This window comes from Lithobates pipiens, unplaced genomic scaffold (assembly GCF_037356315.1).
Source record: "Lithobates pipiens isolate NorthernLeopardFrog02 unplaced genomic scaffold, aLitPip1_a1.2 Scaffold_1, whole genome shotgun sequence".
Lineage (NCBI taxonomy): Eukaryota > Metazoa > Chordata > Amphibia > Anura > Ranidae > Lithobates > Lithobates pipiens.
This window is the reverse complement of record NW_027507685.1, coordinates 252,211,720-252,279,543: the sequence shown is the minus strand read 5'-3', so window position 1 is coordinate 252,279,543 and position 67,824 is coordinate 252,211,720. Positions and strand designations below refer to the sequence as shown.

At 45.9% G+C, this 67,824-nt stretch overlaps 1 protein-coding gene across 1 annotated transcript; it reads right to left on the bottom strand.

Annotated features, from left to right (window-relative positions):
• Positions 1-31,939: 31,939 nt before the first annotated feature.
• On the bottom strand, positions 31,940-65,741 carry ZNF711 (zinc finger protein 711; the record flags this gene model as incomplete). Its single annotated transcript, XM_077485031.1, is given in 8 exon segments — positions 31,940-33,131; positions 37,844-37,984; positions 39,924-39,971; positions 44,543-44,680; positions 45,901-46,047; positions 50,525-50,683; positions 53,486-54,013; positions 65,638-65,741. Coding segments are annotated over 8 exon segments (2,418 nt in total). The 3' UTR covers positions 31,940-31,953.
• Positions 65,742-67,824: the final 2,083 nt, after the last annotated feature.

The window sequence follows — 67,824 nt, the reverse complement described above, 5'->3', positions numbered from 1 at the left end:
CGTCCCCGATCTCCCACAGAGGGGTCATCCACCTGGAGACCCCCGACGGGACCTGCTGGGCTGGGGGCCTGGACTGGCTTAGGGTCTCTTTATTGTGTATATTAGACTGGGGATGGATTTATTTTATGTTATGCCTGTTGTATGAGGTTTTTTTTTATGTATCGCTAAGCTGAGAGTTCAACATGGAGCATGAAATACATTCACAAATATGTTGGCCAAATGGGCCGGGGGGGGGGGGGGGGGGCACCTCTAAGAAGGCGCACGGCGGTACAGATGATGTCAGAAGAAGAGAACTTTTCATGACATGTCCCAATATACAGCAACGGTATCTTTTTTTAGTCCTCCTTAACCACTTCAGCTCTGGAAGATTTTACCCCCCTTTGCGATTCGGCACTGCGTCGCTTCAACTGACAATTGCGATCACACCGCACGACCACGCAATTGTCAGTTAAAGCGACGCAGTTGCCGAATCGCAAAACGGGGCCTGGTCCTTTGGCTGCAAATTGGTCCGGGGCTTAAGTGGTTAAACTCCATTCATTGACTTTGCCTACGCTGAGATGATGTAATCAGTCTTATCAGTTTGCTGCAGGCAGGAGGAGGCATTTCCTGAATCTCATCGACCCCCTCCCCCCCCCCCCCCACCAGTGATCAGACTGTACATTGCAACGTTGTAGCCTGTCAACATGGGCTGATCTGTGTCAGACAATTGTGAACGTAGCCGAGAACTACGCAGGATTGTGTCATCTCTGAGCCGGCATCCCACTCCAGTTGGTAAATGGTGGTGGATGATGCCTGAGCAGAGATGGCGCCATCCTTCTGGAGAGGAAAGCAGATGAAGGCATTGTCATAGTGTGATCTCTCTGCGAGAGGCAATAAATACCTGGGAGGGTTACACTGACACATTACTTTGGTATTATTATGCACTTACATTTTTGAAAAGACAGTATATGTCATGCTAGGTCCTCGATGACTGGCCCATTCTCTTCCTTTTCAGTAGTGGTGTATATTGTCTGTAAACGGCTGTATTTTTTGTAGGTTATTACTAATGTTTAAAAGCTGTGCGGAATAAAGACGAATACAATTCTAAAACCGAGACTTGGGTGTCATTACCGAGTCAAGAGAATAAAACTAAGAAGCATAAAACTCGGCTGTAAAAATCTCGAAATCTTGAATTTAGAATGTCAGCTCCGGGGGGTATAAGGCTCGGTGCGACTTTGCATGCGATTTGGGAACTGAAAAAGTCGCATTGGAAAGTCGTACCCCCCATGATTTCCCAACGAGTACCGTTCATATCTGCGCCACTTCCAAGACGCAGCGACTTCAAAGTAGTCCCTGCACTACTTTGGTCCCACTTTGATGCGACTTGAGCGTCCATAGACCTCAAGAATACACAGGCGTTGCTCCAAGTCGTGGCAAAATCGCGCGACTTTGGGGACGCAATAGTGGAAACCTATCCTAAAGAGCAACTCCAGACACAGAGGAAACAACTAATACTCTGCAGCAAACACTGCAACTGTGCTAGAGTGCTAGAGCTACAAAGGTCCACCCCCCCCCCCCCCCCCCCGATAACCTTCATCTGAGTTCTGCATAAGCTACAGGAGCCAGAATCAAAATGATTGGCCGATCACATGACCACTGTGATTGGTTGTCACATGTTTGGGATATGTTCCCACCAACTACCAATCATCATAAGAGCTGTCATTCACAACTTTGGTCTCTGCACTGGGGAGTGCAGATTCAGCACAGAAACATTGACATGTGTGCGTGTTAACCGCACGAGGAAGAATTACCCCCCCTCTTCATGACCAGGCCATTTTTTGCGATACGACACTGCATTACTTTAACTGGCAATTGCGCGGTCGTGCGACGCTGTACCCAAATAAAATGTATGGGGTTTTTTTTTCCCCCGCAAGGTGGTATTACATAACCTCTTCGGTTTTTAAAGCGGGAGTCCGTCGTTTTTTTTTTTTTTTTTTTTTAAAAGCCAGCAGCTACAAATACTGCAGCTGCTGACTTTTAAAATAATGACACTTACCCGCCCAGCGCGCCCGCGATGTCGGCACCCGAAGCCGATCTCTCGATCGTCTCTCGGGTTCTGCCGCCGCCATCTTGGGTATGGGAATCAGGAAGTGGAGCCTTGCGGCTTCATTTCCCGGTTCCCTACTGCGCATGCGCGAGTCGCGCTGCGCAATAAGGATGGTCCCCGCTGTCTCTGGGATCCGTGTGTTTCCCAGCAGACAGCGGGGGGACCTTGGGAAAGGGGCGTAGATTCTGCGGAAAGGGGCGTAGATTCTGCGGAAAGGGGCGTAGCTTCTGCAGATATCTATGCCGGAAGTGGGTGCAGATACCTGTACTGTACAAGTACCTGCACCCCCCTCCCCCTCTGAAAGGTACCAATTGTGGCACCGGAGGGGGGGAGGGTTCCAGTGAGCGGAAGCTCCACTTTAGGGTGGAGCTCCGCTTTAATTTTTGCACTAAAAACAAAAAAGAGCGACAATTAAAAAAAAAAAAAAAACTTATTTTTTAGTGCTACAAAACATGTCCAATAAAAAGAAATGGGGGAAAAAAAATCGAATTTCTTCTACTTAGGCCAAAACACTGGAGGGAAAACTAATTATTTGGTCCCCTGCAGATTTTGTAGGTTTGCCCACTTACAAAGAAATGAAGGGTCTATCATTTTTATCATAGGTGTATTTTATATGATAGAGACAGAATATCAACCAAAAATCCAGAAAAAAAAACACACACAATACAAATATTATAAAGTGAGTTGCAGTTCAGTGACTAAAATAAGTATTTGATCCCCCAAGCAAAACATGAATTAGTAGTTGGTGGAGAAACCCTTGTTGGGAAGCACAGAGGTCAGACGTTTCTTGTAGTTGGTCTCCAGGTTTGCACACATCTCAGGAGGGATTTTGGTCCACTCTTCTCTACAGGTCTTCTCTAAATCCTTAAGGTTTCTTGGCTGTCTCTTGGCAACTCGAAGTTTCAGCTTCCTCCATAAATTTCTGTAGGATTAAGGTCTGGAGACTGGCTAGGCCACTCCATGACCTTAACGTGCTTCTTCTTGAGTTACTCCTTTGTGGTATGTTTTGGGTCATTGTCATGCTGGAAGACCCATCTACGACCCATCCTCAGTGTTCTGGCTGATGGAAGAAGGTTCTCATCCAAGATTTTACAATGCATGCCCCCACCCCCCCATCCATTGGCACCTCAATGGGGCAAAGTCGGCCTGTACTTTTAGCAGAGAAACAGCCCTAAAGCATCATGTATTCACCTCCATGTTTGACTGTAGGTAGGGATGGTGTTCTTAGGGTCATAGTCTGCATTTTGTTTCCTCCAAACATGGCGAGTTGGGTTAATGCCAAAGAGCTAAATTTTGGTCTCATCTGACCACAGCACTTTCTCCCAATCCTTCTCAATCTCAATCATTTTAGATGTTCATTGGCATGACAGTACATGTGCCACCTTGAGGAGGGGGACTCACTGTGTTTGGAGGGAGAAAATTTGCTGACTATGACCCTAAGAACACTATCCCTACAGTCAGGCACGGAGGTGGAAACATGATGCTTTGGGGCCGTTTCTCTGCTAAATGTACAGACCGACTTTGCCACATTGAGGGGCCAATGGATAGGGCCATGTATAGCAAAAGCTGCAGGGAATCAAATAATTTTCCCCACTGTATGTATTCTGCTACATATTTTATCCCAAGGACTCTACAGGTCTGCTGTGTTTACCAAACTAGGTGCAAGAGCTACTATAAGGGGGAACAGAGGGTTATTTTACCATCAGCATGCAGGAGAGGGCTATACCCCATAGGTTAGCTTTGTCCACTAGTGAACTAGGACATCTCACCGCCTAGGACTTCCAAGGTGAGGAGCAATGCTCCTCTGTTTTGGGTTATAGTCCACCCTCCTAGGAGCAGGGGCTATACCTCAGTAGTCAGCTTTGTCCACTAGTAAACTATGACATCCTACCCACTGGGAATCCCAAGGTGAGGAGCAATGCTCCTCTGTTTTGGGTTATAGTCCACCCTCCTAGGAGCAGGGGCTATACCTCAGTAGTCAGCTTTGTCCACTAGTAAACTATGACATCCTACCCACTGGGAATCCCAAGGGGAGGAGCAATGCTCTTCTGTTTTGGGTTATAGTCCACCCTCCTAGGAGCAGGGGCTATACCTCGGCATACAGCTTTGTCCACTAGTAGACTATGACATCCTACCCCCTGGGAATCCCAAGGTGAGGAGCAATGCTCCTCTGTTTTGGGTTATAGTCCACCCTCCTAGGAGCAGGGGCTATACCTCAGTAGTCAGCTTTGTCCACTAGTAAACTATGACATCCTACCCCCTGGGAATCCCAAGGGGAGGAGCAATACTCTTCCGTTTTGGGTTATAGTCCACCCTCCTAGGAGCAGGGGCTATATCTCGGTGGTCAGCATTGTCCACTAGTAGACTATGACATCCTACCCCCTGGGAATCCCAAGGGGAGGAGCAATGCTCTTCTGTTTTAGTTTAAAGTCCATCCTCCTAGGTGACAGTGCTGTCCCACAGAGGTCTGCTTTTTCCATTGGTGAACTAAGACATCCTACTGCCTAGGACTCACAAGGGGCGATGCAATGCTTCTCTATTTTAGATTAGAGACCATGCTAAGTGAGAGGGCTTATCCCCTGGAGGTCTGCTTTGTCTATTAGTGAACTATGACATCTTACCCCCTAGGACTCCCAAGGGGAGGAGCAATGCTTCTCTGTTTTAGAATAGAATCCACCCTTCTAGGGGTAAGTCCTATACCCCTGAGGTCTGCCCTGTCCTCCAATGAACACCTGGAAAACAAGGAGCACAGCAGCCAAAGGAGCTCTCTGGACGTGCAGCACCCCTTCCTATTATCCTGACATAGCTGAGACTATCAAATTGTTAAATCCAAAGTAGACTTGTGGGAATACATATATAGTGGGTGTGTGGCAGCTCTGGACGGATGTAAGCCAAAGGTTTGTAAATCCAAGGGATCACTACCTCTATGAGGAGGTTGGTCTACAGCCGAGATACAGATGACCTGTTCGAGGTCTTTGGCTTACGCCGCCTCCCCAACTGTAGTGACCAATCCGCTCAACGAATAACCCTCTTTGGGTACAAGGTTAGGCGTGCCCGATTCAAATGGTCAGATAGCCGATATTGGTTTGGAATTGTTTATTGAATAAAATACAGCCAACACGTTTCAGTGGAAGGGACAGTCCACACTCCAGGCCTTGAAGGTATGATTTTTAATGAAATCCAGGTGGGGTTGGTTTAAAATACCTAAGGTTGAAAACGACCAAGGTATAAGCGTATCCAAGTGGGAATACATGAAATTTGCCTTTCCTCTCTGTACAGATCCGATAAGGATTGTGTAATATAATAAATATAGGATACTCATATTTACAAGGACTTTTTTGGGATAAAACCTGGAAAGAGCTTAGGGTCTCCACTCAAGCTTCCACAGCCGTATTCGGTGGATCCCACTGTGGGTATAGATGAGTCAATACAAACTGCTAGGCATGAAAAGTATCCCATTCCCCCATATATTGTGAGAGTAATAGCACCCTTCGCTGACTCCATCCAAGTCGGGGGGGGGGTCTCCAAACTTTTTAAATAAAGGGCCAGTTTATTGTCCTTCAAACTGTAGGAGGTCCGGACTATGACCAGTGGGAGTGGAAATTTTCTGGCATCTGTGGGCGTAATCATCACCACATTTGGTATTGGGTGGAGGAATATTGCCCCATCGTTGGTATCATTGGGAGGAATAGTGCCCCATTGTTGTCAGGTTGCAGAATAGTGTCTTGTATCAGTGGGAGGAATAGTGCCCCAAGGGCCGGATAAAGGCACGCAAAAGGCCCCATCCAGCCCCCGGCAGCAGTTTGGAGACCATTGATCTAAGCCACACCGCAACGCGTTTCACCTGCCCCTTCCATGGCTAGGTTCCGGGGACGAATCGCATCAACGACGTGGCTGAAATGGTTTCAGCTGAAGCTGCTATTATGCTCACATAGGACAACTTTGCACGGTGTGTGGTGACCAGGATACTTTTCACGATTTTTGGGTCGCTTAAAAAAAAAAAAACTCAAAACGGCTTTTGTCGCAACAACATAAAGCATATCAGTTATTGCTTGTTCACCCGGGCAGCGACCCTTACCAACCCTCTGAAAAGAGAATATTACAGGAGAAGCTGCCAGACATTCCGGGGGTGACACTGCAACCTTGTGAATGCCCGTTTTTTGTGGCAGATGAATGGCGATTCAGAGCAGAAAAACCAAGCTGCAACTGTGAGCTTGAAAGGGTTTCCGTTCGCCGTGGTACTGCCCAACTTACGCGACATGAAATATCATCTTTCTTCAGCTGCGAAGCAACGCATCATGCCCGTGACAAAATGTACAAACTCATCTGGTTGCAGCTAAACTGGGGCAGTTGGTAAAACCGCAACCCAAACGCCTATTTTTAACGTTCATTGCCAGTTAGGTCCAAATCTTTTTCTATATATTTTTTTTACAGCTCATATGCCACCCGTGTGAACGAGCCCTTAGTGTCATGAAACTGGAATGTACCTTCATTTTATAACCTCCGGCAGGTCATCGTGTGACGCAGGCTCACGTTTTTCATGCGCGGTGTCCCGCGGGCTAGTTTCCCACGCACTTTCACGGTCTTCAAATGAGTCCAACACAAATGAAATGTTAGGCGCTCTTTATTTTCTCGACAGGATGAATTAAACACATTCGGAAACAGTCCCCACATTTACAGCGACAATCATACAACGCATTGGCCTTTTACATCCGCATAAACCACAATATCTTTGTAAAAGCTTTAATAACATTAATAAAAAAAAATCTTAAATCATAAAAAAAAGTTAACCCTTACCCAAAACACATAAGACACTTTATACGTTGGCATTTTTATTGGTTTAGTGCAAAATAAAAAAAAAGTAATAAACATAAAAAAAAAAGATAAAATACTAAAAACAGCATAAAAGTGAAATAATACTTGGCCATATCACACAAAGCTTTCAGTCCCTCGCATGCCAACCTTTAATGTTTAAACAAGAGATGCGTATTTGAAAACAAACAGCCTGCAGCATCTGAGAACTGGCTAAACATTTCCTATAAGGTTTTTTTAGTGGCCGGGGATTGAACCAATCCATAACAAGATTTTTATTAGTGTCGGGATTTAACGACGCTCGTGGCACATAACTGAACCTTCCAGTCTCAGGAAACTTCACCATAACTTCTGAAATGGCCAAGGTTGGTTTAATGATAGACTGACTGCGAACAATCTCTTATTATAAACCCGAGAATCTCTTATTTTGCTATATGGACAGTATGGTGGACAAAAGAAATCTAAAGTGGCTTAATATTAGTGGTATTGCCTAAAGCAGTGGTCTCCAAGCTGCGATCTGTGGGCCAGGTGCAACCCCATGCTTGTCTTTAGCCAGCCCTTGAAGCACCGTTCTTACCATTGATACAAGGCTCTATTATTCCCACTGATATGAGGCACCATTTCTTCCATGACACCAATGGGGCATCATTTCTTTCACTGACAGTCTGACACCAATGGGTAACTAATCCTCCCACTGACACCAACAATGGGTCACTATTCCTCCCGCTGACACCAACAGTGGGTCACTATTCCTCCCATTGACACCAACAATGAGGCATCATTTGTGACACCAATGGGTAACTATTCCTCCCACTGACACCAACAATGAGGTATCATTTCTTCCACTGACACCAATGGGTAACTATTCCTCCCACTGACACCAACAATGGGACACTATTCCTACCACTGACAGTAACAATGAGGCATAATTCTTCCACTGACACCAATGGGTCACTATTACTCCCACTGACACCACCAAAGAGGCATAGTTTCTTCCACTGGCATTATTCTTTCCACTGACACCAACGGCGGGGCACTATTCCTCCAATACCAATGATGAGGCAGTGCACTATTTTTCCTCCTACTGACCACTAAGCTGGGGCATTATCTACTATCACTGGCCAAAGTCTGAGGGACAGTAAACAGGCCCTTTTACCCCATGGCTTAAAGTGAACCTGTCAGCCTCTTTAAACTTTGGACTTTTACTGTTAAAGTCTAACAGTGGACACTACAAGGCTCCTGCTATTACCCATTTTTGAAGTCTCTTAACCAATCTCCAGGCTAATCCACATCAGAAAAATAACCAAGGCAATCTATCATTCTTTCTATATTTAATATTTCTATATAAGAGTCATCCAGAAAAAAGAGAAAGTGACAGGGGTTTGGAAAAACTATAACACTGCCAGGAGTGCTTGCCCTAACTCTAATGCCGCATACACACAATCGGACTATACGATGGAATTAGTCCGGCGGACAAACCTCCGGACTTTGAAGCGGAGGTCCACCTGACTTCAAAATGAGTGGACCTTTTCCGGCGGACTAGGTGCGGTGGACAAACCGCCGGACTATGGCCACACTTTTGACATGAATGAACTTGCCCACACATGGAGGAAAGTCCGTTCATTTTGAACGTGGCTCTAGGTAGACGGGACTAGCGAAGGAAGTCAGTCAATGTCGCGGCCTTTGACGCCTCACCGGCCCCGTCACCTGGTATGGACTTAAAGGTGAAGCCCTTGGCCGGAAAAACGGCGTGGGAGTCCCCCCCCCCCCAGGTCCATATCAGACCCTTATCCGAGCATGCAGCCCGGCCGGTCAGGAAAGGGGGTGGGGACGAGCGAGCGCCCCCTCCTGAGCCGTACCAGGCTGCGTGCCCTCAACATGGGGGGGTGCTTTGGGGAAGGGGGGGGGCCCTGCGACATTGACTTCAAAATGAACGGACTTTCCTCCGAGTGTGGGCAAGTCCGTTCATTTCAAAATTCCGGCGGACTAGCGCACAGATGGCCGGATTGTCCGCCGACTGCCGAGTCCGATGGACAATTTTGAGTCAAAACATCTTTCTAAGTCCACCAGACTTTTGGGGGAAAAAAGTCAGCCGGAGCCCACACACGGGCGGATTGTCCGGCGAACTCTGGTCCGCCAGATAGTCTGATCGTGTGTACGTGGCATAACTGTTCAGCACCCCTGCCAGTGTTGCACCAACTCCGGTCATCGTTATTTTGACCTGCAAGAAAGTATGGCGAAAAAAAATAAAGGGGTGTGGGAAAGCAGGCAATTATAATACTGAATAGTATCAATGCATCTAATTAACCACAATACAAAAGGATTTCATGACAATGGTTGGGGTGGAGGGGTTACAGTTTGGAGGGTTTTCAAGACAGTGATTGGATGTGGAGGGCTTACAGTTTGAAGGGTTTTCGTAATAGTGGTTGGAGGTGGAGAGGTTACAGGTTAAAAAAGTCACAGCAATAACCTGCTACCAGTTGCAAACAAAATCAATGTTATATTATTGATCATTGTGAGGTGGACTTGCTTATGGGTTTGGAGGATTGGGTAGTCTAGGATTTACAGTGCAAGAGAGTCTCAGACCCTGGACATGGAGAGAAATGAAAGGCATTCTTAAACCTCTGAGTTAGAGGGTTTTCCAGACTCAAGCTTAGCCTTCTTTTGCTGGGACAAATGGGTGTGCTTTTCTTTGGCCAGACCCTGGGAAATTTTATCAAGGATGTCACCAAAGTGGCATTCCCCACCAAAGGGCATATGCAACAGGCATTTCTTACGCTGATGTTCGGCAGACTAACATTTGAGCCAAAAGATCTTCCGCCTAAGTACCAAAAAAAAAGAGACACATTCTGGGCATTAGGTAAATAATATTGATCCATAAACACAGTGGAGTGGGACCCCAGGCAAAAGCTCTTGTTATTATGTGAACAGAGGGATCCATGAGGATAGATTCAGGATCCTGAAACATATCCTGGGACAAAACACTTAAAGCGGAGGTCCACCCTAAAATGGACCTTCCGCTCATCGGAACCCTCCCTCCCTCCGGTGCCACAATCGGCACCTTTCAGGGGGGAGGGGGGTGCAGTTACCTGGATAATCCAGGTAACTGCACCCACTTCCGGGCAAGCTCTCTGCGGAAAGGGGCGTAACTTACGCCCCTTTCCCGCAAGTGCCCGCCCCTTCCCGCAAGTGCCCCTCTGCCTGCTGGGAAACACACAGATCCCAGAGGCAGCGGGGAGCGTCCTTATTGCGCAGCGCGATTCGCGCATGCGCAGTAGGGAACCGGGAAATGAAGCCGAAAGGCTCCACTTCCTGATTCCCATACCCAAGATGGCGGCGGCAGGACCCGACAGACGACCTAGAGATCGGCTTCGGGTGCCGACATCGCGGGCGCGCTGGACAGGTAAGTGTCACTATTTTAAAAGTCAGCAGCTGCAGTATTTGTAGCTGCTGGCTTTTAAAAAAAAAAAAAAACGCGGAGTCCCGGTGGACTCCCACTTTAAGGTCTGGGAGAGAAAAATTATAGCAAAGGCAGGTTGAAGGACAGTGCCTGCAAGAAAGAACATGTCTTTGGAAAGAGCTTCTAGCCTTTCATTCACAGTCTTTTAACACTGGGGTGTACTCTACAGGGACCAATGTTTTAGACATGAATTGGCTAGCCCACTTTTTAAGGACCCCCTCCTCAATAGGATATTACTGGGAAAAGTGATTGGAAAGAGTAAGATTTTATTCCTCTAGAATAGGCCAGTCACTATATAAAACAGGGGTTGCAACAGAAAGTGTGCAGGTAAGGTATTAACAGACCAGCCACCCTGGACCTGTAAAGTGTGGCTGACCCATGTTACACCAAACGTGTCTAGAAGAGAACCTCAGCAAAGTCCAGGGCCTTCAGGACACATTACAGGCCAACTCCTCTTCTTACTCATAGCAGGGTCTATGGAAGCCCTTCAAAGTTATACAGAGGATCAGCCATTCCAGAGAGCTGCAAAATCACTGGCTCTGCAACAACTGAAGAAGGTTCCTAGAAGAAAGAATCTTGATAAAAAAGCAAAAGTAAGAACTGATTTGCTTCTCTCCTGAAGAGAGATGTCCGTTCTCCTAGGACAGTAGCAAAAGACTAGACCAGTGATGGCGAACCTCGGCACTCCAGATGTTTTGGAACTACATTTCCCATGATGCTCAACTACACTGCAGAGTACATGAGCATCATGGGTAATGTAGTTCTAAAACATCTGGGGTGCCAAGGTTCGCCATCACTGGACTAGACTATGATGGGAGTGAAAGGGGTTAATACTAGGCTGACCCAAGATCCTGAAGGCAGCAGCATAACCCTATGTACAGTGCTGTGAAATGTATTTGCCCCCTTCCTGATTTTTTTTTTTTTTTTTTGCATATTTGTCACACCAAAATGATCCAGATCATCAAACAAATTTTAAATATTACACAACCCGAGTAAATAAAAAAAATGCAGTTTTTAACCACTTCCATACCGGGCCTAATCTGGCACTCCTCTCCTACATGTCAAAATTCTCATTTTGTTTGCTAAAAAAATTACGCAGAACCCCCAAACATTATATATGGTTTTTTTTAGCAGCCATCCTAGGGAATAAAATGGTGGCTGTTGCAACTTTTATCTTGCATGGTATTTGCGCAACAATTTTTCAAACGCGTTTAAAAAAAAAAAAAAAAAGTTTAATGAATTGAAAAAAAAAAAAAAAAAACAGTAAAGTTAACCCCATTTTTTTAGATGATGTTACACCAAGTAAATAGATACCCAACATGTCATGCTTTAAAATTGCGCACACTTATGGAATGCCGCTAAACGTTGGTACTTAAAAATCTCCATAGGTGACACTTTACATTTTTTTTTTCTTTCTACAGGTTACCAGTTTAGAGTTACAGAGGAGTTCTAGTGATAGAATTGTTACTCGCGTTCTAACGCGTGCAGCGATACCTCACGTGTGGTTTGAACGACATTTACATATGTGGGCGGGAGTTAAGTGTGCGTTTGCTTCTGAGCACAAGCTACCAGGGACAGAGGCGTTTTAAATTATATATATATATATTTTTTAGCACTTTTATTCATATTACAAGGAATATAAACATCCCTTGTAATAGGAATGATTTGTGACAGGTCCTCTTTACGGAGAGATGCGTCAATAAGACCCCACATCTCTCCTGCAGGCTGGAAAGTCATCCAGCGGTTGCCGATTCTTTCTCCGGGTCCCCGATGGCATGGGAGAGCCTGGAGAAGCACTGGAGGGTGGTGGTGGGGGGGGGGGGGGGTTATGTCTCCTCCCGTTGCCCTGTAAAAAGGATCAAGCAGTGGAACTGCCGCTATGATCGTTCTTATGGTGCACAGAATCGCTGGCTGAAAACAAGGATATCTGAATGATGCCCACTGAAAATCAATATTTTCGTCATATAACGTCTTTGATCTGGAAGTGGTTAAGGGATTTAATTTATTCAGGGAAAAAAGCTGTCCAAATCTGCCTGGCCATATGTGAAAAAGTAATTGCCCCCCGTACCTAAATTATGAATGAACTGTGATTAACCACATTTTTTGGAAAGCCGAGTTAAATTTCACTTGCCACACCCAAGCCTGATTACTGCCAGACCTGTTGAATCAAGAAATCACTTAAATAGAATTGGTTTGATAGAGTGAAGCATGCAAAAATATCTCAAAAAGCAACACATCATGCTGCGATCTAAAGAAATCCAAGAACAGATGAGAATCAAAGTAATTGAAATGTATCGGTCTAGGAAGGGTGATGCCCCGTACACACGAGCGGACTTTTCAACATCCAAAGTCCGACGGACTGATTCCGTCAGACTATTCGATCGTGTGTGGGCTGCAACGGACTTTTGATTCACCAAAGTCTGACGGACTTTAGAATATGGAACATGCTTCAAATTTTTCCGACGGAACTCCGCCGGACCCGGTCCCTTCGAAAAAGTTGCTCGTGTGTATGCTATTCCGACGGACTAAAACCGACGCTAGGGCAGCTATTGGCTACTGGCTATGAACTTCCTTATTCGAGTCCAGTCGTACGTCATCACGTTCGAATCCGTCGGAGTTTAGTGTGATTGTGTGTGGCCAAGTCCGCTCAGTCGAAAAGTCCGTCAGAACTCTGTCGGAACTCCGGCAGAACTCCTTCGGAAGTCTGTCGGACATAAGTCCTCTCGTGTGTACGGGGCTTTACAAAGCCATTTCAAAGGCTTTGGAACTCCAGCGAACCACGGTGAGAGCCATTATCCACAAATGGAGACAACTTGGAACAGTGGTGAACCTTCCCAGGAGTGGTTGGCCTACAAAAATGACTCCAAGAGCATGTCAACGACTTTCAGGAGGTCATCAAAGAACCCAGAACAACAGCTAAAGACCTGCAGACCTCATTTTCCTCAGGTAAGGTCAGTGTTCATGATTCAACAATAAGAAAGAGACTGGGCAAAAATGGCATCCATGAGAGAGTTCCAAGGCCAAAGCCATTGCTGACCAAAAAAACACAAGGTTCGTCTCACATTTGCCAAAAAGCATCTGGATTAACCCCAAGACTTTTGAGCAAATATTCTGTGGTCTGTTGAAACAAAAGTTGAACTTTTTGGAAGATGTGCGTCCCGTTACAGCTGGCGTAAAACGAACACAGCATTTCATAAAAAGAACATCATACCAACAGTCAGACATGATGGTGGAAGGGTGATGGTCTGGGGCTGGACAACTTGCCATCATTTCTGGAACCATGAGTTCTGCGCTCTATCAGAAGGAGAATGTCCGGCCATCAGTTTCTAACCTCAAGCGCACTTGGGCTATGCAGCAGGACAATGATCCCAAACACACCAACAAAGTCCCCCTCTGAGTGGCACACAAAAAGCAAAATGAAGGTTTTGGAGTGGCCTAGTTAAAAGTCCAGACTTAAATCCCATAGGGATGCTGTGACATGACCTTAAACAGGCTGTTCGTGCTGGAAAACCCTCCAATGTGGCTGAATTAAAACAATTCTGCAAAAAACAGTGGGCCAAAATTCCTCCACAGCGATGTAATACATATTGCCAGTTATAGCAAATGTTTGATTGCAGTTGTTGCCAGCAAGGGTCGCACAACCTGTTATTGGGTTTAGGGGGCAATTACTTTTTCACATAGGGCCAGACAGGTTTGGACAGCTTTATTCCCTTAATAAATGAAATCATCATTTAAAAACTTCATTTTGTATTTACTTGGGTTATCTTTGTGTAAGATTGGGCAAATATTTTTTCACAACACTGTGCCTAGATTACTCATCCTGTGTCCTTTAACCCCCTTGGGGCCGCATTGCCCAAACAACTGTGCCAAGAGCGTGGCGCTCCCAACACAATTACCGGTGCCTAAACGAAAGCTCCTTGATTGGGAATTTTTGGATCACGTTAAAGCCCTGACAGCCAATCACATGCTCTTAAGCTCGCCCCACCCATCTCCCGGCATCATAAAAGTCTTAAAGGGCCAGGAGGTGCCGGCGTAAAAAGGTTAATGCAAGATTAGGAACGGGAGATTCTATGAGGTGTCCAATGAGGAGAACAGAACATGGAGCCATTTTACATGATCGGGACTTACTCATAAGGTAAAGGACCTTATAAGGTGAGACTTTATAAGCACTGTGTGAAACAAGCTTTCTGTATATCGTGCTCTTTCAATAAACACCCATCGACATTGCAGGACTTTAGCTAGGAATCCTCGAGTTTTTCTGCATTTATTGCGGTGGGACCAGGCAAGGTCTAAAGCCCCGTACACACGAGAGGTCTTATGTCCGACAGACTTCCGAAGGAGTTCTGCCGGAGTTCCGACAGAGTTCTGACGGACTTTTCGACTGAGCGGACTTGGCCACACACAATCACACTAAACTCCGACGGATTCGAACGTGATGACGTACGACTGGACTCGAATAAGGAAGTTCATAGCCAGTAGCCAATAGCTGCCCTAGCGTCGGTTTTAGTCCGTCGGAATAGCATACACACGAGCAAATTTTTCGGAGGGACCGGGTACGGCGAAGTTCCGTCAGAAAAATTTGAAGCATGTTCCATATTCTAAAGTCCGTCAGACTTTGGTGAATCAAAAGTCCGTTGCAGCCCACACACGATCGAATAGTCTGACGGAATCAGTCCGTCGGACTTTGGATGTTGAAAAGTCCGCTCGTGTGTACACGGCATAAGGTACCGCTGAGATAAAACATGTATGGAGCAGGACTGGTAGCCAGTCCTCTCTAGCGTCAGTAGAAATTTTTTTTGCAAAAGGATACAAGTTGCATGTCCACAACACTTCCAGTCACAATGGGGTATGGAATACTCAAATAGTGCAGAGAACTGGAATTTAGATTAAAACAAATAATTCTGAAAAACTTTAAATGCTTGGAAACTACACCCCCCCCCCCCCCCCCCCCCCGACATGAGCCACATCACAACTGCATTCACAAATACCATTAAAATAGTTTCCTATACAAATCTGTTTATTGCACAGTTGCCAAGATGTTTAAAGGCATGCTAAGTGCTTAGTGCAATCACCCCAGATGGCTCATTCTAAAGTCTGTGAGAGCTAACTGCTCCACCAATGGCATGTTCAAACTTTTTACTGTGCCCGCACCCCTCACCTGTGAACCAAGACCTCGGTTATGTATCAATATGGACAATGGTACAGTTCAGATCCCGGCATTACATTCAGGGTGCCATGACAGACCCACATCATGGAGCAGAAATTGGGGTGATGAGTGGTGTGAATGTGCAGCAACTGGGATTACCTGAGGTGTGATGGTGCAGGAATTGGAGGTGATCTGGAATGTGAAAGTGCAGGAATTGGGGTGATCTGGGGTTTGAAGGTGCAGGAATGGAGGTTGATCTGAGGTCTGGAGTTGCAGGAATTGGGGTGATATGAGATGCGAAGATTAAGAAATTGGGGTGAGCTGAGGAGTGATGGTGTTTGAATCGGGGGTAATCTGAGTTGTGATGGTGCAGGAATGGAGGTTGATTTGAGGTCTGGAGTTGTAGGAATTGGGGTGATATGAGATTCGAAGATGTAGAAATTGGGGTGATCAGAGGTGTGATGATACAGGAATTGAGGTTGATCTGAGGCCTGGAACTGGTGCAGGAACTGGGATGATCTGAGGTATGAAGGTGCAGGAACTGGGATGATCTGAGGTGTGAAGGTGCAGAATTTGGGGTGATCTGAGGGTGTGATGGTGCTGGAATTGGGAGTGATCAGAGGGATGAAGGTACAGGAATTGGGGTGATCTGAGGTATGAAGGTACAAGAACTGGGGTGTTCTGAGGTGTGAAGGTGCTGGAATTGTGAGTGATAAGAGGGATGAAGGTGCAGGAATTGGGGTAATCTGAGGTGTGATGGTGCTGGAATTGAGAGTGGTCAGGGGTATGAAGGTGCAGCAATTGGGGTGATCTGAGGGTGTGATGGTGCTGGAATTATGATTGATCACAGGGATGAAGGTGCAGGAATTGAGGCGATCTGGGGTCTATGGTATGCTACTATACAGCGAGGCCCCATTCACACCTAAGCATTTTGTAGCTCGAAGTAAAAAGTTCCTAAACTCTCAACACACAAAATCTGATGTAGGAGATACATGAGCTACTTTTGAGGCAGATTTGGGCATTTTAGGTCCCATAGGCTTCAGCTGGGATGCTTGTAAACTCTCAAATGAAGTGCTTTCTTCAGACCTATTCTGCAAAAAATAAACATGCCTAGAAATTGCTCTGCTCCTGTGGGAATAAAAGGTTGCTGACCCTTCTCTTAAGAAGGGGGTCTCCAAGCTATCTAAACAAAGGGCCAGTTTACTGTCCTTCAGACATTAGGGTGGCCAGTGGCTGTATAAAATGCGCCCCAGCATCAGTCAGAGATAAAAAATGCTTCGAGCTTAATGGTCTCTGGGACTAAAATTATATAGCACCCGTGGTCAGTAGGAGGAGGAATAGTGCCCCATTACAGGTATCAGTGGGAGGAATGGTACCCCATTGTTGATATCAGCTAAAAGAATAGTGCATCATTGTTGGGGTCTATGGGAGGAATGGTGAACTATTGTTGGTGTCAGTGGGAGGAATAGTGAACCGTTGTTGGCGTCCGTGGGAGGAATAATGAACCATTGTTGGTGTCAGTGGGAGGAATAGTGAACCATTGTTGGTGTCAGTGGGAGGAATAGTGAACCATTGTTGGTGTCAGTGGGAGGAATAGTGAACCATTGTTGGTGTCAGTGGGAGGAATAGTGAACCATTGTTGGTGTCAGTGGGAGGAATAGTGAACCATTGTTGGTGTCAGTGGGAGGAATAGTGAACCATTGTTGGTGTCAGAGGAAGGAATAGTTTCTTATCATTGATGTCAGTGGGAGGAATTATGCTTCACTAATGGTGTCAGTGAAAGGAACGGTGCCCCATCATTGGTATCAGTGGGTAAAATTATGCCCCATTACTGGTATCAGTGGGAGGAATAGTGCCCCATCATTGGTATCAGAGGAAGGAATAGTGCCCCATCATTGGTATCTGTGGGAGGAATAGTTCCCTATCATTGTTATCAGTGGGAGGAATAGTGGCCCACTGTTGGTGTTAGTGGACGTAATGGTACCCCATCCTTGGTATCAGTGGGAAAAATGATGCCCCACTGTTGGGGTCAGTAAAAGGAATTGTGCCCCAAGGCCAGATAAAAGCAAGCAAAGGACCATACCCAGCCCATGGGCTGCAGATTGGAGACCAACGTTTTAGAGAATAGCTTTCCTGAACAATCCATACATCTGACTCTGAAAACTGCCACATGTTCCCCCTTAAGAGCCCTTTCTGTTATTATCCTCCATCTTGCTACCTCCTGGCCCCCTCAGCAGGACCAATGGAATGCAGTATGGCAGATAAATTTACACCATAGAAATGAGGGAATTTGCAGCTGTTTCCAGAGACAACATCTCTAAAGCTTTGAAATATCTGCAGGTGAAGTTGCTATTGTGTTCCATGGCAGTGGACTGAATTCAAACCATCCCCATAAATGCACATATATACCAAGATAAAAGTGCTAAACATTGAAAGGTTATTTTTTTTTTTTCCATCCATAGATATAATATATGTACACATATAGTTAAAATGAAAACAAAATAATAACAGACCGGTACGTACAATAAAACAGGTGCCTACAAACAACATTAAACTGGAACAGTAACAAAAAAAGGGATTTTCCTTGCACAGTTCCCTTGTATCTCTAGCACCGTGGCCTCCATATTAGAAGAGCACTACTGCGTGAACACGGAATCCTCCTCCTATACACGCCTGTGTGTTAGCAGCTATGTAAACACTTTGCAGAAATTCTTCTTACTCCACCGCCAGTCCTGGAACGGGAACGGGAAATGTCTCGCAGCGGCGGGGCAGTCGCTGAAATAAAACTTTCAGGCACAAATAGTTTTAAAAAAACCGAGTTGATCCCGGACAGCACAGGCTGCTTATATATATCTTTGTAATTAACACAACTTGGATGTCAGCAGGAATGACTCCATGGAACTGGAATGCAAGAAATTCCATCCAAAAACGGACCTCTGGGAGGTTGTCTGGTTATGAGGAAGCGTTTCCAACTTTTTGAGTTTCTTCCTTACCAGTTCCTGACGTTTTCCCGTCCTTAGCGGAGGATCCTGAATAATTAAAAAGAGACGCCGGAGGAACAAGTAGCATAACCGCACCTTCCCCAACCAAGCCAAAGTGCGGCAAATCTTTTCTCCTAAAACAGAGCGACAACCAGCAGCCTTCAAACCCTCTAGAACCTGAAGGCCAAGTAAGTCCCCTTTAAAGTGGTTGTAAAGCTCAGACATTAAATATGAACAAAGCATATCCCTCTATAGCAGTGATTCTCAACCAGGGTTCCGTGGAACACTAGGGTTCCTCCAGAGGTTGCTAGGGGTTCCTCCAGAGGTTGTAGGGGTTCCTTCAGCATTGGGGAATTTCTGCCTCTCAGATAAGTTCCCACCGACACCATTGATCCTTTTAGCTATCTGTAAGGAGGTAATTCTTCCCAATGACCACAAGTGTAAGGACCATTCTTCCCACTGATCATCACACTAATGTATCACGAGTTGTAGATTTCTAATTTTTAGCAGAGGTTCCCCCGAGACCGGAGAACTATTTCAAGGGTTCCTCTGTGTTGAAAAGGTTGAGAAAGGCTGCTCTGTAGAGTGTACTTGTCTCGCTCCAGAGCACTAAGTGCCATTTCTGTCTGCTGCCTCCGTCACGTTTTCCTGACACCAAGAGAAAAGTGGTGACAGGGGTGGGATCTCAGGCTGATTTAGGCTGGGTTCACACTTATGCAAATTGTATGAGTTTGTGACCGGCTCTCTATGTACTATCAGGTTGAAGTCAGGACTCTGAAGACCAGTCAAGTTCCTCCACCCCAAACTCACTCATCCATGTCTTTATGGACCTTGCTTTGTGCACTGGTGAGAATTAATGTTGGAACAGGAAGGTGCCGTCCCCAAACTGGGAGAATGAAATTGTCCAAAATGTCTTGGTATGCTGACACCTTAAGACAGGGGTGCCCAACCTTTTTAAGAGCGAGGGCCACAATAAGCGGAGTGGGCAGATGACAGGTCACGGCTACTCTATAGGCCCTCCAATCCGATTCACCCAGTTTTTTTTTTTGTTGTTTTTTTTTTTTTTTTAGAGGATCGGAGGCAGGCGGGAGTAAAAGGCCAAAAGTCTGTTTACGTCTGCCGCTCTGTAGAAGTGAATTGAGGGTCCGATTGGGTAGGGCCGGTTGTGTGAAAAGGGCTCAAGCCTTTCATACTGACGTGCTGTGGTTTACCCACACCGTGGTGCACCTGTGTCTATCCTGCGGATTAACTGAACTTTGCCATAGACCCTGCCTGTGGCAAAAGCTGGCGCTGTACTGAAAGCATCAGTTTCTTCCTCTACCACCAGCTCCATTCACAACACTGATGCTGTGGTAGGATGGGTTGGCAACCTGCGATCTGGGCTTGCTAACCCACCATTCCAGAGCAGGAGGTCCCCGGCCACATCAGAGGGCTCCGTGGGCCACATGTGGCCCCCAGACCACTGGTTGGCCACCCCTGCCTTAAGAGTTCCCTTCACTGGTACTAAGGGGCCAAGCACAACCCCTGAAAAACAACCCCCACACCATAATCCCCTCTCCACCAAATGATTTGGAGGGGCAGCCTAATACTTTTGCCATTATAGTGTGGATGAGAGAGTTTGGGGTGGAGGAACTTGACTGTCCTGACCTCAACCTGATAGAACACCTTTCGGATGAATTAGAGTGGAGACTGCGAGCCAGGCCTTCTCATCCAATATCAGTGCCTGACCTCACAAATGCACATCTGGAAGAATGGTCAAACACTCCCATAGACACATCTCCTAAACCTTGTGGACGGTCTTCCCAGGAGAGTTGAAGCTGTTATAGCTGCAAAGGGCGGAGCCAACTCAATATCAAACCCTACAGACTAAGCCTGGTATGCCATTAAAGTTCATGTGTGCGTAAAGGCAGGTGTCCCAATACTTTTGAGAATATAGTGTATATGAGTGTTTACAACCACTTAAAGTCTATACACCCAGGCGCTGTTTAACTTTGGCTTGCAATTGCAGGTCTAAGGAGGATTAACCAAGCTAGGAGCAGCTTTCTTGAAGCTCTTTATAGCACTTCAGCTCCAGTCTGGGATTCCAAACCAGTGAAAATAGAAACCGCCCGAATGGCCCCCAAACCCGTATCAGTTGGATCGGCATGTGAACAGACTTGTGCAAGACAGACAGCTTGTTGGGCTCTAGTAGACCTCTAGTAGACTTCAAGGCCTCTACGATTAAGACCTGAAAAGGGCGAAACGCATCTGAGGAGTTCGCTGCAGATGGAGCGCAGGAGCTGAACCCAAGTTTTACTCGATTTATTCACATCATGCAACAGGGAGTTGGTGTCTGTGTACAGATGGCCACCATTTTGTTGAAGTCCAGTCTGGGAATGCTGAATTCACATCTTAGGAGTGCAGGCTATAACTTTCTGTGGATCAGAGAACGCTCATCCTCCAAACACACCCCTCATCCCATCAACAAGGGACACCGGTGCCTACTCAGCCAGACAATCATCCAAAACGAGAAAAGAAAGAGATGGCACGCGGCCTCTGAACATCTATGCTTCCTATATTAAAGTGTTACTAAACCCCAGGGTTTTTTTTTTTCTTTCAGGAAACACAGCTCCGGCACCTCCAGCACTGAATGTATGTAATGGCAAGGGGTGTAGCGGTGCGCTGCAGGGTCTGTTCATGCTGGCTGCTGGGGGATATATTTTTGCAGGAGGTGGGGTCTGTTGTTGCTGGAGGGGGATCTATTCTTGCTGCGGGTGGGTCTTATATTGCTAGGAAGGGTCTACTGTTGAGGGAAGGGTTTATTGTTGCTAGCTGCTGGAGGGTCTATTGATGCTGGATGTAGGGAGATCGGTTGTTGCTGCAGGGGGTTTATTTTTGCTGAAGAAGATGTTTCGTTGTAGGTAGTCCATTGTTGCTGGGGGGATCTATTGTTGCTGAGGGTGAGTCTTATATTGCTGGGAGTGATTTACTGTTGAGGGAAGGGTTTATCTTTGCTGGCTGCTGGAGGGTCTATTTATGCTGGCCGCATGGAGATCTGTTGTTGCTGGGGGGTATTTATTGTTGCTGGGGGGATTTATTGTTGCTGGCTGCAGGGGATCTATTTTACTGCTGGTTATCATTAACAAGGTCCATAGAAATTACATGCTTCTGTATTCTCTAAAAGGGGTGGTCCTAGAAAGTCTATAGGGGATGGAACCAAGAAACGGTGCTCAGAGGTGGGTAAGGGGGTGGAGACGAGGGGTGACTTGGACAGGGGGAGTTCCTGCACCTATTCTCTGAGAGAAAAAGCCTTGCTAAACCCACAACAGTAAAATCAGTCTGTATATGTAAAGTATGCTTGTTATACTCACTGTGGAACCTAAGGGGTTAATCCTCTGCATTGTAAAAAAAAGGCTGTTTGATCCTGTCTTCTCTTATCCTCCCCTTCTTCCACAGTCCCCAAACCATCTCCTGATAGTACAGAGGCTAGGGGGCACCCTGAACATGCTCAGTTTGGTGTGTATTGCTAGAGAGTTTTTTTTTTTTTTTTTTTTCCGACTGGCCCTGTGCTAGTAACATTTTCCCAATCAGCACTGTCCAGACAGAGGGTCAGGGTCCTGCAAACTTACAGGACAGTCAGAGGTGAATGCAAGCTCCTGGGTTTAGTAACACTTTAAGACTTCAGGCTTACATCCAAAGCTTGGCAGAGACACTAACGTGTTTCGGCCGATGTCGCCTTAGGAGACCAGATATAGTGAATGCAAGCTCCTGGGTTTAGTAACACTAAGTCTTCAAGCTTACATTCAAAGCTTGGCAGAGGCACTAACGTGTTTAGGCCGACGTCGCTTTAGAAGACTAGATATAGTGAATGCAAGCATCTGGGTTTAGTAACACTAAGTCTTCAAGCTTACATTCAAAGCTTGGCAGAGACACCAACATGTTTCGGCCGACGTCACCTTTTCATAGCCATCTGGTAACTACTCTAAAATCACATGAAAAAAATCTGTGCCTTAAACAATAAAAAAGGACAGGATTACTCACACACAACTTTACCCAATGAAAACCATTGATAGGTTAAACAGGCAATCATCAAATTTAGATTTATAGCCTTTACATTCATGTTAGAAAGAACCAATTCATTTTTGTTAGATAGCTGGCAGTAAGGCCACATCAGGCGAAACGCGTCAAGCTTTGAATGTAAGCCGAAGATTTAGTAAATGAGGCATAGAGAATCTGTGACCGTGTGCTGACTTTCTTTTTTCATTTGGGTAACTTTTTATTGAGTGCAATGTGCCCGAGTCTTACATTGGGTCACCCTTCTGAAAGGCCGGGTGTTGTATGCCAGCAGGGACTCATCCTACACCCCACACAAGTCCAAAGAAGAAAGGAAGACCGCACTCCGTAAGATTGCCTAATGCGGACAGCTTTCCTGATTTGGACAAAGACACAGAGATCCCTGCTTGGGACATAGTACTCTGGATAAGTTTCACCCACAAGGCTGGGATTGAGCAAGAGTGAAAAGATATATACACAGTGTAATGAGTGTCATTGAACACCAACTATACCTTGTGTAGGAGGTGAGGAATAGCAACCTCGTCATTGATCTATGGCTGCATTGCACAATATAAGCATTTTTTTTCTGTATCTGCTGGCTGTCAGCTCCACCGCAGGCTAAAGCCCAATTTATGGGTGTTTCTATGAGCACTTTGTCCCCCCCAGGGCATTCCACAACGATTTTGTACATAAAGAAGATACTTCTTTAGGAAAGCTGCTCTAAGCTTGCAATGCACGATAAATGTTTACCGAGATAAAACAACGCCTTTGTGTTTAGGGTCTGGGGGGGGGGGGGGGGGGGACTTAGGAGCCTACTTATGAAGATCAGAAAAATAGTCACTTTTCGCTTCATCCATGAATGATTCCGGGGACATAAAAGGTCCAAATATAAGTCGCAATATCAGAGAGTTAAAAAAAAAAAAAAAAAAAGGAAAGTTGAGTTTCTGGACCCCTCAAGGAATATAACAAAATACTCAGCTTGGGTGATAAAAAATAAATCGCTACATTTTAAAGTGAAAATAAATTTTGAGAATAATATAAAAGTGCAAACTAGATTTTGCCAAGCTGCCAGGATCAATCATATTCAATTTAAAAACACAGTAAAATAGGAATTTTAGACCGTAATATTTTTTTTTTTACTTTAGATAAAACGTCTTCAGACTGAGAGTGCAAACTCCGGGATGGCCAGAGAACTGCAAAGCATGCTGGGACTTGTAGTTCCACAAAATCTACAGGCTCCTGGTTCAGCATCTCAGTCCTATACTGATCAAGTTGGCAGTAAAGTCAGTTGGCAAAAAATTGTTAAAGATTAATTTTGCCTTTCAGACAAAATCGAACAGTACGGCCGGACAGTGAAACATTCAACTTTGTAAATACTATATATGCCGTTATATAGAAGTTATCTATATTAGTTCAAACTAAAAAAAAACTGCATCTGTCTTGATATCATACAGCAGTATGCACACTGGAAGTGGGTGGGGCCAACACAATCGACCAATTAGAGCTATTGCTGTGCACAGTGCTGAGCTTAGCAGTTTACTGTCCCTCCTGTGCACAGTGCTGAGTTTAGCAGTGTACTGCCGCTTCTGTGCACAGTGCTGAGCTTAGAAGTGTACTGTCCCTCCTGCGCACAGTGCTGAGCTTACCAGTGTACTGCCGCTCCTGTGCACAGTGCTGAGATTACCAGTGTATGGCAGCGCCTGTGCACAGTGCTGAGCTTATCAGTGTACTGTCTCCCCTGTGCATAGTGATGAGCTTACCAGTGTACTGCAGCCCCTGTGCACAGTGCTGAGCTTTCCAGTGTACTGTCCCTCCTGTGCACAGTCCTGAGCTTACCAGTGTACTGCAGCTCCTGTGCACAGTGCTGAGCTAAACAGTGTACTGCAGCCCCTATGCACAGTGCTGAGCTTAGCAGTGTACTGCCACACCTGTGCACAGTGCTGAGCTTACCAATGTACTGCCACTCCCGTGCACAGTGCTGAGCTTACCAATGTACTGTCGCTCCTGTGCACAGTGCTGAGCTTAGCAGTGTACTGCCACTCCTGTGCACAGTGCTGAGCTTACCAATGTACTGCCACTCCTGTGCACAGTGCTGAGCTTACCAATGTACTGTTGCTCCTGTGCACAGTGCTGAGCTTAGCAGTGTACTGTCCCTCCTGTGCACAGTCCTGAGCTTACCAGTGTACTGCAGCTCCTGTGCACAGTGCTGAGCTAAACAGTGTACTGCAGCCCCTATGCACAGTGCTGAGCTTAGCAGTGTACTGCCACACCTGTGCACAGTGCTGAGCTTACCAATGTACTGCCACTCCCGTGCACAGTGCTGAGCTTACCAATGTACTGTCGCTCCTGTGCACAGTGCTGAGCTTAGCAGTGTACTGCCACTCCTGTGCACAGTGCTGAGCTTACCAATGTACTGCCACTCCTGTGCACAGTGCTGAGCTTACCAATGTACTGTCGCTCCTGTGCACAGTGCTGAGCTTAGCAGTGTACTGTCACTCCTGTGCACAGTGCTGAGCTTACCAATGTACTGTCGCTCCTGTGCACAGTGCTGAGCTTAGCAGTGTACTTCCACTCACATTCACAGTGCTGAGCTTTGCAGTGTACTACTGCTGCTCCTGTGCACAGTGCTTAGCTTACCAATGTACTGCCATTCCTGTGCACAGTGCTGAGTTTACCAGTATACTGACACTCCTTCACTGTCTAAACCACAGACCAAAGACAGGCTCTCTGATTACTGTACTGAAGGACAAGGACCTGGCTGAACTGCCTGGCAGGATCAACAAACTGGCTGAAAAGAATTTCAAATCTTGCAATTTATTTTACATCTATGTATTTCAGCTGCTTATTCAGCCATTCCCCTAGAATTCAGCCCTAGGTATATTCGTGTATAACACTATTACCACCATTAGGACTGGGGAGACGTGAGCCTGGTGAGCCGACCCGCCCACCTTCTCTTACCCCCTTCCCCCTTTTACCGACCAATGCACCCCCACCCTCCCTACTACTACACAGCACTCCCCTTCGCCATATTCCCTTTTCTCCACGATTCCTCACCCGCTTCCAATATAATTGAGGTGGGCACTTCGACTCGGCATGGAAAGAGCCCACATTGCTCAGTGCTATGCTTACTGCCTCCCTTCCTGCCTCCTTCTGCTGGCAATGCTCAGTAATGACAAGTCCTGCTTATAAAATCTCAGTATAGCTATGCAGGGCCACCATTACAAATAATGGGGCTCTATACAGTCTACTTGACAGACCGGGCCCTACTGCTGACCCAATTGGGCCCCAGCACATAAATACTGCCCAGGGCTGCTGTTAGAAATGATGGGGCCCCCCCTGTACAGCCTTCCCAAAAGGGTCCCCCCAACCCCACCTGTACCCCCTGAGTTGTGGTGGAACATCCTATGCCCCCCCTCAAAAAAAAAGTCCCTCCTTGGCTCTTACCTCCTGGGCTCCTCTGTTGATGTGATGGGCCCCAGGGAATTGTAATTTAAGCCCTGGTAAGCGAGTAGGGGTGTGGTCTAGTAAAAATCTATTTATGCATTTAGGCAGAAACAAAAATGCTGCTCTGGGCCCACCCCTGTTTAGCTGATGAGGCCTGGGCCCACTACAACAGGGCCGGTTGTACTGCCTGTACCCCCCTATCGGTATTAATAATGGGGAAGCTTATATACGCAACCAATACAGCAATATAGAGCATTTACAAAGTTGATTGCTTCGCTGTTTTACATCAAAAAAGTAAAAACGGTCATGATATGACATTGGTCCTTAACCCTTCGCTACCCAAGTGCCAAAACAACAAAGTGCAAACAAAAGTGAAAATATCAATCGATCGATCAAAAGATAATATTGATACGGTTGCCGGTCGCCTTCTGTGAGGCAGCGGGCAGCACAAGACGGCACAGAGGAACGGAGAGCTCTATAAAGATGGCCGCACATGTCGCTGTTCCTGATCGTTCTAGCTACATGCGATCACAGTCAACCATCGAACGCTGCAACACAGTATCATTCCAGGCTTGTAGTTGAATTAAAATATTGATAAAAAAAATACGATCAATCAGTCATAAATGTAACCAATTGTAGAATCAACCTGTATTATGATCCATTCTTCCTTTACACAGATGCAGGTATTTATTAGGACCGGTGTCAACGGGCTTTGTGCTGATAGCCTCACTTCCAATGACAGGTGCACTTGACTTGCACTTGACCCCCCCCCCCCCCCCTTCTGATCTGCTTCCCATAGACTTTTACAGAAATACAAAACCCCCTGATGAAGAAGGTTCCAGCTTTGAAACGCGTTGGAACTGAGGGAGACTGGCATTTGGTGTTATCAAGGGGTAGAGACAAGTAATCCTTTACTAACTACAGGTGGGAGATGAAAGTACCAGCAGTGGGGATTGTCTTACTGTTGTGCCTGTTATACCCGGTTTTAATGTGAGTGCAGTTCGCTTTTCATTAATAAAGTGTTTTCGTTCGCTCATTAGCTGAACTGACAGTGAGGCTTGGTTAAAGTGGTTGTAAACCTCTAAAAAGAAAAATGAATAAAGCATATTGATTTTAGACATTTTGGTTTCTAAATGTTTCCATTAGTGCTCGACTGCTCGTTCACATGTACAGTTGGGGGGGGGGGGGGGGGGTGGTAAAACAGTAGGATATAATAATAGAAGTCTATGGCTAAGAGCAGCAAACCCGGAAGGAAAGCTGCAGGTACCCTGCACTGCACCCACGGCATGGGTAAATGGCGGCACATCAGTGTGAAAGCAGCCTTATACTAATATGCCCAGTGTATTGCTTCACACTGACCTGAAGATCTCTTTCCTGCTGCTGGCACCACTCTGAAGACCACTAGCTGGGATAAGAGGTGGGGTGCAGTCGGTATCACTCCGCTTGGGACAGGAGCCGACACTACAGAGGAAGCATCGGCTTATGCGGCTCTTGCTCCCTACTACACTTCCCACGTTACAAGTAGTCCCTCTGTATTGCACCCTGATCCTCTGGAATGGCTGGTCAGCAAGCCCAGACCGAAATCTACAAGTCATCCGTCCACAATCCACTGGTTGCTGACCCCCCCCCCCCCCCTCTGTCTATGACCACACCAGGCAATCCCGGAGATGGCCTCATCCTCCTTCAGCGCACAGCAGCTGATTGACAGCCTCAGCTATGCATGTTTCCCTATGAGACTGTATAGAGGGGAGTGTGCATCCATTCCCGACACTCATGTTTCAGATTACACTCAGCTCTTTGCTGTGCAGTGTGTCATCAGGTCCCCACACCCTGCCATATGGGGCTGAGAAATGCTGTGTAAATTCTGGACTTCAAAAAGGGATGTATAGGAGAGAGGACTGGTACAACTTATGTAGAAAGATTTGTTTTTAACTTGTTGCCGGCCGCCCCCATGTACAATTTACTGCGGAGCGGCAGCTCCTGTGCGCAGGATGACAGCAGGAGCCAATCAGCGGGTCTGCTCGGACACGATGCCTGCCAGGACCCGCCGATCGTTCCCAACAGAGGCAGAACGGCAGCCTGCCTATGTAAACAAGGCAGATCGCCGTTCTGTTAGCAGGGAAGACAGAGATCCTGTGTTTCTGCTAAGCAGGAAAACAAAACTATCTTCCCACAGTCAAAGCACCTCCCCCACAGTTAGCAAACACTCCCTAGGGACACATTTAACCCCTCTGATCGCCCCTGAGGTCAACCCCTTCCCTGTCAGTGTCATTAGTACAGTGACAGTGCATATTTATTTAGCACTGATCACTGTGTTGGTGTCACTGGTCCCCAAAAAAGTATAAAAAAAAGTGTCACTTGGTGTCCGATTTATCCTCCACAATATCGTAGTCCCCCTATAAGTCGCGGATCGCCACCATTACTAGTAAATAAATAAATAAAAATGTCATAAAAATATCCCATAGTTTGTACACACTATAACTTTTGCGCAAACCAATCAATATACGCTTTATTGGGATTTTGTTTTACCAAAAATATGTAGCAGAATACATATTGGCCTAAATTGATGAAGAAATTGCATTTTTTACTTAGTAAAAATATTGTTTTTATTTTAAAATTGTTGGTCTTTTTTTGTTTATAGCATAAAAAAAAAAAAAAACACAGAGGGGATCAAATACCAAAAGAAAGCTCCATCTGTGGGGGGGATAAAAAAGGACATTGCTTTTATTTGGGTACAGCGTCGCATGACCGCGCAATTGTCAGTTAAAATAACGCAGTGTTGTATCGAGAAAAAAAAACATGGCCTGGTCAGGAAGGGGGGGTAAACCTTCCCGAGCTGAAGAGGTTCATCTCAGTGTATCACCTGAGGCCAGTCACTTCGTTGGGTATATGTAAGGGTTTACAGACACTTTAAACTGGTTGAAAACTCTTCCATATACCCAGTGAAGTGACTGGCCTCAGGTGCTACCCAGAGATGAAACAAATCATACAACATGAGTTGTACCTTTTTATCTGCTGCTACATTATGTCTCCTAAATCCATTAGAAATGCAGAATTTACACAGGATTTCTCTGAAAAACCGGGGACAGGGAGCTGACGTTACATTCATTGAGAAGTGCATTGAGAGCTGATTGGAGGCAAGGGACACCCCCCCTCCCCCTTGACGCAGGAACAAAGCTGATGCTGTCAATCACAGGCTGTGAGCTGGAGCTCCCTCCTCTATTACTTTTTTTGTCTTGGTGTCAGGAAGGCTCATCAGAAGTGACTTATGTAGATAGCAGAGGAACAAGGCAGCAGACAGGAATTACATTTAGTGCTCTGGACTGAGACTGAGTACACACTATAGAGCAGTGGTTCTCAACCTGGGGGTCGAATGATGATTTGCCAGGGGTCACCAAATCTTGGGCTGTTCCTGAAGCCTGCACTGCTTTCCCAGCCTTTTTGCAGCCGCCCAGCAGGGCTGTCCCTGGGAGACTGTGGTCGCCCAGCTGGGCTGTTCCTGGAGCCCACGGCCACCCACTCAGCCTCTTCGCAGATGCCCATTCAGTTCATGGCATGGCTGGGGGGGGGGGCATGCAGAGACTAGAGGTCAGCTGACTGGTGAGGAATGTGAAGTGGGAGGGGCTGGGGGAGACCCTATCTCCTGATTTCTGCATAGGTGTCACTGCTACGAGACACCACAAAGTCGGAGACACAGCGAGTAACACTACCTGTGATTATATTGCAATTAAAAGGACTCAGGGAGCGCTAAATGTCTGCAGGTTAGGGGTGTAAATTACTTGTCTTGCCTTGGGTGCCGACAACCCACGCTACAAAAATAATTTTACTGTTAGAGGTCCCCAAAACTTGGGAAATTTTATCAAGGGGTCACGGCACTAGGAAGGTTGAGAACTACTGCTATAGAGGGATATGCTTTGTTCATATTTCATGCCTGAGGTTTACAACCACTTTAAACCAGTTCCCGACCGGCGCACGCCAATGTACGTCGGCAGAATGGCACGGGCAGGCATATTGGCGTACAGGTACGTCCAATCTTTAATGCCGCCCTGCCATCGCGAGCGCACCGCCGGTGGCACTCTCGAGTGCCGGTCGGGACCCCAGTGAGTCCGGTCACGGGTCCCGCGGACTCGATCGCCGTGGGCATACCCGCGATCGTCTCACGGGGCGGCTGAATGGAGAGATGCCGTTGTAAACAGCATCTCCCCGTTCTGCCTAGCAACAAGTGACGCTGATCTCTGCTCCATGTGATTGGAGCAGAGATCAGTGTTCACTAAAAGAAAGCCCAGCCCCCCACAGTTAGTAACACACCCCTAGGAACACTTAACCCCTACACTGCCACCCACCGGTTAACCCCTTCACTGCCAGTGTCATTTACACAGGAATCACTGCATTTGTATAGCAGTGATTGCTGTATAAATGACAATGGTCCCAAAAATGTGTCAAAAATGTCCGATGTGTCCGCCATAACGTCGCAGTCACAATAAAAAAAAATCGCTGATCGCCGCCATTACTAGTAAAAAGAAAATGATTAATAAAAATGCCATAAAACTATCCCCTATTTTGTAAACGTTATAACTTTTGCGCAAACCAATCAATAATCGCTTATTGCGATTTTTTTTTACCAAAAATATGTAGAAGAATACGTATCGGCCTAAACTGAGGGAAAAAAATGTTTTTTTATATATTTTTGGGGGATATTTATTATAACAAAAAGTAAAAAATAATGCGTTTTGCTTCAAAATTGTCGCTCTATTTTTGTTTATAGCGCAAAAAATAAAAACCGCAAGGGAGATCAAATACCACTTAAAGAAAGCTCTATTTGTGGGAAAAAAAGGACGTAAATTTTGTTTGGGAGCCACGTCGCACGACCGCGCAATTGTCAGTTAAATCGACGCAGTGCCAAATCGCAAAAAGTGCTCTGGTCTTAAGCCAGCAAAATGGTCCGGTCTGTAAGTGGTTAAAGGAAGTGACGCTGGGCTGAGTATGTTGCCCAGAGTGCAAGTGAGGCTTGCATTACTAACCGGCTTGTGGAGCTTCCAACAACAGGGGAAGGTGCTGAGAAGTGGCTGGGGTTCAATCCCTATTGTCGAAAGAATGCTGAGGTACCATGACTTCTAAAAGGAATTATAACCGTTATAGGACTGGAGAGAACTAGACAGTAGTTTTTGAAAGGCATACTGGGGGGTAAAGGAGAGCCTATACTTCTAAAGTATACGCATGCAAAGCCCATAGGAAGGAAACAAAAGCCCTTTGACGCAGGCCCCATAGAGCCATCAGAAGCAATCGACCAATTACTCCGGGGAGAGCTGACAGTTCTCTAAATTGATCGCAGAATGGGTCACTGCTTTGCAGTTTTCATCAATTCGATCAGCTTATTTGCATCGACTGAACGATCACATCGATATGCGTGGCCATCGTCAATACTGTAGGTTCTCTGTACACATCGGTATAAAATTGATCCCAAAGCAGAGGCGCAACTAGAACCCTCAAGGCCCCAGTGCAAGAAACCATGAATGGCTCCCCCAGGTCCATTCCCATCCAAGCCCAAGGCCCTCCCCACTGATCCCGGGGGCCCTTTATTACGGTCGTGCTGCGGGACCCTTTCGCATGTTCCGCAGCTGGCCCCCTTCATGCCATCTTGCCCCCCCCCCCCCCCCACGGTGGCGGAATGCCAGGGCTCAGTTGCAAGTGTGACCTTTGCGACCCTGGTAGTTCTGCCACTCTCCCAAAGACATCAAAGAAAAGCGACTGCGGCTTTCTCTGAGGCCTCTCTGAGTGCTGTATGTTGAGGGGACTGCAGCCCTCTATGTTGCCCTCTTCGGCGTTTGGCAAAGGTGTAACGGCCTCAGGTAAGGGGAGGCGTTACATGTACCCTCCAATCCTTCATACAAAAAGTGCTACATTTTCTATCATGCATGAAGTGCGTCGGAGCAGCGTTCTCCCCCTTACCCCCCCCACCCCCCTGTCTCACCCCCACACACACAAAACACAATTACAAAAGGACCTCTTTGTGATGGCGCATTATATGCTGATTTTTTTCAGACGGCCGTCGAAATCCCTTTTTGCAAAATTCGCAGCGGTGCGGGTAGTCCTTGGTGTGTATGGAGATGACGTGGCGTTTGAAGCCGGACGCGTCCGTCGTGCTGTACTCGCAGTACTGGCACTGGTAGACCTTTTTGCCGCTGTGCGTCTTCATGTGCTTTTTGAGCTCTGGCTGCAGCCGGAAGCCGCGTTTGCATTTTTTGCACTTGAAGGGCAAGTCTTTCGTGTGGACAGACAGGATGTGGCCACTCAGAATGAACGGGTCGGGGGTTTTGAAGTCGCAGTGGCGGCAGTGGTGGACCTTTTTGCCTTGGTGCGTCTCGCTGTGTTTCTTGAGTTCGGAGGGGCGGTGGAAGCCTTTGTCGCACACGTCGCATTTGTGGGGGAAATCCTTGGTGTGGACAGAAATGACGTGGCGTTTCAGGTCGCTGGAGTTGGTGCTCTTGTGGTCGCAGTGGGGGCACTGGTGGGTTTTGTGGCCCTGAAAGAGCTCGGCGTGGCGCAGAAGGTCCTTCTCGTCGCTAAACGCCTGGGGGCATTGCTCGCACTTGAACGGTAAGTCCGTGCCGTGGCGGCTTTTAATGTGCGTCTTTAGGTTCGACTGGTCGGCGCAACGGAACTCGCAGAAATGGCACGCGTAAGGCTTTTCTCCCGTGTGGGTCCTAAGGTGCTTCTTCAGCTCGGAGGGGTGTCTGAAGCCCTTTCCGCACTCGACGCACACGTGTGGGAAGTTCTTGCTGTGTACGGCCAGCAGATGGCGGTTGAGGAGCCCCTGCTCGGCGGTCTCGTAGTCGCAGTATTTGCACTTGTGCAGTCTAGGCTCTGTGTCCCTCAGGATCAGTTTGTTGGAGCTCAGCGGGCTGGCCTCGCGGTAGCGGCGCGTGTACTCCGTGAACTCGTGAGGCTTTTCCGTTTTGCTGGTCAGCTTGTGGCCCTCCAGGTGGTTGTGGAAACTGACTTTCTTGTTGGTGGTGAAATCGCAGTCCGTACACTGGTACTTCTTCTTTATAAGGTGGTCGGGATGATTCTTCATGTGCCTTTTCAGGAACCCCCGGGATTTAAACTTCTTACCACAGATGTGACATGGGTACACAGTCAGTGGCTGACCATCGGGGCCGATGATGACAGCTGTGCAAAATGGAGAGAAGATTAAAATGTCACTAAAGTTAAAAAAAAATGCTTCAGGTTTCAATTCTTTCAATTACATTATATAGACAATTTACCTAGTGCCTTTACCTACTGTGTGTGTGTATATACATATATATATATATATATATATATATATATATATATATATATATATATATATATATCTATATCTATATATATATATATATATATATATATCTATCTCTCTCAAACACAAGGCCCGTGAGCCATTTCCTGTGGCCCTCGCACCTCTCCTGCAGCTGCGGCACCTCATATCTGCCCCCACCTTGTCTCAGCAGCTGAGAGGAGGACAGAACTCCTCTGCCAGATCCTGCGCAACCGTGAAGAGGCTCATCTCCACCTCCCTCGGTCTCAGCAGTCAACAGCAGACAGGAGGACAGAACTCCTCTACCAGATCCTGCGCAACCGTGAAGAGGCTCATCTCTAACTCCCTCGTTCTCAGCAGTCAACAGCAGAGAGGAGGACAGAACTCCTCTGCCAGATCCTGCACAACCGTGAAGAGGCTCATCTCTAACTCCCTTGGTCTCAGCAGTCAACAGCAGCGAGAGGGACAAAACTCCCCCTACAGATCTTGCTGCAGCACCCCCTCCTCGCCGCCTCCCACAGTCTCAGCAGTTAGCAGACTCCGGCAGTTAACTCCAGCCCTCCTCTGGTTCTCCTCCAGACCATACACTTTCTGCTTCCCAGCTCTGCCTCCAGTTTCTTCCCTGCAGCAGCACGGTAAGGGGGGTTGCACTGTAATGTAAGAGAGGATGGGGTACTCTTGACTTCTGATGGTGGTGGGTGGGGGGGGGGGGGACTTGACACCTGATGTAAGGGGAGGGGTGTTCTGGACATCTGCTTATAGTTATTATGGGAAGTATACAATTCTATGCCAGTTGAAAAAAGCACTGAAGGGAAAAAAAGATGACCTGAGCATGCATTAGCCTCGATTTCCTGAGGCTTGGACAGGGAGGGCAGGTCCATATGAAATTCAAATAGAGAGCTTCTAAAGCTCAGTAGATATATCGAAATTTTACCTTCAGGAATAGAAAAATAGAATGTAAGAAGAAAAAATATTCAATAGTACAATCTCTAAACCCTTCGAATTAAAAAGGGGAGAGGTAGGGAGATCAATCATCCCTGTATAAAAAGATGGGTTAGGCTGAAAAAAGAAGGGCAACAACTGAGTCTGTCCACTTAACACCAATGGTTAGACACGTGCTAATAAAAAGCAAACTTTCCTTAGAAAGAACATAAGCCTGTGGGTTATATCTGAAGGGCGGTTAATCCTAGAATCAGGGGAAAAGGGGGAAAACACTGCGCTAAAATCAAAAATTATTTGCTGTAAGGATTAGCTGCTACCACTCAAACAAAATCTAATAAAGATGAATAGAAAATAGTGTAGCGCTAAAGAAATCAGATGATGATCTCAAACTGTGTTTTAGAAAAGGGTTAATGAAACCAATCCTATAAAACACACATATACAATCACGTGCGTATGTGAAATACAGATTGATTATTAATAAAAATAAAATGAAAATGTAAAACAGTAAATAAGTGAAATCAATAATTCACTGCAAATATGGGTGCAATGTGAAAATGCACAGGAGTCCCAAAAAGTATCAACAACTAGAACGCATGTCCCAATATATAGTCCACATACATTGAGAGAGAGAGAGCGTATCAGTATTGATCTTCCCAGCAGCAGAGTGGACACCACACAGATCAACTATGGTAAACGGCTTGTCTGGAGTAATATCAATTATAAAAAATTAAATACTCTTACCAGAGGAATTGGACCCATCTCTCGTATGACATTGAATCACAAGTGCTTGAAATTATAGCTGGTCTCAATCTGGTGTTATACGTTTTCAACAGGTCCTGAAGGTAAGTAGTCACTCTATCATCTCTGAAGTTAGCGGTTCGCCGGAACTCCTGATGTAGATGCCTGTGTCACACGCTTCCAGGCTCCACAGTCGCAAACACTGAGTCTCTTCACAGTAAAGCTGAAAGCAGAATTACCCTCTCTACCCGCCCTCCCCTCCGTACTCTATTCGCTGCGGGATCCGGGATTGTGCTGCGTGCGGCTCGGTACTCTCCATGTTCCGTGTGTACCGGCCATTAGTAGAGGATAATTCTGCTTTCAAGCTTTCTGGATGTCTGCTTTTCCAGTAGGTCCTGTGAGGATATACATGCTGAAGGTTCAGATCAAGAATATCTGATGATTCCTTGTAGTCATTCCATACCCAGCACACATCAGCTTTACTGTGAAGAGACTCTGTGTTTGCGACTCTGTGGAGCCTGGAAGCGTGTGACACAGCCATCTACATCAGGAGTTCCGGCGAACCGCTGACTTCAGAGATGATAAGAGTGACTACTTACCTTCAGGACCTGTTGAAAACGTATAACACCAGATTGAGACCAGCTATAATTTCAAGCACTTGTGATTCACTGTCATACGACAGATGGGTCCAATTCCTCTGGTAAGAGTATTTAATTTTTTATAATTGATATTACTCCAGACAAGCCGTTTACCATAGTTGATCTGTGTGGTGTCCACTCTGCTGCTGGGAAGATCAATACTGATACGCTCTCTCAATGCATGTGGACTATATATTGGGACATATGTTCTAGTCGTTGATACTTTTTGGGACTCCTGTGCATTTTCACATTGCACCCATATTTGCAGTGAATTATTGATTTCACTTATTTACTGTTTTACATTTTCATTTTATTTGTATTAATTATCAATCTGTATTTCACATACGCACGTGATTGTATATGTGTGTTTTATAGGATTGGTTTCATTAACCCTTTTCTAAAACACAGTTTGAGATCATCATCTGATTTCTTTAGCGCTACACTATATTCTGTTAATCCTAGAATCAACAGTAACGAATTGAAAGAATTCAAGGCATGTAAGTAATGTATATTTTTCATTGAAAAAAGAAGAAGAGGAACACCTCTTGAAAGGCCATGCTGATTAGCAAAACCTTCTAGGAGGAGAAGCAAAAACGCATCTCAGTGGAGGTCACATCACAGAAGACCAATGAGAATTCTCCAACGACCATAAAATGTTAAAGTTGGAAAATTATACTTGAGGATATTTCTTAATAGGAGAGTCTATCAAGATGGGGAGAGGAACTTGCGCAAACCTGGCCAAATCCAGTCAAATGTCGCGTACACACAATCAGAAATTCGGCCAGCAAAAGACAGATGAGAGCTTTTGGTCAGAAAATGCGACCGTGTGTATGCACCATTGGACTTTAGCTGGTCGAATTCCAGCTCACCGGTGCGTTCTTTCTTTTTAAAGATGTTCCAAACAGTTGATTTGGCCACATCTAATATTTTTGCTATTTCTCTGATGTTTTTTTTTATTTTTCCCGCCTAATGATGGCTTGCTTCACTGATAGTGACAGCTCTTTGGATCTCATATTGAGAGTTGACAGCAACAGATTCCAAGTGCAAATAGCACACTTGAAATAAACTCTGGACCTTTTATCCGCTTCTTGTAAATGGGATAATGAGGGAATAACACACACCTGGCCATGGAATAGCTGAGCAGCCAATTGTCCCATTACTTTTGGTCCCTTAAAAAGTGGGAGGCACATATACAAACTGTTGTAATTCCTACACCGTTCACCTGATTTGAATGTAAATACCCTCAAATTAAATGCAGTTAAAGCATATCTTTTTCGTTTCATTTTAAATCCATTGTGGTAGCGTATAGAGCCAAAAAGATTAGAATTGTGTCGTTGTCCCAATATTTATGGACCTGACTGTACATTTAGAAAAGTATCCAGGCCTCCCTTAAAGCAATCTACTGAGCTGGCCAGAACCACCTCTGGAGGGAGTCTATTCCACATTTTCACAGCTTTTACTGTGAAGAAACATTTCTGTATTTGGAGATGAAATCTCTTTTCCTCTAGATGTAAAGAGTGCCCCCGTGTCCTCTGTGTTTACCATAAGGTGAATAACTCAACACCAAGTTCACTATATAGACCCCTTATATATTTATACATGTTGATCATATCCCCCCTTAGTCTCCTCTTCTCAAGAGTGAATAAATTCAGTTCCTCTAATCTTTCCTCATAGCTGAGCTCCTCCATACCTCTCATCAGTTTGGTTGCCCTTCTCTCCCCTTTCTCCAGTTCCCAGATATCCTTTTTTGAGAACTGGTCCCCAAAAACTGAACTGCATATTCCAAATGAGGTCTTACTAATGATTTGTACAGGGGGGGAAATGATATCTCTATCTCTGGAGTCCATACCTCTCTTAATACAAGAAAGGACTTTGCTCTCTTTGGAAACCGCAGCTTGGCATTGCATGCTATTATTGAGCTTATGATCTACCAGAACACCCAGATCCTTCTCCACCATTGATTCCCCCAGTTGTACTCCCCGTAGTATGTATGACTTCCTCTGAACCCAGGCTGTCATGGAACCACCCCCAGCCTGTGATTGGACAGAGAAGGAGAAGCAGCACAACAATGATGAGCTTATGACACTTTGACTTTGATCCCCCCCCCAAAGACCACATGAAGATTTACCATTCGCCCAGAAACCACATAAACATTTATTAACCCTCCAAAGACCACATAAAGATTTACCAACCCCTCAGACACCACATAAACATTTGCTAACCTCCCCGAAGACCATATACAATGAGAAGAGATTGGGGTGTGTTACCCGTCTGCCATTGCCTGGCGTCCCCTCGCCTCCTCTTCTTGGCTTTCTGTTTCAGAGCTCTGCTGGTGGCGATACTGTCGCAGATCTGCAGGTACTGAGTCGCTGTTCCGTTCTTTTTTTCCAAACGAGACTCCACGTTTGCTGATAGAAGAAATTATCAGACAATCAACAGGTACAACAAACAGATCAAGGACAAATCTGTCCAAGGTTAGTATTATGGTCTGTGCATAGTCCAACCTGCAACAGCAGCACCTAACAGTGCATCTGTCACCAGAGAGGAAAGTTTACGGACTACATAGAGAAAGAAATCACTGTTAGGCCGCGTACACACGGGCGGATTGTCCGCCCAACTAAGTTCGTCAGACAATCCGACAGACAGTCCGTTCAACTTTTGAATGAACGGACTTGACCACACACGATTAACAGACAGTCCGCTGAAAACGTGCGCGATGACGTGTACAGCACGTACGACGGGACTAGAAAAACGACGTCCAATACACTGCAATGCAACCTTCGGCCGTGTAAACCCTTTCTGAGCATGCGCCATACTTAGTCCGTCCAACTTGCCTACACACGAGCGGACTGTCCGCTGAAACCAAGTTTGGACGGACAAAACCAAGTTTCAGCGGACAAAATTACGGAAATTCCGAAAGACAAAGTCCGTCGGACTGTCCGCTGAAAAAGTCCGCTGAAGCCCACACACGAGCGGATTGTCCGCTGAAACACGGTTCAGCGGACTAAGTTGGGCAGACAATCCGCCCGTGTGTACGCGGCCTTACAGTTTAAAGTGTCACTAAACCCACATCATATAAAACTATCAATAAATGGTTTATTACATGCTGTTCATACTCGGTCACTATGAGATTTGTTTACTGTATTCTGCAAAAAACCTGGTTAATCCTGCTGATCTCCCCCTTCTGTCCATGTCCCCAATGTAACTGGAGATTTTGCAGAGCGGTGTTGGCAGCTCTGCACATGCTCAGTTTTCAGTGACTTTCTATGCTCAGCATTTTCTTCCCTATCACATCTGAGCAGCCCATGTGACTATAGAGCCACACATGTGGGCGTATACAAAGTAGTAAATGACCGCCAACTCCCTTCTACCTCCTCCATGCCCACTAATCAGCTAAACACAATGGATATGGGCAGGATATTACATAGTATATTAATGGAGGCTTCACCTCCTTCTTATGCCAAGACACAGGCTGGAGGGGCGTAACACATCACATCCTGTGACTGGAAGAAATCCACCCACACCACGTTATCGCCAAAAAATAATAAAGATTTGATTTTAAATATATATTTGTAATAAAATGTAAAACAGTTTATGGATATTAATCATTTATTTTTATCCACATACAGAAATAGAAGGTACAATGTAAATTAAACAGTGTGCGTTTAGTATCACTTTAAATATTAAACCTCTATGAAGTTTGTGTGTTTTTAATGACATTTTCTTGAATTCAGAGTTTATGTGAAGTCTGCAAGCAAACAAGCTTTCCTATAATAAAGACTCTACATTATGTTAAATGTCATTGCAGTGCAGCACAAACTCCTGAAATGTAAGATTCATACAGAGAACTAGAGATGATCTCCGGCGTGTTCGCATGGAACACGTGCAGAGCACGCCAGGAAGTCGGCCCAGCGCTGCGCTAATCACAGGCAGTGAGATATTGCCCGATCTCTGCAGCCGCGCATTGGGGCAATGTCTCACTGCCTGTGATTAGCGCAGCGCTGCTCCAAATTCCTGGCGGGCTCTGCACGTGGAGCATGCGAACACAACCAACAACCATCTCTGCAGCACTCCACCAATCAGGCCTGTATGGTAGACTGGCCAGACAGAAGCCACTCCGTCCTCAAGTTCTGTCAGAAAACAGCGGCATTGCTACAGGAATCATATTCAACCTCAGGCAAGCCAAGACATTGAAAATAATGACTTTTGTTATGCCTGGAGCTCAGATTTCACTAAAGGCTTTCATGGTACATAATCAGTTTTGCATGATTGCATGCATATAGTATCACTGATGTTTGTTGTGTTTAGGAAGCTTGTTGGAAAAGCCAATTAAAAAGAGGATCTTACCGCTCTCTTGCCATTCCCCGTACTTCCTGGGCAGCTCCCTTTCTTCTCCTGCAACAAAATGATGGACATAATACCGTCAGAATCTCCAAAGCTGATATCAGGTAGGTGACGGCGGGCACTCGCATAACTCCAAACTCTCCCTGATTTTGAGGGACTGTCCCTGATTTGGAGCAATGTCCCTCTTTCCCCCTCATTTGTCCCTCATTTTGGTCTGATCTATATAGTTGTATATAAAATGCACTTTTTTTCTTTCAAAAAGTGTTTCCTAAACCTTTCATCCAATTTCTAAATTGCTGCATTTCAAAATTCAAAGGCCAATACAAAGGAATAGTAGTGGTTAAAAAAAAAAAAGCACTTGTGGGTTTAAAGGGGTTGTAAAGGTTAGTTTTTTATTTTCTACATAGGTTCCTCTAAGCTAGTGCATTGTTGGTTCACTTACCTTTTCCTTCAATTTCCCTTCTAAATGCTTTTTTTCTTTGTCTGCATATCTCACTTCCTGTTTCTCCTCAGTAAACTTCTCACCATCATCCGAGCTGGTGGTTAGTCAGCCAGAACAGCTTACTGAGGAGGAACAGGAAGTGAGAAATTCAGACAAAGAAAAAAAACATTTATAAGGGAAAACGAAGGAAAAGGTAAGTGAACCAACAATGCACTAGCTTAGAGGAACCTATTTAGAAAATAAAAAACGAACCTTTACAACCCCTTTAACTAATATTTTTTTTTTTTATATAATTCTCCTTTAAGGGGGGCGTGGCAGGGGGTGTGTCCTCTGCCTACATATTTTTGCTAGTAGGTGTCCCTCGTTCCCATCTCAAAAAGTTGGGAGGCATGGGCACCCGCCATATTAGTCGTCAATTACTATGACAGAGGCTCCGTGCAGCTTCACGGTCTGTGGCGTGCCTTCCTTAAACCTGGCTAATGGGAGCTGGCCAATAGCAGCTACAGAACTGTAGTCAGGTCCAAAAACATTCTAAAGTAAACCGAAAGAGTAACTATACTTTTGGTAAAAAAAAAAAAATTCCCCTCTGGGTAATCTATGTACATTGCAGGGATTGTTACAATCATTGTTGCAGAGTCCAAACTTTTGTTATTCTGAAGAAATCCCTGTGTCTGTGTCCATGTGGTAAGTGACTCTAATGGGAGTGTTTTCATAATTATCAATCAGCTGCTGCAGGGCTCTGAGGAAAGCGGCAGGGTCTGCATACCTTTTAACATGATTTCAGTTTGGGAGTACCTCACCAAAAATGAAATTTTTGTTGCAGGGGATGGCCAAAATCTGACTTTTATCTTAGTGCAGACTTCTGGGAAAATCAGTGAGCCAAATCACACAAACAGGAAATGACATTTCTGGGGGGCGCTCTGTATACAGAACGCCTCCAGGTTGCCATATTGCATTTTGCAGAAATTTACAGTGGCTGCAGATTGAAAAGGAAAGATAATTTTTAATTACATTCAATTACAATATGACTTGAGTCTCAATTATATATGCTATATTATTATTTGCTATCCCCCGCCTCCTGCACATATACGTCGGCAGAATGGCACGGCTGGGCACAATTACGTACCTGTACGTGGCTCTTTAAGTGCCCAGCCGTGGGTCAGGAGCGCGCCGCCGCCGGCGCGCTCCCGACCCGGTCCTGAGCTCCATGACCGTGGCACCAGCAGACCCAATCGCCGCTGGTGTCGCACAATCGGGTCACAGAGCTGAAGAACGAGGAGAGGTCTGTGTAAACAAACCTCTCCCTGTGCTTCCTACTGTGGCTGTCACCGATCGTCTGTTCCCTAATATAGGGAAAGACGATCAGTGACATCACATGCCAGGCCACGCCCCCTAAAATAAAATAAAAAAACACATAACGTCATGCATAACCCCTCCCCGCCCCCTAGTGGTTAACTCCTTCACTGCCAGTGTCATTTACACAGGAATCAGTGCTTTAAATAGCACTGATTGCTGTATAAATGACAATGGTCCCAAAAATGTGTCAAAAATGTCCGATGTGTCCGCCATAATGTCGCAGTCACAATAAAAATCCCTGATCGCTGCCATTACTAGTAAAAAAAAAAAATAATAATAAAAATGCTATAAAACTATCCCCTATTTTGTAAACGTTATAACTTTTGCGCAAACCAATCAATCACTTATTGCGATTTTTTTTTACCAAAAATATGTAGAAGAATACGTATCGGCCTAAACTGAGGGAAAAAATGTTTTTTTATATATTTTTTGGGGGATATTTATTATAGCAAAAAGTAAAAAATATTGATTTTTTTTCAAAATTGTCGCTCTATTTTTGTTTATAGCGCAAAAAATAAAAACCACAGGGGTGATCAAATACCACCAAAAGAAAGCTCTATTTGTGGGGAAAAAAGGACGCCATTTGTTTGGGAGCCATGTCGGATGACCGCGCAATTGTAAGTTAAAGCGACGCAGTGCCGAATCACAAAAAAGGGGCCTGGTCCTTTGGCTGCAAATTGGTCCGGGGCTTAAGTGGATATTAAAGCCACTTTCACAAAATAAAAATAAAAAAAACTGCTAAAAATGTATAAAAGTAGTAATCAATGCTGATTGGCCAAAACGTTCACTTTTCCTGGTGGTGTCCAAGCATGCCTCGCCTGCTCTCGCCTCCTACACATTTCCATTGACAAGTGAAGCAAACCGACATAAAGATGGGTTTATATGGATTTATGGAGGCCCGGGTTCACACCTAGGCGTTTTTTTTGTGCTTTTTGCAGAAACGCACTACAGTCCACTTAACATGGTTTCCTATGGGACATGTTCACATCTATGCTTTTTTTTCAGCCGCTGCATTTATGGAAAAGGTCAGTGACCTTTTTTTTAATGCAAAATGGTGCATTTTTGCTTTAATAGACTACAATGGAGAAGCTACAGAAAAGCACGTAGTGCATTATTGCCACTTTTTGCGATTTTTAATCTGCCATCCCCCCAAAAAAAAAGCATAAAAAAATGCAAAACGCATCAAAAAGAAAAACGGATCAAAAGCTGCATAGGTGAAATCCAGGCCACAGGGTACATCAACACCATCAGTTTTGTTTGAACACAGCAGCTGGTGTGTGGTGGGAGGACAGAGGTGGCCCATCGTGCTGTCTGCTTTTTTTTTTTTTTTTTTTAAATATGAGTTTTATTAAAATATCACACAGTGACATTTCATTAAAGCTGTTGTAAAGGCAGAAGGTGCATTCAATGCACGAAGATAAAAAGCCTTCTGTGGGCAGCAGCCTCCCTCAGCCCTGCTAATACTTACCTGAGCCTCATCTCTATCCAGCGATGTCCATGAACTCCTCGGCCATGCGGGACTCTCCCTCCTGATTGACTGAGACACAGCAGTGGCGCCATTGGCTCTCGCTGCTGTCAATCAAACTCAGTTAGCCAACCAGTAGAGAGAGGGGATACACGGAGCTGCTGTTCAGCTCAGGTGCGCCCATAGCAAGCTACTTGTTTCAGGGGCACTCAACAGGAGGGAGGGGCCAGGAGCACAGAACCGGGACCAGAGAAGAGGAGGATCGGGGCTGCTCTGTGCAAAACTAACTGCACAGAGCAGGTAAGTATAACAAGTTTGTTATTTTAATAGAAAAAAAATAAGACTTTACAATCACTTAAGCCCTACTGGCTGCAGCACAATACGAGTTGTTGGACTGCATTGCACTGAGAAAAAGTAGTGCATGTAGTACTTTCTTCAGTGCAGGTAGAAAAGAAGACATTTCTGTCAGCACTGGACTCAGGCTTTCCCTCTCTGAGCTGGCCACTCAGCTGTCGGCTAATTGCCAGCTTCCATCTCTCCACAGTGACTCAGCTGTTGACGATATCCTGCTAGTCAGTCCTGCCTACTTAAGCCATCCAGCCCAGAGGATCTCTGCCTTCACCTTAGTCAACATCAGAGACTATCTCCTGCATTCCCATTAAAAGACTTGCTTGGCTGACATCCCTTCTGGCTCCAGATCCTGCTTGCTGATTTACTACGCTCATCTCTGGTTCCCTGACGTTTGGCTTGTCTGACTATCCGTTCCGGTTCCTGAGCTCTGGCTATGTTTTGAGTACGTTTGTTCTATTTACTTTTATTATTAAACAAGTGTGATTTAACTGTACTTTTGTCTCGGTCTGATTTCATGGTTTCTGACAATTTCGCCTTGCTTCGTGTTGGGACTGCACTGGAATAGCTGCCCAATGCAGTCATCTAGTTGTACCCTTAAAAAGCAGGACTACATGCAGGCTGTGTTGGAGCACCCTGCAGCTCTAAGCAGACCCCAACTGTCTCATAACTAGCCAGGAGGCTGAATGTTCTGTTGCATACTGCATTGTGCTGACATTTGTGTGTTTGATGCAATGGTGACATAGAAACAAGGGCAGGAAGCCATTAAAGTGGTTGTAAAGGCAGAAGGTTTTTTTTTTATCTTCATGCATTCTATGCATGAAGATGAAAAAACCTTCTGTGTGCAGCAGCCCCCCTCAGCCCCCCTAATACTTACCTGAGCCCCATCCCTGTCCAGCAGTGCCTCGGCCATCCAGGACTCTCCCTCCTCATTGGCTGTATGTTTGAAGCCGACACTTACACCGTCTGCATTCACATGTTCAGCACTGGGGGTTGAGGCAGGACACTCACCATAGGCGGCAGCCCAGGCCACAGGAACAAACGTCTTGCTTAGTCCCGAATCTTCCGTCTGCACATCTGTGAGCGACGTGGCCTCTTCCTCCCCCACAATCACCTCCATATACACTTCATCGGCTATCTCCGCACAACCTAAGGACGATAAACACAATTCTACAAGATGAAACCGCTAAACCGTCACTGATATCATAAAACGCCAGGTGAAAAGGAAAGTGTCTGCATTGCCCATGGGAGCCAATCATATCACACCATGTGTATCTTAGGCGTTGGATTCAGGAAGGGCGAGCATACGAGTCCAAATCTGCCTGAGCTATCCCGCCAGGAAACTGTCAAAGCACACAGCCAATCAGAAGCATTCCCCACACTACAGCTGCATGTATACACACCCTTTGTCATACCACCAAGAGCCTGAAGTCACACTACACTGATGGGGGGGCTTGACAGCACCTTGATGGTGTCATCCGACTGGCGGGTGGCACCCGGGTGTGGGTGCCAATGGGCAGCACCGCCAAAGCACCTGCAAAGTGCTGCTTTGCAGGAGCGGTATGAACCCTTTATTTGGCCGCTAGCAGGGATTAAAAGCCTCTAAAACTACAGTAAAGCGTCGCTAAAACTAGCGGCGCTTTACCACCAACGCCCCCACACCTCAGCGTGAAAGTACCCTTAATCTTCTTCTCGCCAATCAGGAAGCAGGTGTGAGACCTGTTTCCCGATTTGCCAAAATGTCAGCCGATCCTATTGGATGCCTGACTTGGAGCTAGGGAGGAAGCCGCTGGAGCCAGAGAGGAAACTCGCCAGCCTAGAGCCGCTGCCCAGACCCCGCTAGCCTGGAGCCGCTGCCTGGACCCTGCACCTGCTAGCCTGGAGCCGCTGCCCGGACCCCACACCCTGGAACTGCTGCCCACACCCTGCCGGATGACACCCCCCATATATCTGGATCTATCTATCCATGTAAGTGCCGGACCAACCGGCAGACGCGTAGGGGGTTGTTAGTGCCGTTCCGCCAGGAGGGTGGTCTTGCTTGCCCCCCCTCCCCAAACAAAAGACCCACCAGCCACACCCACTGTGTGTGCATATAATAAAGAGCTGTGCCAGCAGTGTTTGCAGGTCACATAACAAGGGGCCAGCTCTTCAAACCCCTGAAAAATGTTGGCTGTTTTCCATGTTGACTTGTGCTCAGCAAACACGAACATTAAAAGATTTTGGACTCTCAGATCTTCATTCTGGGGCTCCCAGTACTATCAGTGACACTTCCCCGAGTACAGATCAGACAGGGACGGTAAGAGGACGGCTGCCATGGGCCCTGGAGAACCTTTCCCCCCCACTACTGATCCTGAACTGTTTATTGTTACCAATATCTTCATCTTCCTGACAGGAATCTTTAACGGCCATGTACACCATCTTCTCCCGCGGTACTCGCGCCAGTCCACTCTGTTCCAAGACTCCGGCGACGGGATGTCCGTTCTGAAAATCGCTCTCCGTCACTATCTCTGTTCCCCCTGCACAGATACAAGATTTATTAGAGATTACGGACTTCATGGGGTGGATTTACCAAAAAGACAAACTGTACTTTGCACTCATTTCTCCAGACCTTAGTGAATGCGGCAAAACAAATGCGCTAAAACGTGACTGCAAGCAATAAATATAAGAGGGTTGCACTGAAGGTAATGCAAGCATGGGAATAACTCGTTATTGAATTAAAAAGGTTGTTCAAATTTCACATTTTGGTAGAGTAATGCCGGCCATAGACGGTTCAAATCTTGGCTGGAACCGGCACGCTTAGTAAATCAACCCCAATGGCTCCCCAGGAGGGATTCCCCCACTGACTGTGAGCGATTTTCTTTTCTGCGTCCCGTTGTTGCAGAAAAAAAAAAAAAAAGATTTAAAAAAATAAATAATCGCTCAATCTATGGTCGGCTTTAATTCTTCTTCTGTAATTACCAGGGTTTGTTTTCAGCAGGAACGCAGTCTCGGCACCTCCAGCACTGAATGTCTATAATGCCAAGGGGTGCTGGAATTTCTACTGAGGATGGCTGCTGGGGGATCCATTGTAGTTGGGGGGGGGGGGGGGGGGGGTTGTTGTTGCTGGGGAGGTCTATTGCTGCTGGTGGAGGGTGGGGGTCTATTGTTGCTGGGGGGGTATATTGTTTCTGGGAGAGATCTAGTGTTGAATGAGAGGGGTCTGTTGTTGCTGGTTGCTGTTCAGTCTATTAATGCCGGCTACTGGGAGATCTAGTGTTGCTGGTGGGTGGTCTATTATTGCTAGGGTGGATCTATTGTTGCTGGTGGGTATTTTGTTTCTTAGGTGGATCTATTGCTGCTGGGGATAGCTATTATTGCTGATAGAGTCTATTGTTGCTGGAGCAAGCAGCATCTTTGGGGTGGTGGAGGAGTGGTGGATACACCCCTCCTGCACATTGAAATGAATGGGCACCGCTACTGAAGCTCCTGCAAAGCGATTTGGCAGCAGCGGTACACGGGCGCATTTAACTCTTTATTCGGCCGCTAGTGGGGGTTAAAAGCGGCCGAATAGCGCCGCTAAAATGACGGAAAAGCACTGCTAAAACTAGCAGTGTTTTACTGTCAACGCCCACCCCAGTGTGAAAGCAGCCTAAGTGAAAATGTCCAAATTGGGCCCAATTAGCCATTTCCCTCCCCAATGTGAATCCTTAGGCCGCGTACACACGCGGGGACTGTTCGCCCAACTTTGTCCGTCAAACAGTTTCGGCAAACAGTCCGCTCAAAATTAGCATGGACGGACATGGCCACACACGACGTACGAACAGTTTGCTGAAACCGTGCGCGATGACGTGAACGGCACGTACGACGGGACGAAAAATACGACGTCCTATACACTGCATTATAACTTTCGGCGTGTAAATCCTTTCTGAGCATGCGCTGAACTTAGTTTGACGAACAAGCCTACACACGAGCGGACTGTTCGCTGAAACAAGGTTTCAGCGGACAGTTTTTCGGAAATTCCGAAAAACCTTGTTCGTCAAACTGTCCGCTGAAACTGTCCGCTGAAAGCCCACACACGAGCGGACTGTCCGCCCAAACACTGTTCAGCGGACAAAGTTGGGCGAACAGTCCGCCCGTGTGTACGCGGCCTTAGTGTTACAAGGTTTCAGGTGTGAATGGGGAGCAGGTGTGGTAAATTTGGTGTTATCGCTCCAGCTCTCTCATACTGGTCACTGGAAGTTCAACATGGCACCTCATGGCAAAGAACTCTCTGAGGATCTGAAAAAAAAAAAATGGTTGTTCTACATAAAGAGAGAGGAGAGATACATTGTATCATTCTCTGTCCTTGCAGAGATTAAATTTTTTTTTAAAAAAGTGTAAAAAAATAAGTAAATAAATAAAATAAAATAATAAAACGACCTAGATCAGGTTAGGATCTAGGTCAGTGCCAGGGTTAGTGTTGGGTCAAGATCAGGGTCTAAGGTCAAGGTCAAGGTATTTTCCTTTTATTTCTTTTTTAAATTAGTGTCAGTATGTTTTAGATAGCATTAAAAAACAAAAACAAAAAAAAATGCCCAATAGTGTTTCTGGGCTGTACTACGGGTATAAATAACAACTAACATACACATATGTGATATTGATGCAATCGTCGGGAGCAGGAAAATTTATTTTGGATGTTCTTTGGTGGTAGGTTATGGTAGTAGCAAGAAATATACAGTTACATTTTAAAAAAGTTTTTTTTTTTACTATTTTGAGCCAGTTTTTGTTTGATAATTAAAAAACAAAATAAATAAATAAATAAAAAAATATATATAAAAAAAAAATATATATTATATATATATATATACACATTTACCACCAAATGAAAGTCCAATTTGTCCTGAAAAAACAAAAAAACATTTTTTAGAATCAACCTGGATGCACAAAGTATTTGTGACGACTTGTACCGTTTTTTACATTTCAAAGTTGCAAAATTGGGCTTTGGCATTTAGATTTGTTTTACCCTTAGGCACGTATTAAAAAAAAAAAAAAAAAACTGCACCAAAAACGCACCTCCCTGTTGAAATGCATTGAAAACACAGCAAGAACACATCAATAACTCACCTGTGTTACGTTTTCGAAGCTTTTTTTTTTTTTGAGTCACATGTCCTATGAAAAACACACCATAAGCACAGGAAAATCGTTGCAAAAATTGCGGCAAAATCGTGGACGTTTTCAGCACCTTTTTCTCTATCAGCAAAATGCTGAAAACGGCATTTCATGTGTGAAAAATCACCTGTGCACATCTGCGCATGCGCGATAATGCCCATGGGAGGCGGAGCCATCTGAGAGGAGGACTGAAGCTCCACTTTAACACTAAGAGCCCTTTCACACTGCTAGCACTGCACTAGTTTTACCGGCGCTGTGTGTGGCGGGAGCTTTGCAGGTGCATCGGCAGGGCTGCCTGTTGATTTTAATGGCAGGGGCGGTGGAAGAGGGGTGTATACACCGCTCCCGCATCGCCCCAAAGAAGCTGCTTGCAGGAATTTTTTTTTTTACTCTTGCAAGCGCAACGCCCCAGTGTGAAAAGTACTCAGCTTTCACACTGAGAGGCTTAAAGCAGAGTTCCACCCAAAAATGGAACTTCCGCTTTTCGTAATCCCCCCCCCCTCCGGTGTCACATTTGGCACCTTTCAGGGGGAGAGGGGAGAGAAGATACCTGTCTAATACAGGTATTTTGCTCCCACTTCCGGGCATAGATACCCGAGCCACCCGTGGGTATCTACACCACTCCCCCCCCCCCCTACTGTCTTCTGGGAGACACACAGGTCTCAGAAGACAGGAGGGACCAGTGAGATAGCGTAGCGCGAGTCACGCATGCACAGTAGGGAACCAGGAAGTGAAGCCACAAAGGTTGATTCCCTTACCGAAGATGGTGGCGGCAGCACCCAAGAGCCAAGGGAGAGATCGGCTTCAGGGTGCCGACATCGCGGGCGCCCTGGACAGGTAAGTGTCCTTATTTTAAAAGACAGCAGCTGCAGTATTTGTAGCTGCTGACTTACACCCCTTTCACACCAGGGCGTTTTGCAGGCGCTATAGCGTTAGAAATAGTGCCTGCAATCCGCCCTAAAGAAGCTGCACCATTGTGTGTAGTGTGAAAGCCCCGAGGGCTTTCACACTACAGCGGTGCGCTGGCAGGACGTCAGAAAAAAGTCCTGCCAGCAGCTTCTTTGGAGCGGTGAAGGAGCGGTGTGTTTACCCCTCCTCCACCGCTGCTCCCCATTTAAATCAATGGGGCAGCGCTGTAATGCCGCCGGCAAAACGCCGCTATTGTGGCATATTGCCGGCGGTTTTAACCCTTTCGCGGCCGCTAGCGGGGGTAAAAGCACCCAGCTAGCGCCCGAAATGCGCTGCAAATCCGCCACAAATACGGCGGTAAAACGCCGCTAAAAATAGCGCCGTTTTACCGCCGACACAAAGGGAGGTGTGGTGTGAAAGGGGTCTTAAAGGCGCTTTTCAGGTGTAATTTTTAGCGCTGAAAAGCGCCTTCAGTGTTAAAGGGGCCTAAATTGTTTTTTTTTTTTTTTTACAATAAATAAGGTCAGAGTTGGATATCACTGACACTGTGCAAATCTAACATTACCCTGAAGAAAGCCGATGAGGCTTTACAGCAGGGATATGCAATTAGCGGACCTCCAGCTGTTGCGGAACTACATGTCCCATAAGGCATAGCAAGGCTCTGAAAGCCACAAGCATAACACCCAGAGGCATGATGGGACTTGATGGGACTTGTGCAACAGTTGGAGGTCCACTAATTGCATATCCCTGCTTTACAGGCTTCAAATTTAACTCGCTTACAAAAGGACACCAGATAGTTTAAAGTAGGCATTTCATGAAATGTGTTCATTCTTTGCCTGGAGACCGGCTTTCATCTGTGATTTGGGGATCCCCAGTCAGTGAGAAATCTGTATGGCAGACAATGGTACATACAGATGGGGTTGTGGCTGGAATGTGCTGAGAATCATAGTCACTCACCTATTTCCACATCATCATCCGCTTCAGCCTTGAAAATGTAAACTTTGATCACCTCCGATCCAAACCCGTCTTCCTTACATCCATCCCCATGGGAAACCTCCGTGCTGATTTTTATCGGGGTGCTGCCGATCCGTTCCAACCGTTCCCCAACATCGTCTACTAAAAGAAGAAAAAACATTTTCGTTTTGTTACCAACAGTATTTAGTCTTATGCCCCGTACACACGAGCGGAATTTCTGTTGGAAAAACCATCCAAGATTTGGAATTCCGCTCAAGCTCGGCTTCCACACACACGGTCACACAAAAGTTCTCTGAACTGTCGACCGTCAAGAACGCGGTGACGTACAACACTACGACAAGCTGAGAGAATGAAGTTCAATTCTTTCCGAGCATGCGTCGAATTGTTTCCGAGCATGCGTAGGAATTTTTGCTGGTCGGAATCGTTACAGACGACCGGAATTTCCAATCTGAACTTTTTCCGATTGAAAAATAGAGAACCTGCTCTCAATCTTTTGCTGGCGGAAATGCTGCCAGCAAAAGTCAGATGGAGCGTACACACGGTCGCATTTTTCCGACCGAAAGCTCACATCTGTCTTTTGCTGGCGGCATTTCCGATCGCGTGTATGTGGCATTTGTCTTAGGACTAAAATTTTAGTTTTAGTCCCATTTTAGTCTTCTGCAGTCGTTTTAGTTTTAGTCGTATTTAGTCGACTAAATCTCCAGTGTATTTTTGTCGTCTAAAATCGAATGGGTGTAATTAAATTGTAATGCATTAATTAAACATTTCTCTACAATTTCCAAACTCGTTATATACTGCTGGAGTGAAAAATCTAATATGTTCTTATTTATGGTATTGATGTATGAACATGCCCTACAGATCAGTGTTAATTTTGAAGTCAAATTTTCAATTTAGTTTTAGTTCCTTTTTTTTTAGCTTTAGTGGTATTTTAGTCATCTCAATTGTTTTAGTTTTAGTCGTATTTTATTCGACTAAAATGTTTTAGTAGACTAAATTAACACTGGTTAATAACACATAATAAGTGGAGAATTTACCTTCACTTATATGTGTACACTCAGGGCTTTTTTCAGCGAGAACGCGGAGGAACATAGGGGGCAAATCAAGCATTTTTCTTTTCTTCCACCCCCCTTGCAGATTGTGTAGTCAGTTTAAAGCACGGGCTGAAAAGTGCTTGAAAAGGGTCGCTTTGTCAGGAAATGGCCGACTTTCAGCCCGTTCTACAACAGAAGCCGGTCGTGAGATGAGCATGCTGAGAAAACCAGCATCCAATCAGAACTCACTGCGAGGAGTGATCACTGTGTTTTGGTGGGGGGGGCGTCCCCGTCAGAACACTTAGCTCAGGGGGGAGATTGCTGCACTAACTTGAATGTGTTAGTACGGCAATCTGTACTTTTTTTCCGTTCAGCCCACTTGGTTCAACAAACAAACTTCCTGTGTGTACCCAGCATGATTCCTGTATTTTTATCATAATAAGATACAGTGGAACCTTGGATTATGAGCATAATCCATTCCAGTAATCCAAAGCACTTGCATATCAAAGCGAATTTCCCCATAGAAGTCAATGAAAAAGAAGATAATTCGTTCCGCATTGACTTCTATTACATGCAATACCGCATGTGGCCAAAGGTAGGGGGGCGCTGGAGAGCCTCGGAAATACTCAGGAAACAGCTTGGCTGAACTCGGAAAGGCTGGGGAACGGAATATTTCCGAGTGATGCCGAGTATTGCCGAACGGCTCCGAACCATTCCGAGTGTTCCCGGCGCCCCCCGCACCTCTGGCCAAATGTGGTACTGCACATCCCATTAGCTTGAATTCTGCTCATTTTGCAAAACGACACTTGCAAACCAAGTCAGAATAAAAAAAAGTTGTTCGTCTTTCAAAACACCCATTAACCGCGTTATTCGTAAACCAAGGTTCCACCCTAATCTTAAAGCGGGAGTCCGCCGGGAGTTCCGCCTTTTTTTTTTTTTAAAAGCCAGCAGCTACAAATACTGCAGCTGCTGACTTTTAAAATAAGGACACTTACCCGCCCAGCGCGCCCGCGATGTCGGCACCCGAAGCCGATCTCTCGATCGTCTCTCGGGCGCTGCCGCCGCCATCTTGGGTATGGGAATCAGGAAGTGGAGCCTTTCGGCTTAATTTCCCGGTTCCCTTCTGCGAATGCGCGAGTCGCGCTGCGCAATAAGGATGGACCCGCTGCCTCTGGGATCCGTGTGTTTCCCAGCAGGCAGCGGGGGACTTTCGTAAAGGGGCGTAATCTACGCCCCTTTCCGCAGATAGCTATGCTGGAAGTGGGTGCAGATACCTGTACTGTACAGGTATCTGCACCCCCCTCCCCCCTGAAAGGTGCCAATTGTGGCGCCGGAGGGGGGGGGAGGGTTCCAATGAGCGGAAGCTCCACTTTAGGGTGGACCTCCGCTTTAATGAGAATTTTCAGATAATAAAATTACATTTTATATAAATATTTGGGTATATTTGTTCATCGCTTATAAGCAGAACTTAAAAAAAAGTTCCTGTTTTTGCAGATATAAGAGCCCTTCACACTGGTGTGGTGCGGGCGTTAGCGGTAAAACTAGCTCGCTTTACCCCTGTTACTATTCGGCTTTTAATCCCCACTAGCGGCCAAGGAAAGGGTTAATAGTGCCCGTGTTACTCTGCAGGCGCTTCGGCAGTGCTGCCCATTCATTTCAATGGGCAGGGGCGGCGTGGGAGAAGTGTATGCACCACTCCCGCAACGGCCCAAAGATGCTGCTTGCAGGACTTTTTTTCCCGTCCTACAGGCGCACCGCCCCAGTGAGGATGCACTCGGACTTTCACATTGGGGTAACTTGAGTGGCGCTTTTCAGGATGCTATTTTTACTGCTAAAACGCCTGAAAAGCGCGCCAGTGTGAAAGGTGTCTAAGAGGTAATTATTTAACAACAATTTTTGAAGTTTGACTTACATGATATCATTAGATAATCCTCAGAAGCCTCCTTTAAATCATCCTCTTCCTCCTCAGTTTTGACGCTCACCGAGGATCCGGAAGGTGCTTGGATAATGGTGTCTGAATCGCAGCTTGCCACCAAAACCTCCTGCGAGACCAGGGTAGGCGAATGAGACCCAGACAAGCCATCGCGTACCACCCGCGCCAGCTGACCATCGCCGTCACTAACCAGGTCAGCGACAAACACTTGGTCGGGGACGGTGACGGTTTCGGTAATGATATCAGACTCCAGGACATTATGGCAGCTGTCCAACTCCTCTTCAATCGCCACGTCCGTTTCCAGGACCGCCTCCGGGACGATGACATTCTCTGCGATGATGTCGGCCTCTGTGATGATATCCGGACCTTGGACCACTTCGTCTGACATTTCGTCGTGCTCCAGGGTGATGTCGTCATCCGTAATGATGTTGGAAACCAAGACGCCTCGCGGGACTGAGACGACAATGTGGTCGCCGTCGACGTGGGCGGTGCCGGCCATACCGGCCACTGTGGGGACAGACAAAAATAATACAAAGTGCTCACAACTCTAACTATACACTTATTTTGGCAATGACAAGTTCTCATGGATGCAGAGAGCCTGAATACAGTATTGTTAGAGTATCAGATCAAGTTGAGCTTCTGTCTCAATATCCCTCATGATGAAAGCCCATCTCCGGGCAAAAACAAGTTTTCCCATGGAGTGGGGTTGTGCCCTCACTGCACGGGTCAACTGCTTGTTTTTGTCTGGAGCGGGGTTCTCCAATTTTGGCCCTTTGCTAGCCTTTATACAGCCCTTGGAGTACTATTCCTGCCAATGATATGAGACATTATTCCTCCCACTGGCACCAACAATGGGGCACTATATCTTCCACTGATACCAATGATGGGACACTACTGCTCCTCCTACTGACCACAAACCCTGAGGCTATGTTTATTCTCACTGATGCTGGGCCCAGGACATTTTCCATCACCACTGGCTGCAATCCGGCTTCTCAAAAGTCTAAACTGGCCTTTGTTTGAAAAGTCTGGAGACCCCTGGTCTAGGGGATTAGAGAAAGCTTATACTCACCCGATCCTCCGCTTCACCTGCAAATGGCACTCCCCCAAGATCCAGCAGTGGACTGTTTCTGACGTCTTCATGTCAACAGTGGGTCTATGGGCATGATGACATCTGGAACAGTCCACCGCACAAGACTGCTAGACTATGGGGGGGGGGGGGGGGGTTAGGGGGAGCCACAGGGACCAATCTTGTGCTAGAGGATTAGGTAAGCATATCTCTGTTCTCCAATCCCAAAAAATGAGTAGCTGGCTTGTGCGGTGCATGCACAGCCCCACAGCATGGGAATTTTTTTTTGCCAAGAGTGGGGTTTAAAGTGTTGCCTCTCACCCTCATAAAAAAAGTATCTAAACTCGGGAATAAAAGTGATATTATTGTACTTACCATAAAGTCCTATTCTTGGGAGTCCACTGCGGGACACAAAGTATTGAAACCTTAAGGTTATACTGCCACCTACATGAGAATTTAATGCCGTAAAAAAACAAAATACACTGCAGGTCAGCCTATCATAACCCCTCCTACTACCAGCATGTTTTGTAGCAAATCAGTCCCAAGAGTACGACCATAAACAGATGGTGGTACCCGTGTTTCTCAAGAAAACACTTTTATATACAGTACAAAAAATTCCTATTTTCTTTTTTGTCCATTGAGGGAAAACATGAAGTTGTAAACCTTTGGGGTGTCCAAAAGCAGGCCAGCCAAGGGAATGGTCAACGCAGCAAACCAACACTAACAGGGCCAAGAAAGACTGCCTGCAGCTCAAAGAGCTATTTGAAGGACCTTATGCCGAAAGCTGGCATCAGATGAAGATGACATACCCACCTGGTAGAACTTAAGGGCCGTGTGAACAGAACACCAGGCGGCAGCCTTGCAAATATAAGAAAAGCTGATGGCTAAAAGACCAGGAATCACACAGATCTAGTATGGTACACCTTGACAGAAAGGGTTGAATCCTAATCCTTGGGACTGTAGTCTTGGATGATGAAGTGACCGAGTCATCTAGAGATAATAGAACGAGAAACTGGTGCAGCCTTTTAAGGTCCATCCGAAATGACAAATAGGAAGTGGCTGAGAAAGGCAGACTATCACAGCCTGAGCCATATCCACCCAAATAGCTGTTACCTCTGGACAGTCAAAAACACATCGCCCATTTGCTCAACAGGAGGTTGTCTAAGTATTCCACAATGAGGATGCCATAAAAGCACAACAGGGCTAATACTGGGCCCAGCTTCCTGGTGCAGAAGAGATTCTGGAGGGCAGGGCCACAAACTGGTAGTGCAGGTGCCCCATAGCCAAATGCATGAACCACTAATGCACTGGAAAGGTTGGGACATGATGGTAGGCATACTTCATATCCGCCGATGCCAGAATGTCCCCTTGGTGAAAAGAGGCAATGCCAGATTTGGTGGAGTCCATGCTGAATTTTTGGACCTGAATGCAAGACATTCAAAGCTTTAAGATCCAAGATGGGGTGTATGCCCCCCTTTGGGTTTCATAATGATGAACTACTTGGGAGTAAAAACCTTGAAACTGTTCTGCCAGAAGGAACTTGGGCCATGACCATTTGATCCAGAAATCCCAAGAGTGCTCAATGATTGTATGAAGGAAACAACGTTCTATGTTTTGAATATCTATTATTTTTGATTCATTGTGAAAATAAAAATACTTTATACTTTTTTTTACAATTATTTGTAAGTCTCACAGTTCATGCCTATAAAGTCCCACCCTTTTGAGGGGAAAACTTTGGATAATTTCTAACCTTGGGATGTTGGCTATATACAGCGGAATATATTGAATACCTCCAATTTTTTGATTTTTATAAGAGTGCTCAATGGAGATCCACATATCTCTGTGGAAGCAAAGGAAGCATGGAGGGGGGAGAGCGAGAGAGCGAGAGAGAGAGCGAGAGAGCGAGAGAGAGAGCGAGCGGGATCGAGAGAGAGCAAGAGAGAGAGAGCGAGCGAGCGAGAGAGAGAGCGAGAGCGAGAGAGCGAGCGGGATCGAGAGAGAGCGAGAGCGAGCGAGAGAGAGAGAGAGCAAGAGAGAGAGAGAGCGAGAGAGCGAGCGGGATCGAGAGAGAGCAAGAGAGAGAGAGCGAGCGAGCGAGAGAGAGAGCGAGAGGGATCGAGAGAGAGCGAGAGAGAGAGAGCGAGCGAGCGAGCGAGAGAGCGAGCGGGATCGAGAGAGAGCGAGAGAGAGAGAGCAAGAGAGAGAGAGCGAGAGCGAGAGAGAGCGCGAGAGAGAGAGAGCGAGCGGGATCGAGAGAGAGCAAGAGAGAGCGAGAGCAAGAGAGAGCGAGAGAGCGCGAGAGAGAGAGAGCGAGAGAGGTTCTGGGATACCAATTCCTGCACCCAAGCTTATAAGATGCAATCGGTCCAAGCGTTCGCAAAGGTTAACAAATGTCCCCCCGACTATGGAAATGCACCTTCAAGCCAAAGAAGTCTTGGGTGAGGTCATGGGAGTGGAGAAACAAAAAGGCACATTTCTTAAGAGTCGTTATTCTTTTTCTGCTCTGAAAAATTTGTGCTTGTTCCACCACTAGCATCATTGAAAATAACAGCAAGAGCCGGCCTGAGCAAAAAGAGAGATCCTGTAAGTCGCACATCATCCCAACACGTTTTGCTCTGCCCTGGAGCTTAGCTCCCCATGACGAAGCTCCGTGGCGGAGTGAAACACATTGGAGATGTAGCCTGGTTGAAGCCTGGACTGAGACTGTTATATACTTACACACAGGGTCTTGCAGCGATGTGTGACTTACAGGACTTCTCTTTTTCCCTATATTGACATTTGGACCTCGGGCGAGCTCTGTCCTTGCCTGCACTCCCAGAAGAGGACCTGTCGGAGCTTCAAGTGCCACCTGCAATTTTGATATTGGTTCACAGCCGGTCTGTCCCTCAAAGGCCTTGCTGAGCAGGTTATTTTTAAACAAGGGTTCCCCAGTCCAGAACTTTAGCCAAAGTGCCCTATATACTGTATATAGCACTGAAATTAGACACATGCAAAAAAGGAGACTAGAGGCTTCCAGCGAACCATCATTTGTAGTTTAACGCCATAGCCATCTGCTCTAGAAATTCAATAAGCAGGTGATTATGTAAATTATGACATTAAGACATGGTGGTTGATTTATTAAATCTGGAGAGTGCAAAATCTGGTGCAGCTCTGCATAGAAACCAATCAGCTTCCAGGTTTTTTCAGTCAAAGTTTAATGGAACAAGCTAAAGTTAGAAGCTGACTGGCTACCATGCACAGCTGCACCAGATTTTGCACTCTCCAGTTTTACTAAGGCCCCTTTCACACTCAGGCGGTGCGGTCTCCGGTGGTAAAACGGTGCTATCTTTAGCGCCGCTTTACTGTAGTTTTAGTGGCGGCATTCGGCCGCTAGCGGGGTGGTTTTACCCCCCTGCTAGCGGCCAAGAAAGGGTTAAAACCACTGCAAACACTGCTGCAGCAGCGCTTTGCCGGCGGTATAGCCGCGCTGCCCCATTAATTTCAATGGGCAGGAGCGGTATACACACCGCTCCTTCACCGCTCCAAACATGCTGCTAGCAGGACTTTTTTTTACCGTCCTACCAGAAAACCGCTCCAGTGGGGCTTTCACACTGTGAGTGTGAAGAGCGGCTCTTTCAGGGAGCTTTGCAGACGTTATTTTTAGTGATGTAGCACCTGCAAGAAGTGGCTGTCAGCTGCTTTACTGAAATCTATACAGGGAGATTGGTGCTTGTAACTCCCCCCACCGCCGCACTGATCATCACTGATTGGCTAGGTATCGGATCAAGCATCGGAGCAGTCTCACGCAAATGCTCGGTACCGATACTAGTATCTGCATCAGGACAACCCTACAAATAAGGTATCTTGGAAGGCCCTAGTTGACCAGTCTACTCGCTCAGTCTTCAGAGACAGAGGAAAGGCTGAGGCAGTGCCAGCGGCTTTGGACCTGGATAGCACTTTGCGGCTTTTATCAGGAGGAATTTTGGAAAACATCCCACATGGAACCCAGTGCCTGAAAGTGAAATCCAGGCTATAAGATTCAGTCCACTGGGGTCCAGATGTGGTATTCTAAAAGGCAGGTTGAGGATGACTGCGCCTAATTACTGCAATAGAAAAGCCAAAGATCCAGCAGCAATGCAGAGAAGAATCTTATCTGAAGATGGCAGTATAACCAGAAGGTTTAACCATTTCACCTCCGAAAGATTCCCCCCCCCCCCCCTTTCATGACCAGGCCATTTTTTACAATACGGCACTGCGTTACTTTAACTGAGGTCATGAAACGCTGCACACAAATAAAATGTATATCATTTTTTTCCCTACAAGCTTTCTTTTGCTGGTATTTGATCACCTCTGTGGTTTTTATTTTTTTTCGCTATAAAACAAACAACAAAAAAAAAATAAAGCGACAAATTGGAAAAAAAATTTAATAAAAAAATAATATTTTTTACTTTCTGCTATAAAACATATACAAAAAAAAACAAACAAAAAGAAAGCACATCGATAGTTTCAAAAAACTATTAGATAAACACCTGAACTACCACAACATACAGGGATATACAATGTAATACTGACATATAATCACACATATAGGTTGGACTTGATGGACTTGTGTCTTTTTGCAACCTCACCTACTATGTAATTTTATGTAATATTTCTTCATAAGCTTAGGCCACTATGTATTCTGCTACATACTTTTGGTAAAAAAAAGAAATCCCAGTAAGCGTATATCGATTGGTTTGCATTATAGCGTCTACAAACTATGGGATATTTACTGTAATTTTATTTTTATTTTTTACTAGTAATGGTGGCGATCAGTGACTTAATAGCGGGACTGTAATATTGCAGGGGACAATTGGACACTGATGCTTTTGACACTTTGTGGGAACCAGTATATGCACTGTCACCGTACTAATGACTATAGGCGTGCACGCAGGGTTTTCCAGGTGTGTCACACCCTAATCACCCTGTGGGGCGCAGATTCCCCATTTTAGGTTGGGTTCACACCGCAGCTCAGATCCGGCTCACAGCAGGGGTCCGGTGCGCCCTCATTCACCGTTTCAGGTCCGATTTCAGATAGAATTTTTAGCTGAATTTGAACCTGAAACGGACCAAAATACGCACAGGACTCCTGTGCAGTTCACACCGGAGCCGCTCCGGAGATGTGTGAACCGCCTCCATAGAGAGCCAGTCACAATCTCCTGACATGCAAATTGGATCCAATTAACAATAGTGTGAACCCAGCCTTAAAGTGCAAGTTCACTTTTACTGAAAATCTGCACAACTTTGCACAGGACACCCTCCTCACCACCCATCCCCCCGCCCCCTGCCCGGTCCCACTGACCTGGAATGTGCCGAACTCCCATTTTGAGCCCCGGTATAGCCGCTTCAGGGTCCAGGGCTTAGAAATCCCCTCTGCATTCACGCTTCTTCCCCACTGACAGGATGAGCTACGCAGTTTCTGATTGGTCAGCGCCGCCCATGTGATGGCGCTGACCAATTAGAATGCTCCGAACCTTCTTTTTATTTATATATATATATATATATATATATATATATATATATATTACATGTATTGTGGTTTTGAATAAAGTGGAAGTAAACCCATTAAATTAAAAAAGAGTTACATTCCCGTTATGCCAGGAATGTAACTGTCACATTGGTTGTGCTCTCAAACAAACTGTTAAACCATCCAATGGCTGGTGTCATAACTGGTCACATGTGGAACAATATGGCAGTTGAAGATTAAACAGAGGTCAAGATAGCGGCTTCCTTGGCTGAAAATGATAGGAGGGTTTACTTCCACTTTAAGTATTATTATTATTTACAGGATCTATGGAGCACCAACAGTTTACGCAGCGCTTTACAATATAAAAAGGAGACAATACAGTTATAATACAATAAAATACAAGAGGATTAAGAGGGCCCTGCTCAAAAGAGCTTACAATCTAATAGTTAAGTAGGAATATATCAGAACTACAGTATAGTGTGTTATATATGTATATTGTCTTTGTATTACAGTCTAATGCCACGGGATGAATGGCTTTGGTTGGTAAATAAGATTAGAGGACAGATTACTGCCGATTCCTTCATTCGATGACCTCTTATCTCTGATTGGATCATGTTCTTTCAGGATCCTGCAACACTGTATATTGTATGTTAGTGTGAAGAGATTGAACAATGGTCAGCCAATCAATGGCCCTTAGTAGTCCTCTCAAGAGCACTTATGTAGGCAGTGGGAGGAGTTATGCAAATATAAAAATGTCTTGATGGGTGGGTGGTAATAGGGAAAAGTGGGCAATCCTAGGCAGGATGTATTTGCATACAGACAACACTAGGTAACGCCCACAAATGATGCTGAGCCTTCATAACTATATACTGTGTGTGTGTGTGTGTGTGTGTGTGTGTGTGTGTGTGTGTGTGTTTGTTTGTGTGTGTGTGTGTGTGTATATGTGTGTATATATATATATATCAGTCAACTGTGTTTACTCTTTTTATATCATAATGACAACAGAAACTACCCAAATGACCCTGATCAAAAGTTTACACACCCTGGTGATTTTGGCCTGATAACATGCACACAAGTTGACACAAAGGCATTTGAATGGCTATTAACGGTAACCATCCTCACCTGTGATCTGTCTGCTTGTAATTAGTGTGTGTGTATAAAAGGTCAATGAGTTTCTGGACTCCTGACATCTTTCATCCAGTGCTGCACTGACGTTTCTGGATTCTGAGTCATGGGGAAAGCACAAGAATTGTCAAAGGATCTGCGGGAAAGGTAGTTGAACTGTATAAAACAGGAAAAAGAGATATAAAAAGATATCCAGGTCAGGTAGACCAACTAAAATTTCAGCCACAACTGCCAGGAGAATTGTTCGGGATGCAAAGAAAAACCCCCAAATAACTTCAGGTGAAATACAGGACTCTCTGAAAACATGTGGTGTGGCTGTTTCAAGATGTACAATAAGGAGGCACTTGAATAAAGATGGGCTGTATGGTCGAGTCGTAAGAAGAAAGCCATTACTACGCAAATGCCACAAAAGTATCCCGCTTACTGTATGCCAAACAGCACAGAGAGAAGCCTCAAACCTTCTGGCACAAAGTCATTTGGAGTGATGAGAGCAAAATGGAGCTTTTTGGCCACAACCATAAATGCTACATTTGGAGAGGCGTCAACAAGGCCTATGATGAAAGGTCCACCATTCCTACTGTGAAACACGGCGGTGGGTCGCTGATGTTTTGGGGATGTGTGAGCTACAAAGGCACAGGAAATTTGGTCAAAATTGATGGCAAGATGAATGCAGAATGTTATCAAAAAATACTGGAGGAACATTTGCATTCATCAGCCAGGAAGCTGCACATGAGACGTACTTGGACATTCCAACATGACAATGATCCAAAACACAAGACCAAGTCTACCTGTCATTGGCTACAGCAGAATAAAGTGAAGGTTCTGGAGTGGCCACTTCAGTCTCCTGACCTCAATATCATTGAGCCCCTCTGGGGAGATCTCAAACGTGCCGTTCATGTAAGACAGCCCAAGAATTTACAGGAACTGGAGGCTTTTTGCCAACAGGAATGGGCAGCTTTACCATCTGAGAAGATAAAGAGCCTCATCCACAAATACCACAGAAGACTTCAAGCCGTCATTGATGATAAAGGGGGCAATACACGGGATTAAGAACTGGGGGTATGTAAACTTTTGATCAGGGTCATTTAGGTCATTTCTGTTGTGATTATGATATAAAAAGAGTAAACAGAGTTGATTGATAATAAATGGCTTCAGCCAAACACCAACCATGAGTGAAAGAAAAGTCTTTGTGTTATCATTCATATTCTCAGAAAAATGGCCAAGAAATCATAAATTCTGCCAGGGTATGTAAACTTATGAGCACACCTGTATACACCCATTATATATATATATATATATATATATATATATATATATATACATACATACATACACACACACAGCAATCTGCCATATCCCCTGTATTTTTTCTTTCAGAAAGCGTTCTGAGCAGCTCATTAGCCATTGGATCGCTTTCAGAATTGGCAGAAGGGGGCCCTACCCCCCCCCCCCCCCCCAAGAGTACTACTCCCCACTCTTGCGGCTCTCCAGTGTTTCTCGGGCATACAGTTTCCGCCAGGTCACTCAAGAAACCATCCGACGGCTGGCTCATCCGTAGATCGTCTGATCACCTCTATGGCCTTGGAGGACCCGAGAGACATCATATTCGGTGGAAGTAAACTATTTTTTTTAATCTTTTGCTTTTAAAAAGGTAAAGAGAGATTTGGGGTCTTTTTGAGACGTCTCTTTTTTTTGAGAAGTAGAATGTTTGGTAATTTTTTAAGTAATTTTCTAGCATAAAATACTGATTAAAACTTGTAAAAAAAAAAAAAAAAAAAAAAAGAAGTGCCAGAAAAAACTTGATCAATACAAAGACAATATATATATATATACATATACACACACACACACACACACACACACACACACACACACAGTATCTCACAAAAGTGAGTACACCCCTCACATGTTTGTAAATCTTTTCTTCTATCTTTTCATGTGACAACACTGAAGAAATGACACTTGTCTACAATGTAAAGTAGTGAGTGTACAGCTTGTATAACAGTGTCAATTTCCTGTCCCCTCAAAATAACTCAACACACAGCCATTAATGTCTAAACCGCTGGCAACAAAAGTGAGTACACCCCTAAGTGAAAATGTCCAAATTGGGCCCAAAGCGTCAATATTTTGTGTGGCCACCATTATTTTCCAGCACTGCCTTAACCCTCTTGGGCATGGAGGTCACCAGAGCTTCACAGGTTGTCACTGGAGTCCTCTTCCCCTCCCCCATGATGACATCACAGACCTGATGAATGTTGGAGACCTTGCGCTCCTCCACCTTCCGTTTGGGGATGCCCCACAGATTCTCAATAGGGTTTAGGTCTGGAGACGTGCATGGACAGTCCATCACCTTTACCCTCAGCTTCCTTAGCAAGGCAGTGGTCATCTTGGAGGTGTGTTTGGGGTGGTTATCATGTTGGAATACTGCCCTGCGGCCCAGTCTCTGAAGGGAGGGGATCATGCTCTGCTTCAGTATGTCACAGTACATGTTGGCATTCATGGTCCCCTCAATGATCTGTAGCTCCCCAGTTCTGGCAGCACTCATGCAGCCCCAGACCATGACACCCCCACCACCATGCCTGACTGTAGACAAGATACACTTGTCTTTGTCCTCCTCACCTGGTTGCCCCCACACACGCTTCACACCATCTGACACCAAATACGTTTATCTTGGTCTCATCAGACCACAGGACATGGTTCCAGTAATCCATGTCCTTAGTCTGCTTGTCTTCAGCAAACTGTTTGTGGACTTTCTTGTGCATCATCTTTAGAAGAGGCTTCCTTCTGGGATGACAGTCATGCAGACCAATTTGATGCAGTGTGCGGTGTATGGTCTGAGCACTGACAGGCTGACCCCCCACCCCTTCAACCTCTGCAGCAATGCTGCCAGCACTCATACATCTATTTCCCAAAGACAACCTCTGGATATGACGCTGAGCACGTGACCTCAACTTTTTTGGTGGACCATGGCGAGGCCTGTTCTGAGATGATCCTGTCCTGTTATACCGCTGTATGGTCTTGGCCACCGTGCTGCAGCTCAGTTTCAGGGTCTTGGCAATCTTCTTATAGCCTAGGCCAGTGATGGCGAACCTTGGCACCCCAGATGTTTTGGAACTACATTTCCCATGATGCTCATGCACTCTGCAGTGTACTGGAGCATCATGGGAAATGTAGTTCCAAAACATCTGGGGTGCCAAGGTTCGCCATCACGGGCCTAGGCCACCTTTATGTAGAGCAACAATTCTATTTTTCAGATCCTCAGACAGTTTTTTTGCTATGAGGTGTCATGTTGAACTTCCAGTGACCAGTATGAGATAGTGAGAGCGATAACACCAAATTTAACACACCCGCTCCCCATTCACACCTGAGACCTTGTAACACTAACGAGTCACACGACACCGGGGAGGGGAAATGGCTAATTGGGCCCAATTTGTACATTTTCACTTAGGGGTGTACTTACTTTTGTTGCCAGTGGTTTAGACATTAATGGCTGTGTGTTGAGTAATTTTGAAGGGACGGCAAATTTACACTGTTATACAAGCTGTACACTCACTACTTTACATTGTAGACAAGTGTCATTTCTTCAGTGCTGAGAAGGAAGTGTCACCGGCACACCAGGATCTTCAAAATTGGGTCCAAAATTTTAATAAAAAAATAAATGAATAGAAGTGACGTTTCGGAGGCACACAGGACCCCTTCATCAGGCATCAGCAGGGGCGGACTGACCATTGGGCCACTCGGGCACTGCCCGGGGGGGCCCCTAGCCACTAGGGGGCCCCATCAGGGTTGCCAGCCTCAGTAAAGCCAGGGACAGTATGTAAAAATCTGTGTTTTTTTTTTTTTTTACATCTGTCTCTGAAATGTCCCTTACCGACATCCTTTTGGTCTAAAAAATCCTGAGATTATAGCTGCCCCGCCTCTCCAGTACCTTCTCAGCCAATAGAAACATGTCTGTGTATACCGTGTGGCCCCCATGAGTTGTCAGTCCACCCCTGGACATCAGTGTCATCACATGAAAAGATAGAATAAAATGCAGAAATGTGAGGGGTGTACTTACTTTTGGGAGATGCTGTATATAACACACTACAGATCCGATGTATTCCTACTTAACAACTAAAATGTTTCAAATCTGCCCTGGAAGTTTGATTGCGATTGGCTGTCAGGGAATAAGACCTAGTCCACACTGGTGCAGCTATGTCAGGCGACACGACAGTTCAAAGTCGCACGACAAGTTGCGCCCCATTTGTGGCAATGGAACTATTCAAAATTTCTGTGACTCGAGTCTCAGCGACTTTAAAAAAAAAAAAAAAAAAACGTCCCTGCGCTATTTCTGTGCGATTTCAGTGCGACTCGCATTGACATCTGTTAAATGAGGCGGCACAGATATCAGCTGCACATGAAATCGCACCGACAGTCTGATTTGTAGTGGAAGTTTTGTGATGAGAGGCGTCTTACCGAAGTCCTGCATGATCATAGCGTGGGGGATTTTGGGGTCCTGTGTCTGCAGATCCACGCCTGCCCCTCCGGCATCCATGGTGTCTCCAAGTCATTGACGGAGCCTATAGGGGAACAGAGGGACCAATCAATCACCAGCATTAGGATCGGTGCCGGGACAACATCACCTACAGCTCAGAGCCAACACGCCAAACAGTGCCCCACCCCCCATGTATGAGCGTTACAGGTCGAGTAAAAATACCTCCACAATAACACTGAGCGCCAATCTACATGCTTACCCCCTCCCCCCAAGCATATCTCCCCCCTCCCCCCAGTACAAATCTACCCCCCTACTGAAATCCCCACAAGCTCAAATGCCCCCCCCCCAAAAAAAACACCCCTCCCTTCTAGCACAAATCCTCTAACCCTAATATTTCCCCACCTAGTAAGCATCTTCATTCCCCCACCCCCCCCCCCAAGAAAACACCCCTCCCTTCTAGCACAAATCCCCTAACCCTAATATTTCCCCACCTAGTGAACATCTTCACCCCCCCCACTTCAAATTCCCTCCTCTCAGTTCAAATGCCCCCCCCCCCAAAAAAAAAAAAACCCCTCCCTTCTAGCAAAAATCCTCTAACCCTAATATTTCCCCACCTAGTAAGCATCTTCATTCCCCCACCCCCCCCTCTTCCCTCCCCCCAGTCCAAATCCCCCCCCCCCCAAGAAAACACCCCTCCCTTCTAGCACAAATCCTCTAACCCTAATATTTGCCCACCTAGTAAACATCTTCACCCCCCCAACCCCCCTCTTCAAATTCCCTCCTCCCAGTCCAAATTCCCCCCCCCCCAAAAAAAACACCCCTCCCTTCTAGCACAAATCCTTTAACCCTAATATTTCCCCACCTAGTGAAGATCTTCACCCCCCCCCCACTTCAAATCTCGCCCTCCCAGCCCAATTTCCCCCCCCCAAATCCTCGCTCCCCCATTCGTCCAGCTCAAACCCCCCCCCCCCCCAAAAAACGAACCCTTCCTAGCACAAATCCTCCAACCCTAATACTTCTCCTAGTAAAAATCTTCTCCCCCATTTCAAATCCCTCCTTCTCAGCACATATTCCACCCAAAACCCCCCTCTCAGCACAAATCTTGCCGCTCAAACAAACTCACCCCTCCGAGCACAAATCCTTTAACGCTAAATTTTCCCTTTTAGTAAATTCCCGCTCCTAGTAAACGCCTCCCCCTCCCAGCTCAAATCACCCCCCCCCCTTCAAAAAAACAACCCTTCATAGCACAAATCCTCTAACCCTAAACTGTCCCCACCTACTGAACATCTTCACCCCCCCCCACTTCAAATTCCCTCCTCCCAGTTCAAATGCCCCCCCCCCAAAAAAAAACTCCCTTCTAGCACAAATCCTCTAACCCTAATATTTCACCTCCTAGTAAACACCCCCCCCCCCCCACTTCAAATTCCCTCCTCCTAGCACAAATTCCACCCAAATCCCCCCTCTCAACACAAATCTTGCCCCCCCCCCGACAGCTCAAATGTCCCCTCTGCCTCAAACAAAATCACCCATCTTAGTACAAATCCTCTAAATACTCTAAACCTAAAATTTCCCCTCTAGTAAACACCCCCCCCCCACTTCAAATCTCCCCCTCCCCCGTTCAGATACCACCCCCCTCCCCCAAAAAAACACCCTTCCTTCTAGCACAAATCCTCTAACCCTAATATTTCCCCTCCTAGTAAGCATCTTCCCCCCCACTTCAAATCCCCTCTTCCCAGAGAAATTCCACCCAAATCCCCCCTCTCAGCACAAATCTTGCCCCCCCCCCAGATCAAACAAACTCCTAGCACAAATCCTTTAACGCTAAATTTTCCCATTTAGTAAATTCCCGCTCCTAGTGAACTAACCCCCCCCACTTCAAATCTCCCCCTCTCCCGACCCCAAAAAAACCCCTTCATAGCACAAATCCTCTAACCCGAAAATGATGTCCCCTCCTAGTAAACATCTTCTTCCCCCCACTTCTAATCCCTCCCTACCAGCACAAATTTCACCCAAATCCCCCCTCTCAGGACAAATCTTGCCCCCCCCCAGCTCAAACAAACTCATCGCTCCTAGCACAAATCCTTTAACGCTAAATTTTCCTTTTTAGTAAATTCCCGCTCCTAGTAAACGCCTCCCCCTACTTCAAATCTCCCCCTCCCAGCTCAAAT